The sequence below is a fragment of the Grus americana genome, chromosome 2 (assembly GCF_028858705.1).
Source record: "Grus americana isolate bGruAme1 chromosome 2, bGruAme1.mat, whole genome shotgun sequence".
NCBI classification, from domain to species: domain Eukaryota; kingdom Metazoa; phylum Chordata; class Aves; order Gruiformes; family Gruidae; genus Grus; species Grus americana.
Genome location: NC_072853.1, coordinates 94,942,099 through 95,014,187, shown reverse-complemented (window position 1 = coordinate 95,014,187; position 72,089 = coordinate 94,942,099). Strand labels below are relative to the sequence as shown.

The following is a 72,089-nucleotide window of genomic DNA, read 5'->3' as shown; positions in this document are numbered from 1 at the left end:
AAGAGAGTCAGACATGTTTGCGTTTTGGAAGCAGGTATTTCTCACCATTTTGAGAATTGCCATAGGCACAGCTGGAGCACAAAGATCAGCACGCAACAGTTGCCGGAGAGAGTTGCTGATGAACAACTGTCTTGAAAAAAACATTTCATCAGGGATGGGGCAGCCAAGGAAGACAGAAAATATACATAGAGATGTCACTATGAATGGCAAGTGATAAAAGAAGAATTATTACTATATGTGGAATTACTGGTACATATCTGGCCAATGCCTTTAGAGGCCAGTAATTACAAAATTATGTCTGACTCCAGTACAAAGGTATAGTAAAATCTCTTTTCCCTTTTTAAGATTGTTTACTAATTATAAACCTGCTTATATCTCAGCCTCCAAATATTATTCTCAAAACTAAATGTGGAAGAGTGTGGCTTTCAAAATAATTTATCCTGGTGACAGAATCTTATGATAAAGATTTCCTGAAGTGTACTTAATCTATATAATTTTGGACTGATCTTGCATTCTAATGAGCATCTATTCCCACGTCATATGGTGAGCTGGTTCTGTTTCTTCATTTATTAAGCTAATGTTTATGGCATTTTCAGAACTGCATGACAGTAAATTAGACACTATGTGACTGAAAAGGACAAAAAGTATAGCGTATTTTGCATGTGAAGAGATGAGCAAATGTGTTTGTTGTTCTAACTTCAGGCTAGAAAAAGAAAAATGGAGGAAAAAAAAAAAAGAAAAGATGTAAATACACTCATCCTACTGTCCTGTAACCACCTATGATTAAAGGTGGACTTGCCTGCACAGTCACATATGAGGGACAAACTCTTGTCCTTCCACTCCGGTGGAAGCTAGATACAGTCATAAGTCCTGGCTTTCTAGACACTCTGGCAATGGTATAACAACGTATAGAATAGCTGCTGAACTGTCAGCGTGTGAGCAGCCTTACTCAGATGTGCACCTGGGAATATTCGGGGCATTTTTTTGATCACTCCAGTTAAAGCTAGTGGGACTGTTCAAGAACTGGGAACCATGGTTCTAGCTCCTTCGCTTTCACAGAAGGGCGGTTGGAAACGTACGCCTCCTTCCCAATATTACTTTAACACACCAGGGCTGTATCTGCTGCAGCATTGCTCTGAGATTGCAGATAGGCAATGGTGTGATCCATGAAACAAAACCTGCTGCATCAAAGTGTTGTCTCCTCCAAGAAGCGACTCCTGTACCGCTAGCTCAGTATTTTGATTCTCTGTTTAACTCCTCACTCTCTGGGCGAGTAAGAAATAAACTAAAAATTAATTCAGCCACCCTTTCCACCAGAGCCACTGCACTGGACCTCCTTCTGTTCACCTGAGATCTGCTCCTTTAACTTTCATTTCAGCCGTTCCCACATCAATGCAAAGTGCTGGGTTTAACAGCCTGATTTGAATAACCTTCTACCAAACATCCCATTTAAAATTAAATGGAAATGAAATGGAAATATTTTCATGTCCCAAGGGAGAATGCTCAGACAGATTGATAATCTGCAAGGCAAAACTGTACCTTGATAGTTACTGCGGTATGACACGCACATCTGACAGACACTGCAGATTACTACGCACTGCTAACTTGGGTGGCCTACTTGATTAAGCAGTTGCTCCTGATGTATTACAAAAGTCTATATATATACATGTACATATATCTTTATATATTATATACATACACATGTATGTATCTTATTACGACATATATTACAATGAAAAAATAAAGTATCTGACTTACCAATATTAATAAGAGATTGTACATTCTACAAAGAGCTGTAAACTGTTGGCTTTTAGGACTTCTAGCCTAAAAGAGCAACATGTTACCAAACAACTGCAGAGTCAAAAACATTTTCAGACTGAAACAAAAACTGGGAGACAAAAAGTTGCTGCTTAAAATTGTAACAAACTCCCTGACTTTCTGACACACCAAGGTAATGGGAAGGTTGAGTAAGTTGCTGCCATTTCAGAATTTTAAGCTGCTGTGACTGAAATAATTTGTTATGGTAAGTTTTGTTCCACTTTTAAAGAAAATAATTTCAGAGAACCACTAAATCACTGATGTCGCCTTTTTTCATCACTACTGTGTTGATCTGTATTCATTCATGCTCAAAGGCAACAAAGCACTTAACCACGTACATAATTTTAAACATGTCTTCAAGCTCCATAGCATCTTAATTCAAAATTAAACCTGTAAGTGGTACACTGAATCCGCGCTTCCAATAAGTGACAACTCCTTTCTCCCTCCCAACCTTTTAAGATAAAAACAAGGCCACCTTTCTTACACCTCAGACCGATATTAAAAGTGACCATTCAATAAGAGGCAAAATAGTGCTACAGTTAAGAAATCTGCCAAGCAAAGAGAAAGTCACTTGCAACTTCATGAAACAGCAGCAAGGAATCCCAAAGTCCATAGAGGATGACTGATTTTGCAGGAGATGGGGATTAACAGTGAAGACACAAAATGTCCAAATGACACACAATTATTTAGAGCAATGAGAATTAGAGAGTATCATGGAAATTTCAGGGGTCATTTTTAAAGGTCAGGAGTCACCAGAACTCTTATAATTCAGTATTGATAAAATGTGAGATAAGGCACATCAGGAGAAACAACATGCAGGAATACTAGGTGCCTATAACCAGCTAGAGAAAGAGCTGGTCAGTCACATAAATCTAGTTTCCACTGAAACCACATTGAAATTGATTTTAAAAAATATATTCTCAATTTATTTTTTTGCATCGAGTTTTATCTCGTAAGTCATTGCAAGTTATTATGTCTAGTGCCTCTGGCATCCAGTCCTGGGCTCTCCAGTACAAGAGAGACACGGACTTACTGGAGAGAGTTTAGTAAAGAGCCACTAAGATGATGAAGGGACTGGAGCATCTCTTATATGAGGAGAGGCTGGCAGAGCTGGGACTGTTCAGCCTGGAGAAGGGAAGGATTGAGGGGATCTCATCAACATATATAAACACCTAAAGGGAGGGTGCGGAGAAGACAGAGCCAGGCTCTTTCCAGTGGTGCCCAGTGACAGGACCAGCGGCAATGGGCACAAACTGAAGCACAGGAGGTTCCCTCTGAACATCAGAAAATGCTTTTTCTCTGTGAGGGTGACCGAGCCCTGGCAAAGGCTGCCCAGAGAGGTGGTGGAGTCTCCGTTCTTGGAGATAATAAAAAACCTTACCCATTTATTGGGTAAAGATGTTGGATCAAAAGCAAAACTAACACTAAGATTTTGCACTTGCCTGTTGATTTCACAAACTCAAACAAAGAAGCAATATATCTCAGCAACGTTCAAAATGAGGAGCTCTTCCTCTGTGTAACCTTCTCCTCTGGATGAGAATGTCTAGTCTTTCTGCCAGTTGATCTTGGTTACTCACATTCTTGACCAGATTCAGTAATTAACAGTTCCTAAACACTGGGGGAAATTGTAACTCAATTCTTTCTTTCTACTTACAATGTAAGGAGTATCTTCAACAATGTTATTTTTAGCAAGTGACCAAAAATTAGATAGGCAAGCACAAAAATAAGTCATGAAGAAAAGTACGCTAATGTATTTTCCTTATATATTTTCAAGCTTACCTAAAAAAACCCCAAACAATGCAAACCTCAAAACTTTATTAAAGACATTGTTAAAAAAGTTAAGGAATGTAAGAGGGTTTGTTTTTTTTTCCTATGCTTACTCAGTTACAGAAACCCTCTAGTCTCTCAGATTTTTTTTTTTTTTAACTCATAGTAGTTTACTGAACTATTACACTTTTTGTAAGGTTTTACCACTGATTTTAAAAACAATAGCAATTCAGGTAAGTGCCTAAGCCTAGTACTTACCATTAGGAATGCACCCGAGCTCTGCATATTTCAGATACTATAACTAAAATGGTAAAAAGATTTTCTTCTCTGGGGGAAACGTATTCTTATACTGTGGCTAAGCATTTTAAGCAATCCATGCGGGCTGTCACTCAAGCTGCTGAAGGTGTTTTTGTAAAAGACCAAAAGACTAAATCCTCCCTAGAGAAAAACAAAACAAAACAAAAAAGCTGTCTGAAAAGGCTGTGCTCTCAGCACTGCACCACCAATTCTGAGAATGAAATGTCTACCAGAAGCACATGGCTCCTAAGGGATTCCTAGCAAAGAGTGGACATTGGTTTCAGCTAAATAAGCCTCTGTGCTGTAACTGCCATGGTAGAGGTATGTCACGCGCCTCTCTTACAAATTCATTTTTGAGTTGTCACAGGCACCTCGGTTTCTCTCCTCTAAAAATAAATCCTGTGTCAACTTTTGCTGGTATGTAATAGGTCACTGAAGACACAGGCAAGTGCTAGCTAAATTTCTTATTAGGGGATGTGTTGCCCAGCATCTGAATTCCATTTGCCCAGAATTTACTTTTATGAAAGAGTTTTGCATGATTTCTCTGAAAAACAACACACTTCCAATATTTGCAGGAAGCCATTGACATTCACTAAGAAAAGGATCTACTTGGTTTATAAAAATGCTTTTTCATTATCCTGCAATGCAACATTGCATTGCATTTGCATGCCAAAACCACTGCAGAATTAAGATAGCAACAAATACCAAACAATGCACATAAATGGAGGTGGTAAGTCTCCCTGAAGAGTAACTGCTCTTCTTTCCTTCACTCTGCATGTTACTCTGTTGTTGTGTTGTCTTAGTGTATTATCATAGGATCATGGGACCATTCAGGTTGGAGGGGACCTCAGGAAGTCATCTAGTCCAACTGCCTGATCAAATGCAAGGCAACAGTATGAACTCAGAACTGTAAAACTTCTGAAGAGTCCACAAAGACACTATAGTTTTAACATGAGCTGGGAAAGTTTGTCTTTCTAATCACGCATGTCATCATTGTCTTTGGCTGTACCAGCAGGTTTCCTCTGTGACGTGGATAATAGCGACGACCTGGACTCTAGTCTTTCTTGCTGTGGAGTCATTTCACATCAGAGGAGAAGAGCTGTCTGCACACAGTTCAGGTACATGATATTAAATCAATTAGCTTGGCTAAAAGCAAAAGTAAACAAAGAGTAGTTCTGATATTACAAGTTTCAGTTTACTCATTTAAAAAAAAAAACAAACAAACCAACAAACACAAAAACAACAAAACCAAAAACTTAGATTCTACTCTCTATAGTCAGACAGTGAATTCAATTACTGAAACACAGGTAGATTAAGATGCAAGTGTACGATAACAGCTATTGGTAGGCTATAGCAGAAATGAAGCCAGTATGGAACTGACACTCATAGCTTGCAAGGCCAGGATGTGACTTTAACTCTCCAAAGACGGGTGCCTAGTCAGCCTAAGCTGATCACCTAACTTTCCTCCAATGGGTAAAAATAAAGAGACAGGCACTGCTGATATGCACTGTGTGATTCAGCAAGCTTATTTAGATATTGCTTCTCTTTTGCCCCCCCCCCCCCCCGTATATAGAGGATGGTTAGCTGACTAGCTTGATGTAGCCACTTAACATTTAGATGACTAAAGCTAGATGGGGTTAACCCTGCCTTTAGTGTGCTGTAAACACAGTTATACATGCCTATAGACCTTGAAGTCCAAAGGGATTTCTACAGAGGTATATACTGCGGGACTGAACCCCCAGAAACACTGAGATAACAGACTAAAAGAAGATATTTACTGATGTGCAAGAGATATTCATCATCATTGTTACCAATATCTCACATGTGTACTAGGTTACAATAGGACCTACAGACAAACAGCCTCAGAATCCTTCCCAGCTGCCCCTCAACCTGGAAGTACACCTTTTAGTTGCTATGAGTCAGGGAATAAGCAAAAGATGACCACCACAAACATACCTTACATCACAAACTACCCTGACGTGTATTTACATAGAGGAAATCACTTGTGTCTATCATGAGTCCCCATCTCCTGGCTATGACCCACAGAAAGCAAGCTATACCTATCCCACTCCAACAGAGACCTACAGCAATGCCAGAGGTGTCACAGCCTCCACACCGTTCAACAGGAAGGATCATAGAATGGTTTGGGTTGGAAGGGACCTCAAAGATCATCTAGTTCCAACCCCCCTGCTGCGGGCAGGGACACCCTCCACTAGACCAGGTTGCCCAAAGCCTCATCCAACCTGGCCTTCAACACTTCCTGGGATAGGGCCTCCACAACCTCTCTGGGCAACCTGTTCCAGTACCTCACCACCCTCACAGTAAAGAATTTCCTTCTAACATCTAATCTAAATCGACCCTCCTTCAGCTTAAACCCATTACCCCTTGTCCTGTCACTACACTCCCTCATAAACAGTCCCTCACCAGCTTTCCTGTAGGCCCCTTCAGGTACTGGTAAGCTGCAATTAGATCTCCCCAGAGTCTTCTCTTCTCCAGGCTGAACAACCCCAACTCTCTCAGCCTGTCCTCATAGGAGGGGTGCTCCAGCCCTCTGATCACCTTCGTGGCCCTCCTCTGGGCTCACTCCAACAGCTCCGTGTCTCTCCTGTACTGGGGCCCCCAGAGCTGGATGCAGTACTCCAGGTGGGGTCTCACAAGAGTGGAGTAGAGGGGCAGGATCACCTCCCTCGACCTGCTGGTCACACCTCTTTTGATGCAGCCCAGGACACAGTTGGCTTTCTGGGCTGCAGGCGCATGCTGCCAGCTCATGTTGAGCTTCTCATCAATCAATACCCCCAAGTTCTCCTCCTCAGGGCTGCTTTCAATCCATTCCTCGCCCAGCCGATAGTCGTGCTTGGGATTGTGCCGACCCACGTGCAGAACCTTGGACTTGGCCTTGTTGAACTTCATGCAGTTCACATGGGCCCACCTCTCCAGCCTGTTGAGGTCCCTCTGGATGGCATCCCTTGCCTCTAGCGTGTTGACCACGCCACAGAACTTGGTATCATCAGCAAACTTGCTGAGGGTGCACTCGATCCCACTGTCCATGTCACTGACAAAGATGTTAAACAGTGCCGGTCACAGTACCAACCCCTGGGGAACACCACTCGTCACCGTTCTCCATTTGGACATTGAGCCATTGACCACAACTCTTTGAGTGCGACCATCCAGCCAATTCCTTATCCACCGAGTGGTCCATCCATCAAATCCACATCTCTCCAATTTGGAGACAAGGATGTCATGCAGGACAGAGTCAAATGCCTTGCACAAGTCCAGGTAGATGATGCCAGTTGCCCTTCCCTTATCCACCGACACCGTAACCCCATCAGAGAAGGCCACCAAGTTTGTCAGGCACGATTTGCCCTTAGTGAAGCTGTGTTGGCTGTCACCAGTCACCTCCTTGTTTTCCATGTGCCTGAGCACAGTCTCCAGGAGGATCTGCTCCATGATCTTGCCAGGCACAGAGGTGAGACTGACCGGCCTGTAGTTCCCTGGGTCTTCCTTTTTACTCTTCTTAAAAATGGGGGTTATGTTTCCCCTCTTCCAGTTGGCGGGAACTTCGCTGGACTGCCAGGACTTCTCAAATATGATGGAGAGTGGCCTGGCCACTTCATCTGCCAGTTCCCTCAAGACCTGCGGATGCAACTCATCAGGTCCCATGGACTTGTGCACCTTCAGGTTCCTTAGATATTCTCAAACCTGATCTTCTTCTACAGTGGGCAGTTCTGCATTCTCCCAGTCCCTGCCTTCTGTGACCTGGGCAGTGTGGCTCAAGCATTTGCCAGTGAAGACTGAGGCAAAGAAGTCATTGAGTACCTCAGCCTTCTCCATCCTGGGTAACCAGGTCACCCGTTTCATTCTGGAGCAGACCCACCTTTTCCCTCATCCTCCTTTTATCACTGACATACCTATAGAAGCTTTTCTTGTTGTCCTTGACATCCCTGGCCAGACTAATTTCTATCAGGGCTTTGGCTTTCCTAACCTGCTCCCAGACAAAGAAGTCACAAAGGCACAAGGTGCATGGCATGCTTATTCCTATTGTACAGGATGTTGTGATGGTTGAATACAACACCCATGTGGCAGAACATCCAAATGCAAGTTTTCATGGACTCAGAATATATATGGCTGAGTAAGGCAAATAACATTTTATTCAGGTAGTATTTCAGGCTCATTGTTTGTCTCTGATATTAGAGCTCTAACACAAGCAAGACAAGAAAAAAAAAAAAAACACCCTGTCATCTTTCCTATGTAATTACATTCTACACTGAAAGACTATTATACTTCTACCCCATACATCTGTACCATCATGTCCATTTATTTTCAGATAGCATTCCAAGTTCGTTGGTTGCTGGACATATTTTGTGGTTTTTGGTTTTAAAGTTCTGATATCTCACTCTTCTATAGTTAAACTAACTGGGCTACTCTGCTATTTCTCTCTAAGAACACTTCCCATCTTGGAGGCGGCTTTTCATCCAAACTTTTTAAATAACATATCGGTTTTCCTTTCTTTTTAAAAAACATACTTGAAAGATTTTTTTTTTTAAATTATTGTTTCTTTTCTACTTCAGCCATTGATCTCTTGGAACAATTCCATGTAGCCAGTGGTTTTGGTGTCTACATTGATCCAGGATCACAGGGTAACCTGACAGCATATCAGCTTGCACCAAGTGTGCAAATAAGAAAGAAAATCAGGTACATAAAGTGACATGGGCAAATGCTTGGGCTTTTACACAGACATTATACAAGCCCTTCCTCCTACTCTGACCTTTGTTTTCTATGACAGTGAACCCAAGCATAACTGATTGCCAAATTATGTACTAAAAACCAACACACCATATCCATATCTCCTGAAAAATCAGTGTATCTCCACTGCGTTTAGTGGAACCTGCAGGTCCTAGGTCCTTCTGATTCAGATTTAAAATAAATGATGATAATATGAAAATTAGAATATTTTACTCATTTGTCTGGATAATTTTCCTTCCTCAAGAGTGTTCCAATACCTTTAAAGCCCTGTTTGGTACATTTATTCCCCCTCTTCTGATAACCATAACTCCCCATGCCAGGTATCATTAATGAAAAAAAAATATTTCAAGGGGGGTTTATATTGTTGCAGTGACAACAAGGAATAAATACTTTTAAAATTGTCCTGTGATTTGTTTCTAGATTTGTTCTTCCTGAAGAACAGTCCATTGTGTCCACCTTCAGAATGAGAGAGGACACTTCTAAGATGACACGGGACCTTTGGGAGATAAAGGACAGAGATGGAGCTGACCAGTTGAGGCTATGTCTCCATGGGGAGAGCAAGGCAATTAGTATCTACAATGCAGCTGGAGAAGGGTCTGGCAGTGAGAGTACCGTCTTTGAGAACATGGGGAAGGTTTCTGATGGAGCCTGGCACAAACTTGCCCCGAGTACTAGGGGAAGCCAGCTCACTGTGTTTGTCGACCGAGAGCCAGCAGGCACAGCCCCGTCAGTCACTGCAGAGCAAGGAGGGCAGACGGAGACAGTGACCTGGCAAGGTGAGCCCAGGACAATGTTACTCCCTTGGTGATCATCAGGGCCTTATTGTGTACATAGAGCTCCACTTGACCTCGGCTGCCAAGAGATACCGCATGCACAACTTCGGTTGTGTATTGCAATAGGAGGAATTCATTACTTCATTAATGTTTACCTTTGAGATTACCATCCGCTAGAAGCAGATCTGCGGTTAGCAGTCTGCATTTAGGGTCTGGGAACAGGGTTTGTTTTATTTCAGGTGCAAATGACATGCTCCATAGTAGGTAGAAGTGACTGGCTCAAAAGTCTTCAACCCTACTGCTTAACAAAAAGAGACTGACGAGTGTGCTATGCCCTCCGCTTTGATTCCTCCAAAATACAGGACGAATCTCTGTCCCATAGCCAAAATAACTATGGAGACTCAAAACAGCAGTCACAGCATTTGTCTTCCCTCTGTGGCCCTGACTTACTACAGAAAGCCACCACTGGAACAATACAGAACCATCCATCTTGGGAAAAGTAACACAGGATTTCATAGACAAAAAAATCGCAGAAACTCACTCCCAGCTGAGATCACTTCAGACCTTAGCACTCTCCAGACTAAAGGCACAAGTTATTTCCTTGAGATTTAATATTTCCACAATCAGTTCTTCAGATGCAAGCACTAGAAATCCCCTCCATCCCACACAGACAAATCCATAAACCTACCAGGCTCTCTCCTACAAACTGCAAATTAATTGTTACACTTAGCCCTATATCTGGGAAATGCTCAGACCCGCTGGTGAAGGTGTCTATATGGATAAGCAGACAGGCTGGAGTTAGACTGCAACTGCTAAGGAATTTTAAAACCTGTCTTCCTATTGACTTATCCTGTAGGTTGAGGTGCAACAGCTTGAACTTCATGTAGATCATAACGTGGCAGCAGAGGAAACCTGCTGTGAAGTTCCTGAGGTGGTGAGCTGACTGACTGCAAATAATACATCCTTGTGGTTTCTTTTTCCTGAAATTTTAATTAAAATTAATTTGCTTAGTTTTCACTGTTGTTCTTTCCTTCACCTCTTTTCTTCCTTACAGGAAGATGAGCGGGTGAGTTTCTTACTTTATGGATTTGTAAATATGGAAATTAGACATACGTATTTTCTCCCGCTTGGAGCACACAAGGAAAGTGTATGTCAAATACTGCTTAAATGTGCCAAGTTTAGCCTAGCTATGCTCTACTAATTTGCTTTTCTTGTTTGTTTCTTCCCTTCCCCGCAAGGGTGCTAGTTTGTGATACATGGAAGCTCCAACAGATTGCAGCAGTGTTTTTAGAGAGCCAGGTCATGCCAGTCTGCTTGCCTCGTAAGAACAACAGACATTTATCAATTAAAGTAGAGCAAGCCTCTAACAGCACATGAAGCATGAGGAGTTTGCAAAAATGTATTACTCATTTGCTTAGAAGATTGAGTTTGTTTGAAAAATATTAAAGGACTAAGGTGAAAAACTGGTCCCGCTGGAATCAGTAGTCAGTTCCCTGTTCTTTTTGTAGAGCCAGAACTTCATCCTAAATCTCCAGGAGGCAAAGCCTCTCTCCTTATAGCTACAAATCAAAGTACTTCTAATTCCCCTTAATTTACTGAAGATAACAAACAGGTGTGGTTACTCTGACTGGGACCTGTATTTGAATGTGAGTGTAAATCTCAGCTCAAGGGCCACTGCAAATTTAAGTTTTGGAGAAGAGAGGTTTCTTCTAGTCTCTGAAGATTTTCCTTTCTTAACTCTTGACAGACATATTAGCTTTTATCAATAGTGATGCATGCCGAGTTGGGGGAAGGATTCATAAATATCAAAGGCAGTAAAATATTAGGATCATAGTATATCCTGAGTTGGAAGGGACCCATAAGGATCATCGAGTCCAACTCCTGCCTCCACACAGGACCAGCCAAATCAGAGCATATGACTGAGAACATTGTCCAGACGCTTCTTGAACTCAGTCAAGCTTGGTGCTGTGACCACTTCCCTGGGGAGCCTGTTCCAGTGCCCAAACGCCCTCTCGGTGAAGAACCTTTTCCTGATATCCAACCTAAACCTCCTCTGTCACAGTTTCATGCTGTTCCCTTGGGTTCTATCACTGGTCACCAGAGGGAGAAGATCAGCACCTGCCACTTTGCTCCCCCTCAAGAGGAAGCTGTAGGCTGTGATGAGGTCTCCCCTCAGTCTCCTCTTCTCTAGGCTGAACAAACCAGGGGACTTCAGCCTCTCCTCATATGTCTTCCCCTCTAGACCCTTCACCATCTTTGTTGCCCTCCTTTGGACACTCTCCAATAGTTTCATGTCCTTTTCGTACTGCGGTGCCCAAAACCGCACACAGTACTCGAGGTGAGGCCCCACCAGTGCAGTGTACAGTGGGACAATCACTCCCCTAGACCGGCTAGCAGTGCCTTGCTTGATGCACCCCAGGACACGGTTGGCCTTCCTGGCAGCCTGGGCACACTGTTGACTCATGTTCAACTTGCTGTCGACCAGGACCCCCAAGTCCCTTTCAGCATGGCTGGTCTCCAGCATCTCATCACCCAGTCTGTATGTATAGCCAGGGTTGCCCCTTCCCAGGTGCAGAATCCGGCACTTGCCCTTGTTAAACCTCATGCGGTTGGTGATTGCCCAGTTCTCCAATCTGTCCAGATCTCTCTGCAAGGCCTCTCCACCCTCGATGGAATCAACAGCTCCTCCCAATTCGGTGTCTACTGCAAACTTGCTCACACCACCTTCTAGTCCTACATCCAAGTCATTTATGAAAACATTAAAAAGAACTGGCCCTAAAATGGAGCCCTGGGGAACCCCACTAGTGACTGGCCGCCAGCCTGATGTAACCCCATTTACCATAACTCTTTGGGCTTGACCCGTCAGCCAGTTGCTCACCCATTGCACTAGGTTTTTGTCCAACTGTATGCTAGACATTTTGTCCAGAAGGATACCGTGAGAGACAGTATCAAAAGCTTTACTGAAGTCTAAAATAATGACATCAACTGGCTCGCCTTGGTCAACCAGATGGGTGACCATGTCGTAAAAGGAAACTAAGTTTGTTAAACAGGCCCTTCCTCTCACGAACCCATGTTGGCTGTGACCAATGACTGCGTTGTCCTTCAGGTGTTATTCGATAACTCCCAGCATAATTTTCTCCGTGATTTTACCAGGCACTGAAGTGAGACTGACAGGCCTGTAATTCCCAGGGTCTTCTTTCTTGCCCTTCTTGAAGATTGGAACAATGTTTGCCAGCTTCCAGTCAACTGGGACCCCTCCAGATTCCCAAGACCCTTGAAAAGTAATTGAGAGAGGTCTCACAATGACATCAGCCAGCTCTCTGAGCACCCTGGGATGAATCCCACCGGGCCCCATGAACTTGTATGCATCCAGGTGGAGCAGCAATTCCTGCACAAGTTTGGGGTCAGCTGGGAGTTTATCATTACCGCAGTCACGGTCCCCCAACTTGGGGCAACTGGGGTCCCAGAGCCCATCATTGGTGTTGAAGACAGAGGTGAAGAAGGCATTAAACATCTCTGTCTACGTCCCTGTTTGTAATGTGACCATTCTCATCAAGTAACGAGCCAATATTCTCTCTGGTCCTCCTTTTGTTATTAACCTACTTAAAAAAAAACCCTTTTTATTGTCCCCCACAGTACTGGCCAGCTTCAACTCTAACTGAGCTTTGGCCACACGAATTTTCTCCCTACAAAGGCGAGCAGCATCCCTATAGTCCTCCCTCGTTGCCTGACCCTGCTTCCAGCAGGGCATACATTTCCTTTTTCCACCTAAGCTCTAGAAGATCCCTGTTCAGCCAAGCCGCCCTTCTGCCCCGCACCCCGCCTGCTTGACTTGCGGCATTGAAGTTTTGGTGGCAGTTTTCCTCCTATTGCCAAAGATTTTAAATTCTACCACTTCATGGTCACTGTGGCCAAGATGGCCACCAGTCGCCACTTCCCCCACGAAACCTTCTTTGTTCATGAGTAACAGATCTAGGAGGGCACCTTTCCTCATTGGCTCCTTTAATAGCTGTACCAGGCCTCTCTTAGTTCCTTAAAGTCATCAGTGGCATCGTCCCGGCTGGGTGGTCTATAGTAGACTCCCACAACAACATCCCCCTTATTTGCTTGTCCTTTAATCCTTACCCAGAGACTCTCAACTGTCATCGCTGACTGACAGCTTTGTACAGTCCAGCCCCTCTGTTACATAGAGCGCCAACCCACCCACCCCCCCCCCCCATCCTGCCTGTCTCTTCTGAAGAGATTCGTAACCTGTAGCCTAGTCACACAAATCCCTCGAACTGTCCTGGCCTGAAGTCTTGATCCCACTTTCCTGTCTGATGGATCATTGCAACATGATAATGCACCATACATCAGAAGCATTGATGTATAGTATCCCAATCCATTAGAATAAATATTACAGATTTGTATTCTTTGTAGTGAAGTGATTCTGGAACCATTCCTCTACATAGGACTTGCACAGCATAGTCAGAAGCACATTTATTTCCAAGAAAAGTCAGAAGCAGCAAAGACTGATGAAGTATTCTCACAGTTATGCCTTACCCTCCAGAAATATTCTCATGCTCCTCATCCAAGGGATGAAAACAGAGGGCATCTAGATGCTGTAGGGAAACTAGAGCATCTCACATAGGAAAGGTTGAGAGCTGGGACTGTTGAGCCCAGAGACAAGAAGGTTCAGGGGAATCTCATCAAGTTGTACAAATATCTGAAGACAGAACCCTGCTTTTTTCAGTGGTGCCCAGTGGCAGGACCAGAGGCAGTGGGCACAAACTGAAGACATAGGAGATTCTGTCTGAACATCAGGAAACACTTCTTTACTGTGAGGGTGATCAAACCCTGGCACAGGTTGCCCAGAGAGGTTGTGGAGTCTCCATCCTTGGAAATACTCAAAACCTCATCCAGACTAGGTCCTGGGCAACCACCTAGGTGCCCCTGCTGGAGCAGGAGGGTTGGACCAGATGATCTCCAGCGGTCCCTTCCCACCTCAACCATTCTGTGATTCTGGTTGTCCTCTCTGTGGTAACATATGGTCACACCTAGGAATAGCAAATAGTACTTATCCATCAGATGCTTAGAAATATTTTTTATGCTCTTTTTTCCTACTACAAAAGCCAGTATCTTGCATTTGAATTGCTGCTAGCAGAAAGAGATAGGGTCTGTTAACAATAAGAAACGTATGAAATGCCAAGAATTGCTATCGGACATAGAAGTTACAAGAAATCAATGGTTGCAGTGCGAAGTACATCTTTGACACTGCTGCTCCCTTCTTACCCCCCCACGAGTCACTAACACCTGCATTGATTTTTATCTGGACAGCTTTTCACCCAGAATTCCTTCTGTGGTTAGGTAGCAAATGCTTTCGTTATCAGATTATAATCCTTATCTTCTGGTTAGTAGTACTAGAAAGGAGTCTGGTAAGTTGGCTGAGCACCAAGCACGTCCACTACTAATGCATCAGGTATGATCCTTACACAGCCTCCCAATGAAACACTATGGGATCATTGCGGTTTGAGATAGATGCTTTCTTTTCCTATTTATTTCCCTCCCCAACAATCTGCTTTTAGACTAGCCTAATGCATGCATATACCTAAAATCATAAGGCATATAGTATGTATGAGTTATTGCAGAGAGTATCACTATTGGGCACCAAGTGCTATATAACTATCTTTTACGGAAGCCCTTTCATCCCTTCCCCATCTTTCAGGGCTACTCATGGTACCAGAACATCAGCTTGAAAATTGTCTGTGATGTCCCTGCTCCAGAGTTACCAATTAGTACTCACTTTATATTTGACAGGTTGACTCAGACCCAGTAGGGTCTGAAAGATCCTCTGGCTGCTCAGGAATTACGGTAAGTGATCAAAAACCTTAAACAACACAAAGTTACAATGCATGTAGTTTCAGAACATATACCAGTTGCTGTGTTATGTTCTCTTCATTAACTACTACCTTTTTTCATTATCAGATGCCAGGTACCAGGGATTAGACAAATCAGTGGGACTTCAATAGCTTTGGTTTTGCGTGGTTCCAAAAAGAGATGTTTTACTACACAGTGCATGGGTTTGAAACAATGCTACTTCTTACTTGTATAAGAAAAAAAATCACATGAAACACTGTTGGGATTTCTGAAGAAAGAGGTAAAGTTGGTTTTCAAGGTGAGGAAGCCAATATTTTATACTGCCTCATATCACACCTTTAATAACAAGCTTGACATTTAATTAGCACATAACCATATCACCCTTGTTTACCTTTCTTGTGTACTTGCAAATTCCTGTCCTATATTTAGACTGCAATATTTCCCAGTTAAAGACAATCTTTTGTTAGTTGTTTTGGTGAAGCCAGGCAGCACAGGGCTCTCATCAGCCATTGACCTTTTCCAAAGTTAGTTTTGATGAATTCATATTCAGTAAGGAGTAACATTAACCATTTGTATTGTGATGCTGAGAAATGAAGACACAATTGATTCAATGTGTTTATTTTTAACTGTCTGAATTCTTCATCACAGGGAGATCCTAGTTTGCAGGGTAAAGCTAATTAATACTTTGCATTTTTACATTGTTCACTGAAAGCAGCTAGGTAAGAGTCATTGTAAGCATACTGCTCGTTCAAAACTCAAAAGTTATAGCTGTTTTTGCATTCCAGGGTGATATTGATAGGAGTGAGGGAGATGGTTGCTCTTGTGCTAGAGAAAGAGGTATGACATATCAGCCTAATTACAATCTGCATTAATGAGATTTTATCTCGTTGCTGTGTTCATAAGAAACAGAGGTCCAAAAAAATTAGTATTCTCAATAGTAACACTGCACTGCAAGTAGACATTTAAACGTGATACCTTTTGGCAACGTTATCCTTAAGATAAATTTCAGTTCAGATATCAATGTGTCTTCTCCTCTATGCAAATGACACATTCTTCATGTTTACCAGCTCCCATCAATTTGATATGCACCCCACTGCCCATGAAGTAGCTAGAACAGTCACTGGGGCCCACCACAGCTCCTAGATATTCTCTTTAGGTGTGGCTTAACAGTCAGCAGAAGCCAATCCTAAATCCACACCATTCCTGAGCAGCTATACCTCTCCTATGCTTGCTTTTTCTTTTTTTATGCCTTGGTTTCCAGCTGCATCTGTTCTCTGCTCAGGCTATACAAGTCATCAAAAGCAGGATTCCCCTTTTAATCACAGCCCATACAGAGCAGCATAATTTGCCTGTGAAACTACATCCATCTCGGAGAGCATGAAGAACACATTGGCTGAAAAACATTGCTTTTCTCAGGGATATCAAGTGCCTGAGAGCACTGGCTAAAGCCAGAAAGTTTGGCCTGGATTCACAGTAAGACCTTCACAAGAAATGGACTAATATAATAAAATATTGGTTTGGGATTGTATTTTGGACTAGGGTCCTGGAAGAATACTGAGAAAACAATCTCCAGGAATTGATGGACCCAAGATAATTGGTCAATGGCATCACTGCAGAACCAGCTTACCAAATCCAGCTAGGCATAAATACAATTAACTTCAAATAGCCTTTTAAGGGCTTTTAAAGGAAAGAAGCAAAAGTCATCTCAAAAAACAGCTCAAGATGAAGGTGAGGTTTGGCAGGAGGATTCATGTAGGTGCATGTATAAGAGGGAACAAGAACTGCCAGTACATTGTACGTTGACTGACCTTCATCTCCCAAAGATCTGGGCAATAGGCCAAATCTCCAGCTTTGTTGTTCTCCAGGGAAAAAAAAAAGTTGTTCATATAGGGCTAAGGAGCAAAAAGGAAAATAATCCTTTCCTGGTGGTACAAGCCTAGCAACAAGGAGGAAGAAGTGGAAGAGCTGCATACAAAGGCTTCTCTTGCATCACTGAGGTTGTTTGATGGTGTGACAGAATCCATTGCTTGGACCTGTGTCTTCAAATTAGGGACTCGGCCCAGCAAGGACTGTAAATTGCTTCTGAACATCACTGAGCACAGAAAGAAGCAGACTGAGGTTTCAAGTCAATGTCCAAGGCTAGGAATGTGGGTGATGCATTCTGCATTGAGGGGCCTCCTAAAGTAACCGATTTTCTCTGTACAACAGCTCTCCAGGTGTGGCATGCTGTCTGCACAGCCCAGCCCTTTCCCGAGGGGTGCCTAATCCAAGGTAGTCCTTGCAGTGAGAGGGACACAGATCCCTAGAGCTGCATGCAGCAGCACATCCCTATGTCCCGTGTTCTGCAGTCTGATGAAGTTTTGAAAGCACCAGACATTGATTTTGCTAAAGTTGGTATCACTGACTGGCACATGGCTTCAGATGAATCTAAAGTAAAACAGGGCAAGGAGAGAGGCACCTGAGACTAATTTGAACTGAACTTGCCCTATTCCTTTATCATATTAAATCGGATACTGTTTTGAGAAGTCATCATGCTACAGAATTTGTAGTGAATTCAGAGAGCTGGCTGTGGACGCTAAAGGAGTACAAGTATAATTTAGTGAGGAATAAAAAATTGTGTTGGAGTAACACCTCTCCAGCCTTCATCCCAGGGCTTTGCTGGTGCCAACAAACCCAACTGTCTATCTAGAGAGATGGCAAGTCTACAGCAGGACAAACCATGAGTTGTGTCTCCATCGATGCTGAGAACAGACATCCTGAAAGTGCAAATCCTTTGTGTGTTCACGGTCAAATAAGCTCACGGAAATCTTGCAGAACTAAGTAACAGCAGATTTAGGCGCTATGGCCCTACTATATACAGAACTATTATTTGCTTTGGTGTGTGCTCACTCAAGTGGTCATTTACAAAACCAGCAGGATTATTAGCAGTGAGGCAGGACTTACCTCAGTGCTGGTGCTCCCAAGAGGCCCAGGCAGGCTCCGTACATCCCAGCCCCCGCCACTGTAACAAAAATGCTTTTACAGGGACCAGGTCACTATTCCTGCTCACTCATGGAAATACCTGTCCCCAGAATGAGCTCTCCTGACTCCAGCAGGACTGAGCACTCAAGGACCTATAAGACTGCAAAAAATCAAGCTTAAGGAAGGATTTGGTGAATTTCAGCAGGCTTAGCTGAAAGAATAGGACTACCAGGAGCTGTCTACTCTTTAAGGTTGCTATTTCTGCACAAGTTACTTAAGAAGGGCACAAAACACTTGGGCAATCTCACTTCATCGGCCAAAGGACAGGATTCAAATATACAGGTACATGGTAGACAGACACACTATAGCCTTGAGGAGATTTTATTCATTACTGTGAAAATTAAGGAAATTACTGTACAGGGGATTAGTCCTGACTATGGTCTTTGCAAAACAGCCATTCTGAGATTAAAGACTTATAGAAGGTTATGAAAGGTGATTTTCTGATGCTTGTTTTTCAAAAGGATCACAATCTTTTTGATATCATACACTGTGCACCACAGTTTCAGGCAACTCAATTACAGCATCATTCCTTTCATTTTGCTTTACCTAAGGTTATACAGGAGTTATGGGAAAGACTGGAGAAGGTGAGTATACGATATAAAACAGGATCAAACTCAAAATAAGCCTTATGTTGCTGATATCAATGGTGCCAGAAATTTCTGCAAAAGCAAGTGTAACTTTTAAAAAGTGATTTTTAGAAATCCATAATGAAAATATTTTATCCTATTCCCCTCCCTTTTTGGAAATTGCCAGCATCCTTGCTGTGAAGCAGCACTTGTTCCTACTTCTGGTAAGACTTCACTGTAACATTTAGGCTTCACTGCAACACTTAGGCCTCACTGCATAGTATTGTGAGGAAATTGCCATTTCCCTGGTTTGCTGAAGGCTAACAGGATTTTCTCTTGGAGGGGAGGGGAGTGGGCGAGCTGGAAAAAGAAAGGAACAAACTGTTCCATATGTCGTTCAGTTGGCCTAAAAAGTCAGAGTTATTCTCTAGTGCCTGAAGATGGCTAACTAAAAACATGTAAGTGGAACATGATGTGTAAACTTCTAGCTTTGAAGCAGTTTCTGTTCTATGTTGGAAATAATTGTCTAGCTGTATCAAAGCAAATTATTGGAGAGCATTAAATTCACTTAAATCTACAAATCAAAAAGATCATCTGAAACACTGAGAAATGGCAAGATGGAGAACTTTATTTGGAGTATGTGGTATCTCAGGAGCAGATGGCAGTCCAGGAAAGCACGTGAGTTATGGTTCACTTCAAACTGCTGACAAAGCCAGTTTTCAGGCATGAAGAGCATACCCTGACAAAGGGGTATTTCATTGTTTCCTCAGGGTCCCTCAGGGATCCCAGGGCTAGGCAGCAAGACAAGATCCCTGGGACCAAAAGTCAATATGGTGTGGCTAGCACATGAAATCAGTTTTAACACTCAGAGCAATTGGGAAACAGAACAAAAAGAAACAAAATAGCAGAAAGTAGCATCTTCCAGGGCTTTACCTTCCAACAGTACATGACTGGCTTTACAGCTAAAAGCCTTGCCAAAAAAAAAAAAATCTAAGAGTGGATAAAGAACTCCAGATGATTCCTACAGCCTAATTTTTATTATGATTACACCAAGAGGCTTGCCACGTAATCCAATAATATCCTCAGCTATTGCTGTTGCTGCCTTCTAAGCTTCTCCTTGCCTGCTAGTCAGGGTTGCTGTAAAAGTGAGCTAGAAACAAAGATTTTATCATTCCTCCAGAACTAAAAAAAAAATAAGTTCCATAAGCTGTGATGAGTCCAGCTTAACAACTCTCTTAAGATTCACCTTAACTGCATAGCAAGCTTGGATCAAAGCCTATTACCATCAACTGCCCTTTTCCAGAAGTGAATGATCCCAGATGTTTTCAAGTGCTTTGGCAGGAGCCAAGAGTGAGCAAGGTCAAGGATGCAGGAAGATCAGACTAAATTGTGCTACACAGCACAACCCCCTTCTTCAGTGGTGGAGCTTGGGTACCAGTTTTAGGACGCAGTGTGGTACAAATATATGTGTGGCCGTGCGTGCCTGTCCATGTGCCGCACAGTAGGAAGCGGCAATTTTTATTTTTTTTTTTTTTTAACTACTTCAAATGCTATTTCCAGGCTGCTGCAAAGCCTGAGCAAGACAGACAGTAGTCTAGAAGGCAGCTAGTGGATGGCAGGAGGATGCCACAGTGCTGAGGTCTAACTGCACTGTCTCAGGCAAACACATAACTACAATCTTCTTGTTAATGATGTGGATATCTGGGGTGCAGCTGGGACTAAGAGAAGCATCACCTCCCTGCTAGAAGCAGAGTCCTACTGATCCCTGAGGCAGACATGCAGAGCACTGTGCAGCAATAGCTCAACAGGGAATGATGAGAAGTGGTCACCTGAAGGTGCTTCCAAGGTTGCCAGCAGGAGGGGGCGGCCTTGTTTGTAGGAGCTGCTTTTGTTTCTAGAGGAAAAAAGGAAACAGTCTTCTTGAATATTTATAGAGACCTGGTTACCAAAACTTTAGGAGAGTTCAAGATCCAAGTCTGAATTTGACTTAAAGATACAGATATTTTAAATATTGAAATTGGAGAACTGTAAAGCAGGCAAATCTGTAAAAGACAAAATCTGCCCCAAAATGACCTCTAGAAGAAAGATAAGCCAAATCTTCCATGGGAAAAATAAAACTTACAAACCTCTCACTAAGTACATGTAGAAATAACCTAAGTAAGGGAACTTCCCATTAATGTTCAGTAAAATGAAGCAGATATGTAACAACCTCTGTGCACATTGGTAGAGAAGTCTAGATCCAGCCTGCCCCTTTATATCCGCTAGAACAAGCCTCGGTTTGGATTAATTTGGGACTCTGACATACATTCAGGTTAGCAGAGTTATACTGAAGTCATATGCAAATGCTTTCAGACCACAGAAAAGGCAAGATAATTCAACTACTTCACCAGTCATGAAAGAGGGATTATTAAGTCACTTTTTATTTGTGGAAGACAAGGAACACGCATGACCCCCATTCCACAGCACCATAGATGTACAGTAGCTTGTTACACACTAAACTTGCTATCTCTGACCTGGTTTTAACTTGGGTTTTTTATTTCTCTTGTACTGATTGAGGCTTTGAAAGCAGTGACACTTCCCACAGCCTCTTCTGCCGCTGTTATAGAGTGAAAAATGAAGAGAGATCACTTAATCAGAGTAATTGGATTTGTGAAAGCCTATCTGAATTCTCCCAATGGCTAATTTCTCTTTTCCATTCAGGGCACCACAGGTGACATGGGAAATCCTTGCCCACCTGGTAAGCCAAGCCTCACAAGAATAAAAGGTCAAGCCCTACTGTTAACCTTGAATGATCAAAACCATATGACTTTGACCTACCCAAGAGTAATTTCAGTTTAGGGGGCTTAAGGTGAGGCTGGAGATGATAGTCTGAAGGTATGGCTGGTTACTTAGGGGTTTTTTTGGAAGTAAATCCTTGAGAAACATGGCCATAGATGAGCTGTTGCAGAGCCCCTCTGTTTATGGTGCACATGCGCAGGGCTGTGTGCTCCCAGCCGATGGAGGACAGGATTTTTCAGGAGCATCCCCACGATGGCCGATTTCTCTCTTGGGACTTTGGTGGTACTCACTGCAAATGTCTGGAAGAGTCCCAGGTGCTCTCATATTCCGCCCAGACCTGAAGTGCCCAGTGGGGCACAGCATTTCTCTGGGGCAATAGAGCAGCTTTTGGGACCAAAGGCTGCTCGGAGGACATTCCAGTATCCCTGACAGGCAAATGACAGATCAGGAAGGCAGCTGGCTGTGCCTTGCCTGGTGGAAGGCTCACCCTAACCTCAAGTCCTTAGGTTAGCAGGGGAATTGAGTTAGATGGTGTTGGCAGGGAATAAGTCTTTCCATCTGCAGATCTCAACCCTAATGCTCACACTCACAGCTGAGGTTAAAGGCTCATAACTTCTACATCAGAGGAGCAAAAAAACCCTATAATTAATGAGGAAATCTCTCTTTATGGAGAGAAGGCACAAGGACATAGAGCTGGATTCCCTCTTTTAGAGGGTGATACTGTAGAAAAAGGAGACAGGAATGCTGAATCAAAGGTAGAACCAATGCTCTTTGAAGTTCAAGTAATTAGTAACTTCTAATCCTTGTAAAGACTTTTTTTAAAAAAAATCATGATGCCTACTGCAAAGAGTCAGAAGCTGGGGGGGCAAAGGAGGGGCAGCAGAGGAATAGAAAGCTCTTATACAGAGACAAAAACCTCCTGCACTGGAAGTGTATTTGGAGTTCATGTACAATTCACATACATCTTAGTATATGAATAATAGCCATGCATCAGTCTCATTCAACCAGGCAGCTATGATGCTTGATGGCTTGTTCAAAACAGCTGGTTTATCAGAATCCAGTTTTCCCAGCAGCATGAGGAACTTAACACAAGTCTGCCTCAGATTTGACACTAAGCGAGAGTCTTTGCTGGCAGCTTCTGCAGAGAGGCAACAGCAAAGGTGATTTCAAAGCCCTGCCGCTCTCTCTGCGCTTTTCTTCAGCTGCTCCACAAGCCGGGGCAGAGAGAAGACTCCTAAATCCCACCTCCAGCCTGGGCTCACGCTGCCCGAGTAGGTCAGACCTCCTTTCCACCCTGCTCTGGGGACAACATGGCTATTTGGCGGGGGCTCAAACTGCCTAGGACTCTGTGGTTCGGCTGCATGGGGAATAATGCTGAGACTGTGAGCAGGTAGAGGAGGCGTTAGAGCAGTATGAAACAGGGCACCTATGAGATCTGCAGCTGGAAAGGCAACTGCCACAGCACTGGTTTGGTAAAAGACGGGGAGTACTCACTGCAACAACAGTACCTCCTCACTGTTGGTCTACCCATCACTATTATTTGCAGTCTTTGAAGGAAAGGGGATAAGTTGAGACACCTTGCCCACACATGGTTACCAAGAGTTAGCACAAATAAGAAGGGCAGCTGCTTGCCAGCATTTGCCACTGGTTATTTGTCATTCCTTGCACTCAAGCAGCCATGAGCAAGTACAAGGCAGCAATCGCTGGTTCCCCCTTCCCTCGTGCAGCTATGACATCTGTCTAATAAAAAGCCTTTCTCTACAGCCTTTTGCCCAAGTCAGGTGTGATAGCACACAGCTTCGGTGACTGTTCTCCATGTACAGTGGGCCAAACTGAGTGATACACAGACTAACCCATAAGCTATATACCATACATTCAAACTGATGTATTAGGAAGCCCTTGGGGGGACATTCAGCCAGAATCAATAATATTATGGTCATGTTTAAGCCTATGTTTTCCTCCTAGGGTCCAGGTGTATGAACTTTGTCAGAGCATGGCCAAAGTTCAGGTAGATAAGTATGCAGCCAGTATCCAATACACATGTGCCAGTGCCTGTCCCCTTACCAAAGGGACACTAACCAGTCCCTTGGGACCTTCCAGGATGGCAGGGCCACCTGGGAAAAAGGTAAAAGCTGTGCCAGCATAATACAGCTTAGACCAAAACACAGTCCTGGCTCCAGTGACAGCTCAGTCACAGGGACCAGACCTCAACCCAGAACAGCAACAGTCTGTGCTGACTCCCCACAAACCATCATGGCCTATTACAACATAAGATACCGAGTACTCTCGCTTCCACATCACACACACAGCAGGTAAGTGTCCAGTGTACTCTTGTGGAACTGGATATTGGATGTGACTGGAGCTCACGCATACCACCTTGGAGAGCCAGCAATCACTACAGAAGGGTTTGCACCCTGTCTTCAAACATTCCCCACCAGGAGCTCAAAATGGGTATAGCATGCATGTTCCTGATTGAATCGGGGAAACTCCAGTAACAACCTGAAAGACATGGAGACTCTAAAGTTTCCAGGCTATTTATCAAACATTATGATTTATACATGTTCCTTTTGTGGGTTAAGTAAAGGCACCCGTTCACCTAAATAAAGCTGGTGACTGGTATCTGTGGAAAAGATGATGCATCATGATACAGAGTCCTTTTTCATCCCTGTATACTATCAGGCCTCTCCCACCCTTCTCTTTCACTCCTTATTGGGGTCAGTCTCTCACATTAAGAAAAAAAGAAAAAAAGGAAAAAATCAGTTTATTTACAGTCAATTAAGACTTTACAATAGTTCTTGTTTGACTCACAGGTATGTGTACAATGTCCACAGATGTAAATAAGAGTCCAATTTTAAAGACAATAGGCAACCTTCTCTTGTCAGGAACTTGAGAATCCTAATCCAGCTAGTAGTTCATAATTGCCTTCATACCACTTCCCACATGCATCTATAGGAAATCCAAAGAATTTTATATTACTAGCATTTCTCACCTCCTGGTCTTGCTCTTCTAGATGTTAACTTTTTCAGCCTCTGCATCAGCGAGTGACGATGGTTTACTCTCATATCTAACAGTTATGTCCACCACAAAGGCCCAACCTCCCTTGACAAATATCTGGTCAGGTTTACATAATTCATTGTTATGATCTTTTAAAAGTGGCTCCTGAAATATTACCCATTCTTTCTTTTTAGCTTCCTCTGCCAATAGTGCACAGAGCTGGTTGTGTCTCTATCCTAGCATCTTGAGCCACAGGACAATACCCAATAATACGTGAGCTAGTCTCACTCTCTGCCTGACAATGCCAACAGTTCTTAATTCGAGTATCCTGCCTACCCCTTGCTAAAAACTCTCTCATGGAGTAGACGTTAGCTCTGAATTGTAATGCCATGACGAGCTTTCTGTGAGGAATGCCCCCATCATATTCGATCCAGTTGTTACTAATTTTATCCTTTTCAAAAATCAGTAATCCCACAGCTCTGGGATGGCAACTTGGTTCAATTAAAATTCCTGTTTTTGCAAGTCACAGCGCCTCGGAAAGACCACCTTTGGAGTGTTATCTCCCATCCTGAGACTGATTCCTCACCGCCCACAACTTCCAAGATCACCATGACTGCTCTGGGGTCCCAAACAGATGGAATTTTTCTCTTTATCACCAACTGCCACAAGACATAGTTTTTCAAACTCTTTCTCTATGCCTTCTGGCCAGATGACCAGTCTTATGGTATCATCCCACAACTGACCAATTTGGTGCAGCCTATGGACCTGCACACTAGGTAGGAATTCGTCCAGAGAGGCTGGTAACACCCATCCTGAGTGCTGGCATACAGGATAGCATCACAGGTACATGCAGGTAGATAGGTGTAATCACTCCTTGATGGCTGCTCAAATTGCCACATCGAGGTTTTGTAGGTATATGGCTTTCACATTGGTTTGGTCTGCTAAGTACATCAATCATGTGATAGTATATCTCTTCAAGGTGTCCACTTTCTGAAATAGCTTAAAGGGAACCTGCCCAATCCACTTTAACTATTCATGCAGTTTTTCTAGTAGTTCTGGCTTAGATATTCCAACCCATGAATCTACACATAAGTATATCTAAATATTTTTCAGGACTACCTGGATCAATCATACTGAGTGGTGTGCCATTTATTGTCTATGCTGTACAGTCATTGACCATATAGGAGTCCTTTGTAGGCCGGTTGTAAGAGATAATGCATTTCTCCTCTTGTGTTTTGAGGCCTGGCAGATCACAAAACACCCCTGAAACATCAATATTTTCTGCATTCTGTCCCAGGATTCACTCAATAGAGCCAAGTCATCTGCAAAGGCCAAGGTTATTATATTGGTCAGACAGTGTTGGCATCCACATTCTTCGCCCTCCAACTTGCACAACAGAGGGTCCACAGATAAGTTGAATAAAATTGGCAACATTGGATCAGAAGCTCTAATAGAAACCTGAAACAAATGGAGGCTCTAAAGCTCCCGGGCTATAGGTAAGTGCATTCCTCCTGCTCCTCTCTCCCCTCCCAGTTGTTTGCCAGAAAACCAAACAACACCCGATCAATTACAACTATCTTGAAACTTGTGCAAAATGCTATGAACACTTTTACAAATAAAAGTTAGAGAGGTTTAAAGATTTTCCTGATATTTCCTAAATGCAAATGTTTATAACAACATTTTAAAATTGAACTAAATTTAAACAAACTTTAAAAAACAAAACCATGTGAAAAATGAAACATGGGATTGTATTTTTAAATTCCTTAGCTCAGCCAAGAAACCAAGCACTATCCCAGTTCTATCCCTAGTTGCTTGTTAAAAAAACCCACCCAAACACACACTTTCAGTACTTTGTTTTCATAGGGGGAAAAAAAACCAAAACACACACACATTACTCTTGGTTTAATTAAAAAAAACCCCAAAATCACACACACAAAACAACAACCCTGCAACATTTTTAAAAAGGGAAAACCTGGCCTGCCTGGACTTAATGGTGAGCCTGACCCCAGAGTGCCTATGGGATTTCCTGGAGCGAAGGGAGCAACTGGGGAAACCACATAGGAACCTAAAAGCCCCCAGGGTCATTTCACAAAGCAGAATTGCACAGTGGTCAGACATGCTTCTCCTCTCGTGTCATCTAGGAGACAAAGGCTGTAAAGGGTAGAAGGGCCATTTGGGCAAATGGATGCCAAGGTCTTGGAGGTAATGTACACATTGAATGACAGCCACCTCTTATTGAATATTTTATCCTCTGTTTACCATTGATTCAACCATTAAACTCAACTTCATAGGAGCAGGAAGGCTTTTATTTGTAGTCAGATAATCAGCAGTTATCTATAGTCAGACATTCAGCAGCAGCTCCTCAATATTTAGTTTTAGCTATGCTGGAATCACAGTATTTGTTTAACCTCTGCAAGAAACTGAGTTTGTCCAACAGTTGCCACCATGCAGGCAGGTAATGGGATGCATCCCTAGGGCCTTGGTGAGAGAAATGGCACGAGCGTGCCTGTTGGCATGTTGAAGGAAAGGGAGAGAAAGCTGATTTGTCTTCCAGCAGCCTTTTTGGTGCTGGGTGATTCAGCCACTCTCATTTGAAGTATTTGCGATATACCAAGTAAGCAATGAGGACATCCTAGTCCGTTTGCATGAAGAAGGTGCAGCACTTAGAGATGGCATGTCCCTCCCCATCCGTTGCTGCTTGATTCCCATTGACCTCATAATCCTCATCATTTGCTCATGATACCGATTTTCTGAGACACACACTGGATTCAGATCCTCCTCAAGTTTTACAATAGTATATTTCCACCAATTCTCACGGAGTCACTCCTGGTCAGAGCAGCATGAGCAGATGACTGTGGTAGATGGTGAGGAATCAACTCTTTCAGCCTTTTTCCTTTATACAGCCTCATTTCAGCCCATTTTCCCTTTCCAGGGTATCCTGGATATCCTCTGGCTGCCCAAGACAGGCAGCCAGGCAAAACACATTCCCCCCCACCCCGACACAGCAGCCACCCTAGGCATCCGGCACTCCCTGGTTCACCAGGTGCACCTGGACTGCATGAAGCAGAAGACTGCATTACGTATGTCCCCAGCCTGCCAGCAGAACAGCAATCTACAGAGAGATCAGCAGCTTAAACATCTGATGTATTAACAGATGGATGTTCAGTTCTCCTAATGGAGCCTCCCACTGGATTAACTCTACCGTAGGATATTTTGCTGATAAACTACTAAAGCTGAAACTGGATCTGAGAGATAATGAATGGAGCCCCAAATATTGCTTTTTCTTAATTATATGATGCAGTTACATATGTACCAACTATGCATTTGATGTAACAGTGAGAACAAAAATTAAAGTCAACCTCAAATGACAGGTACATAATCATTAAACAGCAGGCTAGCAAACACAGGTTAGAAAGAAGCAGAGAGCCTATGCACAGCCTGCCTTTGGGGGCTAGGAATTGGTGTCAAGTTGTTTAAGCACATAAAAAAAAAAGTATGTTCAAGTATAGCGTTATTCTGAGAGAATTACGCATGACAAGTAAATTTTGCTCATCTCAGAACAGCCTAGGTTCACAGAAACTTCAGCAAAGTAAGTGACTCTTCCAGATTTATATTACAAAACCATGTAGAAATTGGAACAAATCCTAAAAACCTCCACCCTCTGCGTAAATACTTATAATTTAATAATAATTCAGACAATTTTACATTAAGTCACACAGTTGCTATTCTGTAAATCTCCCCACCCCTCTTTCATATTTATAAGGCTAGACTATTAATTAACCATGGCATGTGCACATTTCCAAATAGCATAAGACAGCCAAAACTCTGGCTTGAGTACTGCTACACTGTGCAAACCACATGGTGCTTTACATACTTTGGGTCCTAAGCAACAGTCACTTCCCAGCCTCAAGACAGAGAATTTACAACATCAAGACCATTACCTCTCTCAATAAAACTCTCAGAAATATGTTTGAATTCTGTTCAGAGCAAAGCCCAATTCTCTGGGGAGTCGACCCTGCTAATGACAAAGCCATCTCCATCCATAGCAGCTGAGTCAGCACACTGGGCAACCGTTTGCCATTGAACGGGGTGAGCATCACCTACCCCAAGGCACAGGGAGGAAGCAGCAGAGAGCAAATTCAGAGGATTGACTGGAAACCACAAGGCTGCTGGTGGGCACACCCAGCCCAGCACTCCTCCTGCGCGGGGAAGCGCTCGCAGCCACAGGCTGGACCAACAAGTTTATTCCGGCTTTTTGATACTAAGGAATTACTGTCTCAGCAGCAGAGATCATCCAAAGTTGCCAGTCTTTCTTTTAAGATGCACAACCAAGCTTCATTTCACCTTAGGTGCAGAAGAGCTGCAGAGCTTATGAACATCCCACCCCAAATCCACAGCAGCAGCCCCACACTCATCTCTGCACCCCCACCACATCATGCCACAAGAAACCACAGCCTACCTGTTCTTCAAACCCCAAGCATAGCTCTCATAACTCACAAACACCGGGCACTGCCACAAAACCACTCTCCTCAGCTCTGCAACACCCCGTCCCTCTGGATACACTCGCCTGCCATACCATTCTCTCCTGACTGACCTCCCCACAGCAACTGCTGAACTTCAGCTCTGGAGGTTCTTCCTTCATCTCCTTCCTCAGCACCTTTTTACAGTGGAGGAAAACTATCCTCTTATCTGTTTAGCACCCCACGTTATCAGTACCCTGCCCCACCTGCTGCCTACTCTGGCTCAGCTGCTACTCTGGCCCTGGGCACCTGGGTCTCCTGCACCAAACACCTCTGGCCGTGTAAGGCCACCACCGACTAATGTCACACTAGCATCTGCTGCTGGAGTGTGTGCAAGGAGAAGACGATGTCATCATTTCTGGGAGATGGTCTTATATTTAGGCCACCGCAATAAGACAGAAGGTAGATCCAGCAGTAAAAAAAGTAATACATAAAGATGGAGCTTTAAACGACCTACCAGAGATGACAGGAATGTCTTGTGCAAAACGTAAGCCCAGTCCTGCGTGGCAATTCTGCCATGAAGAGTGCATAGGATTCCCCAGCCCATGCAAACTGTAGGGGTGCATGCACCCGATCGCAAACTTTCCTTTGGTAATGACCAATGTTACCTTTACTGTAGAGCCCGGGAATATCCTAGCCATTTAAAACTGCATAACCCGCTTGGGATTAAATAAAGCAGTGAATTTTGATTTTTTTTTCCTTTTTTTTTTTTACAGGGCTGCTCCTCCCTAGCAGTCAGAAAAGCAGACACTGGCTCTTCCTCCACAGTACAGCTAATGAGCTCCAGCTGTTGAGAGAAACCTCTGAAGCTGTGGAGTTTCCCAGGAGACAGGATGCCCTTTCTCACCTACTTTCTATAGACTTGTACTAGTCCATTTACTTTCTTAGTCCAGTAACTGAGGATACTTTTTATATGCTTTTCAGGCTAGAAGGTATACTTTAGCCAGAGACAGCAGTATGAAAAGCCATGCTATTCCTTACTGTAGAAAAGGAACATGCTACAAAAATTAAGCAGCATCACTAACCGTGACTAGCATTTGTGCCTATCAGCCTCTTTTGATTTGTAGAAGCTGATAAAATTCATAGACAGGTGGAGTTCCGACATGGTACATGCCTAAAAGCAGGTATGAGCTTCAGGCAACACTTTCAACTACTTACAGGAAGTATTTATTTCAGGTACTGGCAAATTATACTAATAGTTTATCCATTAAAGCTCTGTACTAGCAGTTGTCTAAAACCATACTGAATTCTTCTAAGTGATCACCCTGCTAAGAACATGCCTGGGTAATGCCTACCCCGAGGCATCTGCACTGCGTGGCGAGTGGGAGAGGACAGTCTTGATGTATACCAATCATTTTCTGCTCTGGCTGAAGAGCATTCAGGGCAGCTGAAGTGGTTTCAAACCACGTTGCATCCTCTAATCCTTTGGTCATTTAGTCCTGCTCTGGTTTCTCAGCTCTACAAAAGGAGTCAGCAGACTGCCAACAGCAAGGCATCACACAAACACTGACAGACTCATGCTATTTTCTCAGCCTAGGCTTTCAGGAGCCAGCAGAAGAGGTGGGAGGACATTACAGGAGGTGATTGTTCAGGTTTTGAAAGATCCTCCTGTGCCACCACACTGGTCGGCTAAGCCCTGTCACTGTATCTTTGTCCTGCTTGTTGTCCAAAGTTACACTGATGCGCAAAGGAGAATCTGACTCAGTCCCTTGTAGCTGCAGAGACTATGGGCTGGATCACGAGCAGAAGAAATACACTTCCTCATCAAGTCTACAACCAGCTGTGGAAGCTGTCTTTCTGCTTCTAGAGGCATAGTTTCCATTATCAGTGCTATCTTCATTTTCCTACTGAAAACGCAGAATCAGAAGTCCACATTCATAAAAATGATGGATCAGCATCATGAAAAATAATGTGCCTGTACACTACATTTATGACAAAGCTAGTACTTGTTACTTTTTTAAACATTTCTTTCTCTAATCTGTACCTCCAAGAATGTCCATAGCTAAATTTAATAAGCACACAACAAACACTTTAAAACTTCAAAAGTTTATTGCCCGGAATAGCTCACTTGGTGCAGTTAGATTTTTTTTTTTCGTTACATGGAAATCAAGCAAATCAGTAGAAAATATATATGGGTAACAGTAAAACAAAAGCCCAGCCTAATGATAGCCCTTTATATCCACCAAGTTATACATAAGAAAATGGCTAGCCCAACATAGAGAAATAGAGCATCTGGAAGACAGAGCTTTTCATGTTAGAGTATAGATTCTAAACCAGTATTAAAGGCATTTTCTGTCCATATTGTTAGTATTTTTTTCTTCATAATAGCAAATTGAAAAAGGTCTATGTGGAAAAAAATTAACTATTGTAAGACTTTCAAACCTCAGTTATCAGCTTATGGGTTGACAGTTACAGAGAACAGGAGAAGGCACATGACAGAGTATTTAAAATATACAGAGACCAATTAAAATCCAAACACCAAAAGGAAATGGGAACCGAAACTCAAAATTCACAAATATGACTTTTTGCATCCCCTCATCTATATTCCATGAATTTGCATTCAAGCATTTTACAGCTTTTTCAGAAGAGAAGTTGAACACACCTAGAAAAGACTTAAGGGTTTTGCTTTGTTGTTTTGGTTGGTTTTTGGTAGGAAAGGGGATATAGAATCTAAATGATATTAAAACGCAGACACATTCCCTCACTTGTTATTAGCGCCCAATAGACCCACTGCTGAAGGTTGAGTATGAGTAAGAATATGAAGAGCTTGCTGATGCATCAAAACTTCCCCTCCTAGACCCACTGCGTGAGCCTGAACGTGAGCCAGAGCGAGAGCCAGAGCGAGAGCCGGGTGCTGAGGAGACATTGTAGGGACTGGATATGCCTTTGGATGAAACGGAGGCTGCTTCCAAGAGTTTAAGCCCAGTGATGTCTTCCACCATTGACCGATTCATTGCATCTTTGTAGGATATTTTCAGCTTGGTCTTGGGGCAGGTCAGAATTTTGGGGTAGTTGTTAGTGTCTTGCAATTTCTGGGCAGCGCGACCATCAATCAATCCATTCCTAATAGCTTCCTCAGTACTTATTCTTCCACGCACTTCTGGGTCCACGAGACCTCCAGTGAGGTACTGGAATTCAAGGAACCGCTGCCCAGCCTCATAAGGCAACCATTTTTCCTTCACTGCTTCAGCTGCTGACATCCTCTTGCGTCCACCCTTTATGCCTTCGAACCCTATGAAGGCCTTCTGGGCTGGTTTGAGCCGTGTGGCCATATCCTGATCAATGATGCACTGACTGGTGGCTTCCTGAAGCGAAAGCCTCTGGCCTGTGGTAGGGCATATTATGCCTCCTGTGCAGGCCTGGGCTTCAAGTAACCTTTGCCCAGTGATGCTATCCACGATGCCTCGTTGTATAGCTTCTGAAATGGAGATTTTCTCCAAGTTTTCTGTGTCAAATATGGCTGCAATGGGACTGCACTCTTCTGGGGTCTCTGAAAAAGAACCGCTCCTGATCAGCGAGGAAGAACTCCTGACACTCAGCACTGTGGGAGACCGAGTCACCGACTCATGCCGAAACACCTCATCAGTGCCATTACGGCAGGAAATCATGTCTGCAAACTGCGTCAGGCTTAAACTGCCAGAACGGTACTGGTCAAAAAATTTCCTCTCAACCAGACCTTTATCAATAGCGTCTTGGATGTCATACTGGCTACCTGTTTTTCTGTCAACAAGGACTACTCTACTGCTACCATCTGATCCTGTAATAGTTATTTCTTCCCACTCACACTCCTGTTCAGCTAGTTCTGTATAGGTGTCATAATCTATGAGGCCTTTGCTGTACGCCTCCTGCACGGACATTTCCCTGTTTGTTTCTGGATCTACAATGACAACCCGGCGCTTCCTAAGGGTGTTCTTCTGTGAGGTGTGCACCACCTTCTTCTTCTCTCTCAGGGGTAGAAGGCAGAGCCCTGTTGCATCATCCTTTATGCATCTTTCTTTCAGCTGCAAGTAGGTCAAGTTCTCCTCTGTGTTGGGATCAAAGAACCCTTTGGTGTCATCACTTGGATCGCTAAGGATCTGGTTGAGCTCTTCATTGAAGTAGCCACGCTTGTAGGCCGTCTCTACTGGCAAGCGGTAGCTCTCTTTGGGGTCAATGATTCCTCCAGTAGCAATCTGGGCCTCCAGCAAACGAATGCCATGGCCTCTCTCTATGAGCTCTTTGTTCATTGCTTGAAACAGAGAAATGATATTTCCAGTTTCCGGGTCTTTGTACCCAGTGACAGCTCTTTCAGCAGAGAGAAGTTTCTCTTTAAATTCAATTCCAACAAGGCCTCTTTTGTAAGCTTCCTCAACGGGCAACCTCACATTGCTGACAGGATCCACTATGAACCCTGTGGCTGCCTGGGCTTCTAGGAGTTCAAGGGCTGTCCCTGGTCTAACCAAACCTATTTTCATAGCCTGGTAAACACCAAGTTTCTCTTTAGTAGCCTCATTGTAGATACCCGCAATACAGCTAGAGCCCTGAAGAAAATCAATAATTCTCTCACTCACTTCTTCCACTGTAATTGCACCTCTTTCCAAATCGTTCCTTGTTGATTCCTTAATAATTCCAGCCTCGAGAAGTGCATCTGCTGAGACGGGCTGCCTGATCCCTTGGAATGACATACTCCTTTTCTGCACTGGGAGGAGGAGCAGACCAGTGTGTGGTTCAATCCTACATTTTTCCTTCAGTTGCATGTAAGTGACTGCCTTTTTGGTGGTGGGATCAATGAAGTTCTTTGTAGTGCCTTGGCAGTTGTTTAGGATCCTGTACAGGTCTTTGTCAATCAACCCACGGGATAAAGCTATATCTTTGGGAAGGAAAACACTGTTGACAGGATCAACAATCCCTCCTACAGCCAGCTGGGCTTCAAGCAGACGAATTCCAGTTTCTCTGTCAACCAAGTTTTTCTTGATGGCTTCAGATACTGACACAGTTTTGCCCGAGAAAGGATCTTTAAATCCTGTAATAGCCTTTTCTGCTGTATAGATTTGCTCTCTGTCATCAAAGTCAATCAGATCTCTGGCGATAGCACTGTCCACCGTTAACATCTCATTTCGGTGTGGGTCTATCACGCCTCCTGTTGCTGCCTGGGCTTCTAAGAGCAGGACTGCGTTTTCTGCTGTAAGGAGCTGATTCCGTTTGGCCTCAACAAAAGAGTACTTCTGTCTGGGCGAAAGGGACACCCCTGCAATAGCACCTGCCCCTTTGAGGTAGGGTTCAATGTCAGCCGTGACTTCTTCCACTGACCTCTGCCCCTTCAGCAGTTTATCCAGTGTGAGTTTGTCTATCAGTTGACACTCATACAGCTGCATTGCTGTAATCTTCTTCCGCAGCCCACTGAACAGCAGCTTGGAGGCATCAATACAAAAGTCTTCCTCAGTCTGCGTAGATCTGTGGGACCCATATGGGCGTTGCTTGAGTTTCTCAATCTCTCTTTGCAGCCTGAGACGCTCGGACTCCAACTCGGACTGGTTTTTGACAGCAGTCTCTTCCAGTCGGCACCGGTATCTCTCCTCGATTCGTTTGATCTCCATCTGCAGCCTCTCAATCTCACTCCTCAGGGTGTTCTTCTCCCTCTCGCTCTTTTCCCTCTCGCACTGGATCTTCCTTATGGATTCCTCTGTCCGGGAGTGCTGGCTCTTCCATTGATTGAGGTCATTCAGGATTTGCTGCTTCTCACTTTCCAGGCGTTGCTTCAAACGAGACTCTGATTCCAGGGTAACTTTCAAACGGTTCAGCTCCTCTTCTAATCTCTGCAGCCTGGCTTTGTCTTGCTCCAAAGCACTCATTTTTATCAGCAAGGTTTCTCTTTCTTGCATAATGTGACTATATTGATTTTTGGATTCTTGAATCCTATTGGATGCCTACAATTTTAAAGAAGAAATAAACCAAGATATTATGGTTAGAGTTTATGCTGATTAGAGTTATGCTCTCCACTTACAATGCTCTTCAGCCTGTCATTTAACCTGCTGCAAGCTGCCACTGGAAAACATTCTAGTTGCAGCAATGCCTTACCCAAGACCATGGATACACATAAACCAGTGAAGGTACGTTGTCCCTTCACTAACAGTGTCTCTAGTACAGCCAGAGACTCTATTCTGTTACCCATAGCCTTAATTTTCTGCTGATTTAGTTAGCTCTTTTTAATACTTCTCGTAGTACACCTACACATAAACAGAGCATTCAAGACTCACAAAGAGTCTGATGCTCAGCAGATGTACCCTAGCATAGACCTACTAACCTGGGTGAACTTGTATCAGCTAAGGACTGGTCACACATGGATAAAAAGGAAATATATGACTCAATTTTTGCTTTTCTATTAGTTTCACATGTTAGTCCAAACAATTTTACCTGTGTTGCTTTACATTTTAATTCACTTAATGTTCTCACACACACACGAACACCTACAAGCATGCACATTTGTATGCAGTCCATATTAAATTGAATATGAATTTATATATTTGTAACACATGCATATATATATATACATATATATGCACAGATGTCAGATAATCCTAAATGTTAATATATTACGATTTTTAAAATAAAGGAAAGAAAAACTGAATAAAGGACAGAATAGCTGAGAATGGGAATAAGAAAAGTAATATAAAGGTCAAGTATAAGAAAAAGCATAGAAACATTTTCACAAGTGTTCAGTTGTATATATTTAAACAGTAGCTCTTTGGACAAGAAACCAGGCAGAAGAAAGATGAAAAAATGTTTTCTTTAACTTGCTTATGCTGTCACCTCAACTTTAAGAAATAAGGGCCAATAGTAAAATTTGCAAATGCCCTTCGTGACTTAGGAACATACATCTCCAAAAGAATCAATGAAATGTAGGCTTTATGAAATGTAGCTGTACCTTAGGTACAGCTGACATCATCTTTAATCCTCAATTGTAGTCAACACCTTACCCAGGTAAGCAGCACTTTGACAGCTCGTAGGTTCCAGGGTTTTTAGCTGGTTTACTTTGTGACAGCACTCAGGTCAGCCTCAAAGGACTGCCTTAACCATCCTGGCTGAAACAGCCTGAGGAAGCACACAGCCAGCAGGGTACAGCTAAAGCACAGTGGCACTCTATGTACTCTCATCTTCCCCTAGGATGGTTTGGTGGAGACTGGCACAGACCCAGGATTTCTCCTGGGGCAAGGTCTGAGGGCAGGGCTCAGCTAGATAGTAAGACAGCTTACAGCTCCCTACCACAGCTCCCAGTGAGTAAAGAGGCTAAGGAAGTGGCCAAATCCTACCATTTTTGTTTAAAAATGAACAAGGGGAAGGGCCATAAAGGGGGTATTAGTCACAAGTACAGTGAACTTAAATAGCAAAGTGTGAATTAAGTTGATTCAAATGGACACTGCAATTAATTATATATCTGAGAGACAGTAAAGCTGGGATCAAAATATGTGTGAATACCTCTAGAGCTTGCTTTTGGAATTTTTCAATTTCCTGTCTCAATTTTTCCCTTTCTTTCTGTAAATCATTAATCAACCCCTGAAGTTCCAGAGTTTGCTTGCTGCTTGTCTGAAGCTGATTCTTTAGTTCAGCAATGGCAGAATTTTTCTCATCAACTTCACTTCTGACCATTCTGAGGTCATCGTACTCCAATCTAACATTTCGCAGCTCTTCCTCCAGTAACAAGTGTTCCTTGGTTAGGTTCTCGGTGAGAGACTGAAGCCTTTCGATTTCTATTTTGCATTCATTCAAGTTTTTGCTTTTCTCCTCAGAGGTTTTCTGTAAGTGCTCGTATCGTAGGTGAGCCTGTTTTAATTGCTCCTGTTCTTGGACCAACTGACGGCGTAAAGTCTCAATATCAGATGTGTATTTTCTTATCTCCTCCATGTATCTCTGCTTCTCTCTCACATGACCGTCTAATACTTCTCTTTGGTGTCTAAGGTCATCTTCATTCCTCTTCTTCACAATAGACACTTCCTCTATTTGCTGTGTGAGATTGGTTATTTTAACCGATTGCTCTCTGAGAGATCTCCTCATGCCTTCTATTTCCTCCTCCAGTTTCTTTCTCCTGGATGTCTCCTCCATTACATTTTTATTCTGCCTGCAAAGTTCCTCCTCCAGCTTATGCTTCTGGATCTGCAAGTCTTTTACAGTGCTCTGGAACTTTGCGCTTTCTTGATCCCTGCCTTTTTTCTCTTGCGAAACTCTTTCATAGTCAATTTTCAGTCTGGCCAGTTCTTGCTCTTGGATCCTCAGCTTGTTAATTGTCTCAGTAGCACTTGTGTTTGCTTTCTGCAGGTCAAACTGGACTCTTTTTAACTGACTGTTCTCATCCTCTAGTTCTTTTCTCTGACTTGTTTCTACATCCAACAACTTTCTCAGCCTTTCAATCTCCTTGTTTCTTTCCTTAATGGTCTTAGAAGCATCATCAAGTGACTGTTTGTACCGCATGCTTTCATCAGAGTGCCTCTGAATCACTTGTTTTAGCTCAATCTCCAGCTGCTGTTTCTTCTGAGAAAGCTCAGAGCCAGCTGCCTTCTGCTGCTGAGCATTCTCTTCTATTTTCCGTAGATTATCTGTTGTCTGACTTATCGTATTCTTCAGTCTCCTAATTTCCTCACACAAATTCCTATTTTCTCGCATGGCATTATCAAGCTGTGTTCTATAATTATTTGTGTCCTCTTCCTTTTGCATGGTGACCTGGTGAATTGTGGTCTTTGTGATATTAATCTCAGTTTCGTATTTGTTCTTTAAACTAATAATTTCCTCATCATAACTGTTCCTTACCTTAGCCAATTCATTTTCAAGTTCCCATCGGCTTTTAGCCTCTTCCTGAAGCTGAACCTTTAGCCTTTCCAGCTCCTTAGTTTTATCCTGAATAGTTGAGGCAGCCTCCTCAAGAGCCTGCTTGTATCTTGAGTTGTCTTCGCCACGAAGCTGAATGATCTGTTTCAGCTCCAGCTCTAACTGATGCTTTTGCTGTGACACCTCAGAACTGCAAGCCTTGTGCTGCAGAGCATCTTCTTCTGCCCTCCTCCGTTGATCTGTGGTTTGCAGAATGGCATCGTTCAGCCTCACAATCTCATCCTTAAGGTCTCTGTTTTCTCTTGTCAGTCTGTCAACCTGGGCTCTGAGGCCTTTTGCATCATCATCTTTCTGTGCAGCTATCTGCTGGATTGTGGTCTTCTTAATATTAATTTCTGTTTCATACTTGTTCTTTAAATTACTCATCTCCTCGCTAAACTGGTTTCTTACCTTAGCCAGCTCATTTTCATATTCCCTCTTCCGTGTGCCTTCGTCCTGAAGAAGAACCCTTAATCTTTCTATCTCGTACTCCTTCTCCTTGATGACCTTCTCAGACTCTAACTTTTGCCAACCAAGGCTGTCTTTCTCATTTTGTCTTGTTTTCTGCAGCTGGTCATAGTCATTCTTCTGCTGCTCATATCTATCCTCCAGCAACTTCCTTTTCCTTTTCTCATCTTCAATCTCATAAGTCAGCCTGGTTATTCTGTCATTTAGATCCTTTATTTGGGCATAGCATTTGTCCAGGTTTTGCTTAGCAGAATTTCCATCCATTTCAGCTTGTCTTTTCATCTCCTCCAGACTCATCAGCTTTGCCTTAAGCTGAGAAACATCCATCTGGTACTTCTGCAGATTTTGCTCCAGGAATTTATGTTTGTTGCTTGTCTCTGAATTTGAATCTCTGGCAAGCCTGAGTTCTTCTTCCAGGAGTTCAATTTTGGTGTTTTTCATCTGCAAAATGATAGCAGAAAAACAAACAAACAAAAAAACCCCACATAAACATTTGTGCCAACTGTTTCAAAATCATCACATGCAATACAATATATGTTTATAACACTGACAACTTACAAAGCATTTTTTTCTCTGCTTCAATGAGAGCTCAAAATCCTTTTTTATTTAATGTCATCAAGACAAATTCTAGAATTCTTATTTATTCAGAGTGAAACTTATCCAGAAATCAGCATAATGACTTTAAGAGAGGAAATGGTACTTGATGGGGGGAGGTAGATGCAATACAGATAGTAAAATCTGAGGTGCCAAGAGTTCACGAGCAAAGTATTAAATAGCCTCATTTAGAACCTCCACAATTTTCAAAGAGGTGATTCATATTCCACATATGTGACCTCTTAAATGGGCGCCTCTATTTCCACTGAGCTGAATCAAATAAGGAGTTACTTCATTTGAAACACTATAGATAAGGCTTGAAATGAGGTGTGGTACCTTAACCATGAGGAGCAAGTTTTCAGCATTGAGATAACTGTATGGTCACTGAGGTCAAGGCTCTGATGGGCAGAGGAGGACCTCTTGTGTGCTTTGCTGAGCACCTCCTAATTACCAAGGAGGCTAAAGTTCTCCACCTCATCCGGGACCTTGGAGGTAACTTTGCAAGATAATGTACTCTTTGACAAAAGATGCACGAAATTGCTCATATGCCTCCTTCATGGGACGCCACTGAGCTCAGGATTTAGTTTTGTGGACTGTTTTGCACTGTACTTAAACAGAAAGTCTTTGATCAGTGATAGCTTGCTAACCTGTGATAAAAATAGAAAGTAAAGAAAATAAAAGTCAGATTACCTTCAAGTCCTCCATGCTCTTTAACATTTCACTTAAGAATCTGTAATAATCGCCTGATCTTGTAAGAAGCTCTATGTAGCGAGACTGAGCCTCGCTAGCCTTGAAAAGAAAGAGAATTGTTAGCAACTTGTACTATAGAGTTAGATATGAACATACCCATGTCTCAGACAATTTAAAGGATTCCCATCCACTTGAGAAAACATATCACTCCACAAAGTAAAAAGCAAATTCTCCTCCTCACAAATTCACAGGACTTTCTAGGGACCCCAAATGTATAAATTCTCTCTTCTGATAAACCCACACCTTGTTTTTCAAGATTATTTTCCCCCCCAGCTGCTGTGATATTACATCCACAGCTTCATTCCCTGGTTCATCATGCTCTTCCTGTCTGACAGTCACAAGTAACCTAAGTCAAACTTTTAATAGTGGATAATTGAAAGTGACTAAACCACTTGAGGCATGAATCTTACTTTCTCACAATATGTATGCAATGGACATTGAATAGGAATGAGGTAAATTCCTGAGGGCTAATCTACTGTCTAAAGGAGCCCAAGTATGATTTTACAGCACAGCAACTATTCTGCACTAATTCCTTGTGCTTACATGCTTAGTACACATTAGCAATGACAGTGCTAATTATTAGAATACAGCTGGATATGACTCACAATGGCTCACATGGACAAATAAATGTATTCAAAAGATTAATGGGGAGGAAGGAAAGATACCTCTTGCAGAATCAACACTGCAGGAGACTGAACCACACTCTTCTTGATAGGTATGTTGAGCAACGTTTCTAATCCAGAACTGTAGGAAGCAACCTGTAGTTCATAATCCTGTAAAACAACGGGGAAAGATAAGACCCATTTAGCAACTACCAAGGAACTCTCTGGGAATCTGGATTTCCCAAAATGCAAATAAAGTTTGGGGTTGTTTTGTTTTGTTTGGTTTGGGTTTTTTTTAAATAAAAAGCTACATTTTCCCTTGTTTCTATCTCTGGCCATGTAGAGATGATCCTCTATCATAAACAAAAGCTCATCAGTTCCAGTATCACTGTGGAGACTCATGGAGGAGAATCTTTCTCAGAAGGAAAAAGAGAGAGAACATTTTACAAAAAAGGGAAGATACGTGTTTCCCTTAGTTGAGGGCTACCCGGAGATGAAAAAGATTCATGGGAGCAACTGGTCTAGGTACTGTTATCAACCCAAATTTCATCAGAAATAACTGTCTCTGCATGTATTTCGTATCATACATGCCATATCATGTATATAGCAAGGTCCTTGTTACAGAAAGTAAGATTGAGCTGGAGAAAGCACAGGTATAAAGGTGAACAAAAATGCAAAGACCACAAAACCATTCCCTATGTATCCTCTTGGTTTTCGTGGCTACTGCACACCATTCCTCCTGCTAATCTGCATTCGTCTTGCCTCCTACACCAGATCCTAATCAGATCTAATTCCTAAGCTACCAATCTGTTCCTAACTCCCGTATTTTTTTTAACACATGAACTGGAAAGTTTGGTCTGGCTAGAAGGAGGCTTTGATTCTCCTGAAGAAAAGCTCTCATTGGCATCTCCTACATCATCCTGTGGTCTTCAGGTGGCGAGTACACAAATTGCTTTCATTATATTTTACACACACACACATATCAGGGAGTCAACATTTCACCTGCCAGCAGAGCAGAGACAATGGGATGCACCTGACCATGAAAAACCACACCCCATAAAAATGCTGAAATCCAAATACCTTAATTGCAGCTGAGCACTGATCTGCATGCTTGAGAAGCTCTTCAACTTTGTCTCGCTTCCCACAGATTTCACTATGCAAGTTCTGTCAAGAAAAAGAGTGAGCTGTGAAGCACTCCCTCAGGATTTGCCAGTATTTCCTCCCCTACACACCACCTCCGTCAGAAGGCACCTGCAGTATGAGACCACTGCAACCCCAGGGGCTGACACCTGACGTGACCTGTAGCTGTGCAGTTTTTCCAATGGCAAGCTCTCTGTGCATGAGAAGGTTGTTCTCAGAAGAAACATCTAACAACTGAACAACCCCAGAGCTGGTGAGGGAGAGTTCCTTGACTTTAGCTTAGATGTATTTCCTCGCTTTTTATTTTTGTGCTATAATTTGTCCCATAAGTTGCACCATCATACAGTCCCTTGAATTAATTCAAAGCTGATGTGTCAAAAGTGTCAGTGATCACGCAGAAGCCAAAACCAGTCTTGTTCATAATCTGTAGCAGTCCTGACAGAAAGTAATGAGGATAATAATATTTCCTCTCTCCTGCCTTCTACACATGTGGTGTTTTTTGGTAGCTTACGTACTTTATAATTCAAAACAGGCCACTGTATTGCAGACTGCACTGATACTGATATTTTCTGAATAGCCAAACAATTTAAAATCCAGATAATTGAAGACAACTCATTCAGGTGCTGCCTACCTTCTGATCATGTAGATATCTCATGATAGTGTTGCAATCACACAGCTTCATGGACTCGATAGAATCCTGCCTGCGCTTGGCATCACAGATCCATTTGCACAGAGCCTGGTAGAGATCTCGGTAAGTTTTCAGCTGTTTGATTTGTCTTTCTAAATCCCATGATCTAGAAAAAAAAACCAGGGAAAACTGTCAAAATGGAAAGTGTGTTCTCTTTCTCTTTAAACATTTTTTCAGAAATAAGACACAGTAATAAACTAGGCTCTAAAAGGAGATTCTGAACAAAAATTTCAAACACATGAGAATTGTACTGGTTATTAGTCACCCAGCATGGGTTTTTAGTGCCTCACCTTTGAGTAATTGCAATACACAGAGGTTGGTACTTCCTGTCAACTGAGAGACAGATAAAACCTTGCAGTGATAATAATCAAGTTCACCGACTTCAGTGCTCTTGTTTTCAATTTTCACCAAAACAACCAGCAAATGGTCAATTTTTATTAATAGGACTAGATTTTGATGTGAAGTACAAAAAAACCCCCCAAAAACCAACAAGCCAAACCATACCCCTAAAAACCCCAATCAGAATATGCCTTCAGTTCAATAAAGCATTAGAAAAAAATTCTTGGGATTTTTTTATTTAACTCTTAGTGTTAATTTTTTAACCCTCAGGTATAGAGTATTCAGGAATAAGCATGGTTGCTTTGTTTGAGGGTGAAAATGCTGACTGGAAGTACTTAATCCAAGAACATTAGCAAGAATAAAAAAAATAATTAGAACAACTCCTCAGCACATAGGTTATACATTTACATGAATAACTACATTTTCCTGCTTGGTCTTACACAATCGCTTTTAAAGTATGTTCAATCTATTCACAATTGCTCTAGACTTATTGCCCTGAAGTACACATTTGTCCTCTGGCAGTGATGATTAGTGCATATCAGTTCTTTTAGACTCACTGTCAAGATGATCTTAGTAGCAACAGCAATAAGGAAGAAGCGATTAGGAAATAGAATCAAACCTGTTATCTATCTGCTTATCAGCTCTCTGCCAGCGGTCTATTAGCTGGGTAACTTTGTCACAGAACTTTCCAATGTCCATATCATACAGGGTATATGACTGGCAAGACTGTGAGTGAATCTGAAGCGTTTTCTGCAGCTCGTTTTCCAGGGCATTCAGTAGTGACTTCTTCATGTTTAGGTCTGCTTTCATTTTCTGGAGAAAAACCAAAATGCTGTCATACACTTTATCCTTGAGAGGATACTCAAATTTAGCATTCAACAGCATGCACAATGTGTTGGGATCTAAACATTTTGTTTCTAATTCAGTAAGGTATGTACACTGATGTCAGCTGGAATAAATATATTTAAAGTGAAACAGGTACTTTAGTAAACAGAGTTTGACTTAAGAATATGTTTAAAGTTAGACTCACTCTTAAATAATTTGCTTAACCAAAGCCCTCTGCTGTCATATTCTGTAGCTAACATTTCGGTTTCTCAGAACTATGTAGAGCAGTTACTTAAAAAAAGAAAAAGAAAAAAAGGAAAAAAAAAAAGAAGAGCCTGCCTTGCTTCTTCCTAGAAAGAACTGACGAGAAAATTTCATTGAAGTATAAAAGATTCCTGCACTTCCAACAGCTGTGGAATCAAGCCTCTGGATTGGCATAACCAGTTTTTAAAATGTTATCTAAAAATCTATGCAGATATTTTTTTCTCCGTTTACATTTTTACAGACATCTTCCATGGAGACATTTCTTTACACACACACTTGTCTGTGTGCACATACTTGCATACTGTGGGGTATCATCAAAAGGCATATCCAGTGCTGGTGGTGGTCTGCCTTGCATCCCCCAGTCACAGGGATGACTGCATTTTTCAAAAACATTGTCAAGCATTTTGTTTTTGTGTAGCTCACATTTACACCAGCTAAGAACACCTCCCAGTCACTGAACTGCAGCTCTCATTTAACACGATAAAAAGGTAACCCGGTTGTGCTCCATCTGTGCCACCTATACACTTTTTCCCTACTATACCCGAGAACAGGAAAGAATGAAAAAGTCCCTATTCTCCCAAAGGCATTCAGTGCACAAAAGGACCAGCTTAACGTCAGATAAAGACTGGTTCTGCAAGCCAACTCTGTGCTCAGCAAAGCAGTTATTCTTTGCTTTCTCCCCTTGTACAGGATGGATAGTTCTTACTGTAAGATTTGAAATGGACTCAAGGTCAAAACTGGGACACACAATAATACTCAAATTTACTTGTTACAATTAGATGACAAGAAGAGCAATTAACAAGCTTTTTCGCAAGAAAGGAGGTATTGCCTTCAAATTTAGCTTCCTAAGTGATACAAATAAACACAGATAATTTTGTACAGAAATGGATTATGGAGACCTTTCGTGCCATTAGCTCTGCTGTGGGGGCAACAACAACCAGGGGATGGAAGAAGTAGTAACCCGTACATTCCTTCCAATAATTTGCAAAAGCATTTTATGTCTATGTCATAAAATACAACAGGATCAGCATTTCCATCTCTTGTGGTTTTGGAAGGGTTTCACCCAGCTCAATATACCAGTGCTGGCAGCTACGAATTTTGCCTTGTCATGTCCTTGGGTCTTGGCCTCTCACCTTCAGACAAGCCCGATAAGCCTCCACTTTATCAAGATCCAAAGGAACAGTCTCCTCTTCAGACAGTCTGACTTCAAAAACTCTGATCACATCTTCTGTTTGTAGAATAATCTGCAGCAGACACCTCAGTGCATTCAAGCTAAAACAAATAATACAAATCTGTTATGGACTGGGGCAGGAAAGGTGATACTTCCAATTAATTGCAGATCATTAGTTAAAGAAATAAACAATACAGAAGAAATTTCAGTGATACCCATGATTATTTATTAAGTCTTCCAGAAAAGAGAAGAAATTCACGTGTCTGTTTCTACCCATATATATATATACAGCATTTGTAGGAAAGAAGGTGTAATTTTACACTACTGGTAAAGAAAAGCAAGTTTCTGGACTAAGAATTATGGAAGAAAGTAAATGATTTATTGCTATAACCTCAATTTTCTTACCTGTCTAAGTAGCCAGCAGAAACACCATTAATATTTTCCAGTTTTTGAAATAGGGCATTTATCTCTGACTGCAAGTACACATACTTTTCACAGCCTCTGAAGTTAGGCAGCAAGTCCTTATGCTTATTGAGGGTTTCAGCCATTATTTGAGAGTCATTCTGCACACCCTAAGGAAAGAGAATGCCTGATTTACACAGTTTTGGTGGCTGAAAGATCATTCTACAGCACATATGCAATTGGTCTCCTTATCCCAATAGTCTGCTGTTATCTAACCAGCTTGACTGAGGACTGAAGCAGTGCCTGAGCTTGCTTTCTTTGGGGTAAGTAACATTGAGCAGTTTCTTTTTTGCACAGTCCACAAAGGTAATACCTCTTTTTTGAGCATCTCATCCACCCTGAAACTCAGCTCTGCTGAAAGCAGAGCACTTTACTGCCAGCTGCCTACTGCACTCAGTAGAGGTGCCAAGGTCCTTCTGCTCTTAAGCAACCTCATTTAAACCTCTTAGCCTTTGCAACCTCACTGCCTCAGGGGAATTTCTCATATGCTGAACCTGTTCTCTTTTCTTAATAATCTTCTCTCTCCAGTCTCCTTCATATTTTAAGAACTGGGAGAGGGAAAGAATCTGTAAGCCTCTTCTATCCACTCTGCATCCCACAGACAGCACTTCAGAGGTAAGTGGTAAAGCAGGGTCTGTGCAAAAGGATATTAGTAGTGCTTTAACCTGGATAAGGCTTAACATGAGTTCATGTCCACTTAACATCAGGCTTTCTGTATTCTTTGCCTGACAGAATTTGACTTCTAAAATCCAAGAGTCAACTACTTCTACTTAGGAGCTAAACACCAATCATGGATAGCTTCCAACTGAGAATTTTCTGCATAGGATGTGTGTCTTTCCCAGCTGATCAGAAATATAACTGCAGCATGCTCTGCAGCACAGAATCATACTGAGCTTGAGATGCTCAAAGAAAAACATCTAGTTACCTCTAAATCCTTTATTCTGACTGAAAAGTCATGCACAGCTCCTTGATCCACTCCAAGAGGAGCTCTTTGAATCATCCGAATCTCAGAAGCCTCAATCTGACGCCGAAGTTTCTGAAGCTCCATCAGCAGCCAAGCCTCCTGTTTCTCATGTTCTCGGTTTCTCTCATTAACGATAATGGTGTTTGAGGAACCCACAGGACAGCTCTCAGTTGGGACCACTGTAAAATGAATTGGGTAAGTGTCAAGTGCAAGAGAAATGAGCACCTACATATAGAAAGCCAATGCAGTGCCAAAGTGACCTAAGCACTGATTTGATCTGTAGAACTGAGAACAGGTAGAAAGTCTGGGCCCTTATGCAGCTGTTTAAAGTAATGAAATCTCCCCTTCACAAAAAGAGAAACTTGTTTCCTCAAACGCAGCAGAGAGATTTTGCTTCCTAACTGAAAACATATCAGATGGACTAAATTACTCCCATTTTCCCAGCAATTCCATGAACTTCAGAGGACTGCTTCCAGATTCAAAGGATGGAAGAACAAAATACATTCTTCGATGCGCATGGCCAGTTTTGTTACACTGGGAGACAGCAGCACAATTCTTGAACATGTTTCCATTCATATGTTCACGAGAACATTTTCACATAAAAAGAATGCACCACTATCCCCCAAACAAAGAAACCCAAGCAGTACAATCTCTACAAAAAACGTGAGGACAAACAAACCTGTTTGTGGCTGCCGCGGTTGATTGGGCAGTTGTATAATCAAGGTTTGGTAGTGCTTCTGAGCATCAGTGAACTGAGTCTGGATCTTTCGTTTGTCTTCATCACCAAACATCTCTGAGCCTTGGCTGTTCCTTAGGAATTCTTGATAATGGATCTCCAGGTCAGTTATTATTTTTTGGTAATCTTCCTTACGCATTGTTTTCAACTGAAATGAGGAAGAAAAGAATTTTGGAAAGAGAAGCAATTAAGGAAGGCTTATGACTAGTTAATCATTAAGGAACAAACTAATACACTTATAGAAAAAAACAAAGGAATCACATTTTACAATAAAACCTACCCAAGCTGACTCTAAAAGTATGGTGCTAAAAGTGTCCTTTGAGGTAATCTATTCTTGTTATAGCCATTTCATAACTTAAGAATAGTTTGAAATTCTACCTCCTACTCTGTCTATACATGCCCTTGCATAGTGGGAACAAATACAGCAAGTATGTAATAAATCCCCTTAGCTAATCTTCTCATTTATCCAGATCACGGTTGAATGCGAATGCATTTTGCTTCTCCTTTAATAAAACTGCTACTTCCATATATAACTGTGCAATCCAGCAAAAGGAAGGCCCACAGTTTTGCAGAACATACATTTGCACAGGACACAGCAAGCACTGTTTGGGACAGTAGAGGCCAGGTCACAGATGTCCCTGGTCTACAGATAAGGCCAGCTGAAGTCTTACCTTGGCAATAGTCATCGCTCTGATTTTCTCGATGTCGATCATGCAATAATGCCAAGATACCAAGCTCTTCATGTTGATATACAGCTGGTTCCACAAAGCTAAAATAGCTTCATAGTACTGTTCAATTCTGAGATGAGAAAAGAAATTTCAAGGTCAAAACACATCCGTCATTGTAGCATAGCTACAAAACATCCCAAGAAACATCCACCAGATGTAGAATGTGCTAAGGCTTGTTCTCTACCAGAGAAAGTCTTGGAAATTAATTTATCCATGATTTTCATTATTAGAGATGAGCAAAACCTTGTAACAGTGAAGTTTTAAACATTTTTAGATCCCAACATAGACCCCTCAGGGGCCGGGGGGCACTCTGATCAAGGCACAGACCAGATTTTGGTTGCTATTTTGAGTGAACTCTTCTACCTACTCCCAGCAGTAGGTGTCCAAACTCAAGCAGCAACTCACTTGGTAGCAAGATCCACTGCTAATGGATTGGGGGGTGGGATGATAAGACTAACAGATGGCACCAGCATATCCACTCCTCCAGGGCCAGTCACCAGCCACTTGCTGCGTTCATTATTGTCCTTCAGGATGCATTCATCTCCTTTGCGCACTGTTTTCTGTAAGTAACACAGAAGAACATTTTTTTTTGCTTTAGTTAAGTAAGATGGGGTTTCTAGGAGAGACAGGCAAAGAAGATGCAACTAGATCACAGAAGTGGGAGTGCTTCCCAGCTGCCAGGCCTAGGTGTGCATCTTGGTTTCATACTGCGACAAGAGATCAGTACAGATCAACCTCTTTTCCCTGAATCTGGTTTTTAAGTGAAGAAAACCCAGGAAAACCAAGTGGGAGCCATAGAACACTCTGAGCAGTTGCCAGGCCGGTTGATCATCAGACTTGGGGCTTGACATGACAAACATCAAAGGCTGAGCGTGGACCCATGGCCACAGTAAGCTATGCAACCATGTATGGCTGTAAGGAGTGAGCTGGAGGCATAAGGATGCTTGGTGCTGCCTTCGTATTTGCGAAGGGACGGGAGCAACTGCGGCAGAGCTAGATCCACCAGCCCCAACTGCCAGAAATCCTGACACCCTGCGGCCACAGGTGTGGCCATGGTGCAGGTTACAACCCACTTGCGACCAAGAGGGGGAGGCTGCTCCTATCGTTTATCCTGACAGGACTCTACCTGCATCACACCTCTAGAGCCAGCAAATACGATTTTTGACGTAACTAGTAAAAGGCCACGGGCTTTGCATTGATCTGACCATGCAGGGGCTCCAGACTTGTCTAGGCTTACCTTCACCTGCGCAGAATTTAGCTTGCTCAAAGTAAGAGCAATTGCCAAGTAGTCAGGTAACCATTGCCTAAATTTGTTGAGCTTTGCTTATAGTAACAGCAAGTAGTTACTCTGTGTGGGCTGAACTTCTGTGACTCTGGAATAAAATGTGGCGTGGAAGGGCGCAGACACAGAGTGGAGAGCAGAAACCCCACATTGTAAAGAGAAATCACAGTGGTCAATGACTGCTCACTACAGGAGTGCAACCTAGTGAATCAGGTAAAACAAGTTTTACAGATAACAGAACAGAAAAATCAGGTAAACGGGAAACAGTGAAGAGAAAGAGCACGTAAGCAGAAAACGCATCTAAGCAGACTGTTAAGAAAAAATATAGAAATAAACCCAGGCGCTCCCAGTACTAAGAAGGAAGAAAAACCACCACCAAACTCCATCCAACAAAACTGGGCCTACCAATGACTCATGGTACATCCCTCATCTTTTGTTAGATGAGGTGTTGACCTAAGGACCCAGAGGGACACTGGAAAGGTGAGCAATCACCAAAAAAAGGCATAGATGCTGGGAAGCATCTATATAACAATTTTAACCCTATTATCAATGAGACTTTTCTGTGCTAATTTGAACGATGAGTATTAATGCTATTTGATGGGCTAATGATAATAATTTTGACTAGACTTATTAACCAACCAGAACCTAGCTTGTTTATTCATAATTGCATGAAAATCAGAGCTTTTTTGTCAAAGAAATTTAAATGCTGACCAAAAGCAGAGAAAGAGGTTACAGCTATCAGCTCAACAGTTTGTTTACTAAATCATGTGCCACAGGAGCTTTTGCCAAGAAAGGTTGGACTAGATGATCCTTGAGGTCCCTTCCAACCTGGTATTCTATGATTCTATATGATTCTAGTTTACATGATGTTCATTCTCAGCCAAAAAGGGATACAATACCAGATCCTGTTTGTAGTCACACAGAGCCTTGAGGATAATGGGCTTGTTACTCCGGTAGTCTGGGTTACGTGGTTTCAGCTGCACAATCTTCTTGGATTTATTCACCAAACTCTGCACTTGCCTCTTGTATTCAAGAATTCTCTCTCGTTCATTCTGCAAAGATTAACTGTATGTTAAAAATTCGTTCTAAAAAGAAACCACGTCTAGTTCCCACTGTTTTATTAAGAGAGGGATACATCTGGAGCTCATGGAAGGCAAAATTTCCTTTAGCTCCAGTGGATGGGTCTTTGGTCTATAATGTAAAACTGCAATTTAAAAAAATAAAAAAGAGAAGAGAAACGTCAAACTAAGTATCTTTGCAGCTCTGGCAAGCTTCAAAGTTTGCAAAACTTGCAAAGCAGATTTTTCACACAGATCTGCAATGTGTTTAAAGTGATGTGTAAGAAACACAGGAATAAATGGAAAGAATCTATTATAACATGAATGCTAACCAAAAAACAAGTAATAACTACATTCTCAAACCTGACTTCATCAATTGCCCTTTTACATCAGTGACCATTTTTTCTCCAGTATATTCAATTTGGAATTGTAGTACCTAATTCATGATGAGTAAAAGTTAAGTCCTTTTAAAGAGACTACAGTGATATAGTGACATGATGAATCCTTTATTAAATGTAATTACATCCTTTGAGGCAAAAATCTATTCTACCACCTATGAACAGAACTCTGTCCCTTTAATTTGTTAGCATGTCAGAAACTTGGGGATTTTTTGGGTTCACTCCAGATTTAAAAAGAAAACAGCGTTCCCAAACAGTATTACACAAGTTAAAATAACACTGACTCATTTGTAGGGAATATACCCATTTGGCAGGAATATACCCCTATGGTTTCAAGTTCATACAGTACTGTATATAAAGATATGTTTACATTTGGTATCTGAAGAGGGCAACTGATTTCCAAGGAAAGCAGAACATAACCTGTGAGGTGCATGTGACAGTACCTCCAGCTCTTTGATCTGCTCCAGCAAAGACTGCAGGGACATGCTCTTATCACAGATGAACTTCTTTCTGATAGAGTCTTGTAAGTTTTTCAGGTAGCATTCTGTGGCTTGGGCCTCTTCAAAGAACTACAGGAGAAAAGTTGTTATTTCAGTTGTACACAGCTCTTAAAAATGTCTGCTAAAAATCAATGGATTCCTTTCATGAGAAATCCCGGTTCACATCTGGCAGAACCGTAGCAGTTACAATATGGTAACAATGTGTTATGCGTAATTGTGCATGGATTTAGGAAGATTTTGATACAGGAAAAAAATATCTGTGATGGGATTCACACTTTTGTTAAAAGTAGTGTGAATTCTCCACATCACTACTTACCTGAAAGTAAGCCGCATTCTCTTTCAGATGAACATCAATGCATTTGGTGATCTGAAGAATCCAGCTCCACTGAGTTTGTAATGTATCCATGTAGGCCTAACAAAAATAGTAATATACAGTACTCAAACCACCACATTGCTCTCTCTCCCAAACCCAGACTCAAGCAAAATAATTTATGCTCCACATAAACGCAAATGAAAAATCTGCTAAAACAAATTCATGCACACCAGAATAATGCAATTCATGCAAATAGTTCCCCGACTTCTAAGCACCTACCTAACTGAAAAAGGTTAAATACCTGCTTGTGGGATGCAGAGGGAAATTTGTTCATGACTTGAATTTTGATTAGCATAAAGCCTGAAGTGCATTAACAAAAAGGGGTGAAATGCACAAATAGTAGTGCAAATAAAATGTTTCAACTGCAAATTGTCATGTTCTCCTTCTTCCAAGCAACACTGCCAAATGTGATTTTTTATGATGTCTCTCTTTAAATTCAAACTTCAAGAAGTCTTCATGTATATTCTTCAGAAAATTACACACAACTTTTACTTCACTGCTGGAGCTTACAAGGATCTTTCGTTTAAGGCAGAAACTGACCACAGAAGAAATATGAATGGTGAGTTTATACAACATGATAACAGTTAAAGTAAATACACTGAAAAGCAGAAAGGACTAATTTTTTTTCTTATTAGCTTCTTTCAGTTTCAGGGCTCTTATGCACCCTTAAAACTATAACAGCTACAGCATTTCCTAACAAAATGTGATTTTACAAATTCTTGCAGCCTTTGTTATTGAAAGATCAATGTACAGCAAGCTGTGAAAGCAAAAATGTCTTGTCTAAGCTACAGAAATGCACTATGAATTTCAGTTGCAGAAAGTGTTTGCACCTGGATTAAATATAAACCCCCATCAAAGGGTGTGGCTTTCTTCAAAACATGGCTACTAAGATAGCAGCAGCAGCAGCACGACATGCCTTCCTACCATAAATTCCGCTGCATTGTAGTCAACTCAAACGAGATACAGCAATTTCAATACACTCAGACAACTCCCCAAGCCTCATATGAATTTTTACATGCATCTATCATCAAATTTGTATCAATGAGACCTCTCCCCATAGCTCTTAAGAAGCATGCAGTTGTTGTGGCCAGGTTTGTAGAGGACGGTAGTAACATTTATTAGAGCAGCTCATACAGCTGGATAAAAATGGACATGTTTTTTGGCAGGCAAACCCTTCTCAGGTCCAAATGCCGTCTTTCACTGAGAACTTTTCCTGTGTAGCAACTAAAGAAGCAAGTGAAATCACACAAAGTCTAACTTACCTCAATTTTGTCTGAAGCAGGATGCTGGTTGAGCACTAGCTGGTCACTTTCTTGCTTTAGCTTGTTGAGTTCTTTTTCTTTAAGCTCCAGTTCACTCATGCGTTTCTAAACAACCAAAAGACAGCATTAAACAAGCTCCCAAACATACACTGCACAGAATGATTTACTTAGAATTTTCCAGATAGCTGTGATAATGTAAAATTATCCCTGCTAACACTACATAGTAATTCTATTCAGTGTACCAAAGTTAATTATAAAGACAGTAGAATCAAAGAAGGTACAATCATCTCGGTTCTAGTCTCTAGGCTTGTCACTTCACAGAGCAAAGCAGCCAAAATTTAGCCTTTTCTAGGAACAACGGAAGCAAAAATGACTGCACCTTGCAACATCCAGAACAACTGAACTAAAAAAAAAAAAAAGTACCTCCTTAATAGTGTGAACTTGCATTCCTTTTCTAATTTGGTGATCAGCACCAATATGGGTTAAAGAAATGTACATGCTCAATTTCCCTACCTACCCACAGAAGACAAAAAGCAATGCAAACTACCTCTGCCAGTGCACTCAACATGCTGCTGGCAAAATCGTCAAGGGGAAGAGAGAGTATTTCCATCTGGTATGGCTCTACTTCCTGGTGACAGACATCAGAGCCAAGTACAGGGACTCCCTAACCCCTACAGAGTCCTAAGAGGGAGAATTAAACTGCTTGATTCAAGTCCCTTAGTTTAGCACGCCAACGTAACAACTGTGTGTACAAGCTATGTGTGATTACTAGTCTACAGCGGACTGTGCTGATAAGGCCAGCTTCCAAGGTCAAAAGAAATCAAGACCACTGGTTGAATGGGAGCACAATCTTCCAATAGATGTCCAATCTTGACTCAAAAGGTTGTCACACAGTACTTAATCCAAAAGTGTTAATAAAATCCTCAGGAACTTCAAAAAAGAGTGAAGAAACACCTGTCTCATGATCAGTGCCCCTGAGCCAGGCTGTTCCTCCTTCACTATCCCAAAAGAGGGCTCACGGAAAGCATAGGGAGGTTGAGCAGTCTTACAGAGAAGGCCTCCTGCTTCCTGGCGATGTCAGTGTTCCTGTCACTCCAGTCGTAGAGAAGCTCCTCTTCCTCACAGTCATTGATCCACATGATCTCTCTGCTGGTGGCTTGGATGAGGTTCTGGAATTGACGGAGCTGATCCATTCTCTCAAAGGAGTATTTCTGCAAGGAATTCCATCAATGAGAAACCATAAACACAGAAATGCCTGTGCTGGGTGGAGAAGGGGAAGCCAAGAGCACAGCATGCCCTTTTTTTTTTCTTTTTTTTTTTTTTAAACTAAAATAACATTAAAAAAAAAAGCACACATCTATAAAACCTATTGGCAATGGACAGCAGATAATGTGCCTGGGTTTATAAAGCTATGAAATCTGCTGGCAATGGACAGTGGACAACGTGTCTGGATTTACAGAACACTGGGAACTTAAGTCAGCAGGTTCCAAAAGTAATTTCAAACACAAGTGCTGCAGACAGGTAGGCAGGTAAACAAAAAGGCATGGAGGAAAACAGAAATGCCTGAACATTTAACATCATTTTTATTTGCATAACTGCTCATAGTACATCCTTGATGTTGTAGCAGCATCTTTTGCACAGATAGCACTTCATGAAAAAATTCCTTCTCTGTCCTCACATCATAATAAAAATCCTGTTGCTTGTACAGGAATCAGCTTCCAGTCCCAAGGGTTAAATCTACCATTTGCACAAGTTTCTCACTGTATTTTACATGAAGATCCAAAGTGGAGAAGACACACAGTCCTACACGGAATTTGGTTCTAATCTCACCTTTGAGTAACTTTTTAAGCTTCATATATAGACTAACTTCATCACTACATTAATTCCCGTTAAGGAGGTAGAGTTCTACTCTTCACTTGCTTAGTGATCAACTCCTTTCACCAGGTGCAAACTAGAAACTATCTTTTGAGGGTAAGTCAATTATACACCAGGTAATGAATTAATCTGAAGTTCATGACTCAAACTGAACCTTATAGAAACTACAAAGCACTGTCAGTTTACTGCTGAACAAAATTATTTAAATATGCATCTGTCACTCTGTTGAAACCTGAAGTGTCCCTTGACTATCACACCAGTGTTAATAAAGCAAAAAGAGCATTCATCACAGAGCTTATTAGACATGAACACATCTCATGCTCACCAGCAGTCCTTCATATTCTTCCTCCAGCTGATGAACCGCAGCCTTCTCCCGCTGAAATAAAGACAGCAAGTATTTAGTGAACCTTGTACAAGTTGTCTATTTGCTGATATTTGCTTTACAGTATTAGTATCATAACGTTATAACTACAGGTGGTAACCTGCAAATGCGTGCAAGAGACATAGGTGCGTAGCAGATCAGCACCGCTGGAGGGCCATAAGAAGTATAAAACCAAGGCCTGGACAAACTTGCTTCCCTCGGGGATGCTTAGTACATAAAGAAGGTTGCATATAATCCCTGTAATACCAAAACAGCTCCTGAAACTGCATCTCCTTCTGTACCAAACTCTTAGACATTTGTGAGGACCTGGCTAGTCCTAGAACTAGCTTTGGAGATTATGTGAGCAGGAGGCTCCAATTTTTATTCTCATTTCTATGACTGAGAACTTGCAGAACCTTGGAACTGGGATCCCATGGGGCCAGACCATCACCTTTCCTATTTGAACAAGGAGAAGGGAAAAGGGAGTAACATCCCTTCCACTCTTCAGCTTGGCTGAGAGAGCAGAGCTCCAGAACAAAGTCCCTTTTCTTTAGATTCAAACTCTCTCTTCTCCTGTCCATGTGAGCAAATAACAGAAAAGAATCAAAATGAAGTAAGACTCCTCTCTCCTATACCTAGGTGCTGGTCTTGATAGTGGAGGAAGTTAAACACTGCATTTTCAGAAACTTTATTTCAATCACAAAATCCAGAGGGGATCAGAAGCATCAGAGGGGCAAAAAAGGAGGGGGAAAAAAAAAAAACAACCCTACATGAAAAAGCCCACATCTAAGAAAAGCTCTAACCTTAGTCCAGAATTTGGGCATTTTTCACAGAAATTGCCTCAGTACTCAAGGCTGTATCTAAGCACCCACCTTATCGTTTCACTTTCTTGCCTTAATGCAGCTAGACAGAAAGTGAGAATAAACATTCTTAGCCATTCTTCTCACAAAAAATGTATATATATTTAATTGCCAGCCTTAGTACACAACAACAAAATGTTAACTAGCTACTTTAAAATTCTGGGAAAAGAAGTGGAACACAAAATAATAATGAAATATTAGGGTTGAAAGTGGTTGCTATCATGACGTTGGTGCTTTCTGAAGAGAAGCTGAGCTATTCAGCATTCCTTTTTGTAGTGGAACACCTGCGAGCCAATGACATAAATCTAGAATAAACAATGTGTAAGGGAAGACAGTAATTACCAGATCTGTTTTGACTTTGTCCAGGTGCCAGCGATAGTCACCAATGGCATTGTGAGTCCTCCTGTGGTCACCGATTTGTTGCTCGATGGATGCTGCATCAAAGCCCCATTTCACCAGTTCCATTTCAGCCTAGCAGAAGGAGACAGTGTTTGTACTTTCATTTCCAACATAGTTATCTAAATCTCAGCATAAAGGAATTGAATGGAAGGAAACATGACTATGTAGTAGAGAGTAAAACTGAACAAAGGGAAGTTCAGAATAGGGAGTTATAATTTATTAACATTGCCATTGCTTAATTCTGTGACAGGCTCCCAAAGTAGAAGAAACAAAGGAGGAAAAATATTTAAGTTGCTTAAAATTAGACTAGATGAAGCATGCTCAATACAGGTTTTCATCTGTTTTCTTTGGACCAAACTGTTCTTTTATGTTCTACAGTATAGCTACATCCTTATCACTCTGAAAACAAATTATTACTTTATCAAACAATGCTATTCATGCAATTCGTGTGAAAACACCCAGAGTCAAGTTCTGTAGCCCAGTATACTACATTTCCATTTTAATTACGCTCATGTAAACTCCAGTAATTTCAGTTAAATGCAGTTAAACTAAATGAAAAAAACAGAAGATAAACTGAAATTATTACAGAATGTGTTGTTTGTCTTGCATTTTGGCAACATTTATTGTAGGATGCCGAGTGAAAATCTATAGAAACAGCTTTTGAAAAACAGTAATAAACCTGAATAATTACTAACTCAAAAACTATCTGACTGTAGTTCTTTGTTTCCTTATTTTCAAATATTAAAAGCTACTGAATTCACAATTCAACTCCTCAAACTCCAAATCATCTTTTATGCTTTAAAACACACTCTGTCTCTGTCTGAATGCCTGTCTGCACACGTGCACGGTAAGAAATAGGTATCTTAATCTTGGGTTGGGACTGAATTTGGTAATTACCAGCCTGGAGCCAAATCTCCAGGAGTCAACCGATGACAATAAAGCCTGAACCACATTCAAGCATCGGGGTTCAAAGACAGGGTTGAAAACAATCCAAGAAACAAAACCATTTTACATTCAACCATCTGAAAGTTACAGGACTTTGACCCTTCTTGTTATATTTAAACAGTCTAAAGAGTCTGCAGCAACAGCAGCAGTCTTGGCTGGCTGCCAGTATGCGAACAAAGGCTGTCTGGATTTCACTGCACTTTCCCTAATTCTGCACTGGAAATTTGATCAACCCTCCTACTGCCCGATTCTCTTGTCAGCAAACCATCCGGACAGAAAACACAAAAACACTGGCAGTAAACCACAGCTGCCCAGACTTTTTTCCCCACATCTCACCACATTACTAAGGGAAACATTATCCTAGTCCCAATGTGAGCTGGTAATGGGAAACAGAGAGGCGCGAAAGTTCAAAATAAAAATTTTCCCTAAAACCGAAGTATCTCAAAAGCCCAACAGGGAGCTAAGTGCTTACTGGGCCCACCTCAGCTTTGCCTTCGGGATCGAAGAAGGGCGAGAGAGAGCCTTTTACTTTCACAGAAGGTTTTGCGTGGGAAAACTATAAAGCACTTGCTTACGCTCCCTGTGCTTAGCAAGGGGCGTCTGAGCAGGGTGTCACGCGGCATCTTTGGGAGGTGCAGCATGTTCATGCTCTTTCATCACTGGAAGCATGCCCAGCGTCTGTTCAACATCACTCCTCAAACCATGGCAGCTCTGACAATTAGCCTACTCTCCCACAGTACGTGTAGAGCAATCATATCTGGTGTTGCTCTCCTGGCACGACGCTTATACATGTTACTACTCAAGAAGTGCATCTCCACTTCCCCTTCTTCCCCTGGAACATGCCACACTATGGGAGGGCACTCAAAGCCTAGACTATGACCTGCACTCACGTAGAAGTATGGGAACTGCACAGAGCTCTCCCCGCCTCATCTGGTTTGCATAGCAGCCACCTGGCAAACACCATATGCAGATAACAAGGACAGTATCACTAAGCAACAACCTAATAAAGAGAGATAAAAATAATGCAGTTTCAGCTTAGAAGGAGCCTGCAAATTCTAGCTTCAGCCACCTTGTTCTATCCTCCCTACCTGTCTCTCAGAAAGGGCTGTTCAACCACAAACACAACTTCAGCACCACAAAAACAGGCTACAGGCGCTCAAAGTGTGTTTTTTACTCCAGGTTACACCAGCAACAGCTGTGCATAGGTAAATCTATCCTGCGTATGCAAGAGATACACATGAAAATGCTGAAGTTGCTATTTTGGCAGTAACTTCTGAAAGTCAAGTCCTGTGGCAATCAGCTCTACCTTCTGGTTACCACTGTGATAAGGATAGGTTAGAGGGGGAGAGCAACTGTAAAAATAATGGATAATGGTTCAAACTGTGAAGCTGGTCCCATCTGTGTAAAGGGCTAAAATAAATATGAATCATAAAGGAAATTTGTGGCAGGAAGGAAGGAAATATTGAGCATAATAATCTCTAATGCAAACATGCCAATGCCTTTTGTTACGTTAACAGCTGTGTCTCATTTAGCTTTTAAATTCCACACTTTTTCCTCTGCAAAGATGACCCCAAATCCATGTTTGTATTTCAGTGGAAACTCACTATGTGTACAATACTGCAAATAAAAAAAAGGTAAAAAGAGGAACTTGGAATAATGTATGAGCATTCATGTGGACTTTTAACTTCCTACTAGCACCCAAAACATTACTGCACGTGAGGTGATATTCATAGACACCACCAGGTCTTAGCGTTGTCTCTGGATTTTGCACATTTACCTTCTGCTGCCGCATCCAGTTTAAACATTCACTTGTCACACGTTTTGTGTACTCATCCCAGCCTGAGCCACTCTGAGAAGAGTAACAACCACCACCTTTGGAGCTGGCCCTCCTGGCACGGGGAACACTGATGGCTTTGTACAGGGCACGCATTTGCTCTTGAAGTTGAAGTAACCTGAAAGGGAAGGAACCAGTTACCATCCTGAGGAAAACACCCAGAAAGCATGGAGACAACGCAATTCACCTCTCCTACTGGACCACCAAATATTCAAAACAAAGTGCTGAAAGCACAAGCTGTGGAAAAAATATATTGACTAAAATTTCAAGGGGACAACCAAGGTATGAAATTCTGTAAGACATATATCACTGCAAAGCCTGTCTTCATGTGAGCATGCCCCAAACAGGTTCAGTTCCACCTTACCGATTTCTGCCACATCCTGCAACACTGGGAAAAGTGAGCACTCGAGACACCACAAACTTGTATCAGCCACATTCCCTCCCCCAGCCCTTCTCCGACAATACCTTTTCTGATACATCTCACAGGGCTGGCCCATCTGCCTCATCTCTCTGATCAGCCCATCCAGGATATCCATTTGGTCATTTGCCTGCGCAAAACACTCTTCCAGATCTCTGTTCCCTCTAATTTGGACACCATCCCCATATTTCAATTCCTAAAAGAAAAAAACCAAAATATATATATTCATCACCTAAGTTTCAGCTTGGTCATTTTAAGAGCTGTTATGAGGACCAATTATTTTTAAGAAGCATGGCAGGTTTCAACTGCCAGGTCTCTGCCACAGTCATTGGAAAGTCCTTGTAACAAATGAAATATAAAAGAAAATTATTAAAACATAATACCATCCAAACCTTTCCATAAAGAACAGCATATCCTGATGTTTATTTTGGTGGAGCCAAGGCTTCACATGGTGCGCTAAGTTTTTAAGACCTTATGCTTTTGTGTTTAGAGGACAAGAAGCAAACACTGTGTCCTAGTGGGAGTTGGGGGATATTGCTTCCCATTTTTCAGAAATTTCCCTGGGGTTCTAAGACTTTCCTTCCCTGCAAAAACACAGACTGCACACTGTCTGCCTGGGATCAGCTCCATGCCCCATCGCATTTGCAACCCATCTTATCAACCATTGTCTAGACAAATTCTCCATGCACCCTCTCAGTGCAGTGGACCAGCATAGTCATGGTGCTCTGAGTAGGAAGAGACTGCTTTTTGATCTCCTCCCGCACTGATACAGCCATGCTGAATAAAACAGAACCCAGCTGTGATTTGATTTTGCAAACAAAATGTTGATGGACTTCATTACTTTGCCCCTCAAAAGTAAAGGGGAAAAAAAAAGTAAGCAATGCATGTTGTGGCAGCAAGCTGGAACTAAATATCACTTTCTTTTAACTTCACTGGAATAATATTAATCCTTAACAAGAGGCAGTATTTACTCTGGCATTGATTTTTATATAAACACGCTCACACGTACTGTATCTTTGAAAAGGAAGTGAGCTGCTAACCACAGAGTTCATTCCTGAAAGAATTTTCTGTCCACAGAGGGTCCAAAAATGTGCATTGAATCACATCTACTGCCAGAACTACAAGTGGGTTTCGGATCTCAGTGGCCTTAGCAGCAGGAGGCACTCACCACCCTGCACCTCCTCTGACTTCAGCAGGAACAGAGGACATCCCATGTTTGCGAGAACTGAATCTAGTGTCAGTGAGTAACCCACCCCCAGGCACTATGGGTTTATATCAGTGTAGCATACAGCAAAGATCATCTGTGTACATTTGAGATGAAACAGTCAAGAAGACTTTAATCTAGTTTCATATACTTCTTTAGGAATCATCTGGAAAAATAAAATAAAGGTAATGAAGGTTTTTCCTATGGTGGTTCAGGTTCATTATGGCTCAGAAAATGATGACGACATTCTACAGAACACACTAAGAGAGTGTAAGTGGTCATAACACTATACAGCTGTTTACACAGACAGTGGCCTTGATCAAAAACTGACAAAGTAAGATGCAACAGAATCTGGTTTAAGGGTGGGGGTTTTTAAAATCAAGTCCCCCTTTTCTTAATCGGAAATCAGTTTTACTGAACTCTGAGTGCAGATGGAAGAGGCAGACCTAGGAAGGCGGTGTGCTATTCCATCTCCCTGTCGCCCCATACAAACAGCTGAAAGGGGAGAAAAGAGATGAAGCAGCAGAGCCTGTGAGTCCAGATAACAATGCAGCATTCATTCCCTGTAATATTCATAAGCACTTTTGATAAAAAAAAACAAGAAGCACTCACAGGTTGTACTATGAGCTCAGCTCTCATCAGGCAATCCGAGCAGTTTTGCAAAAGCTCCTGGATGGTGTTCTGGCGTCTGGACACTGTACAGGTCCCATTCTGACTGTTGTGGGGGACAAAAAGACGGTGAATTAAGTACAGAGTAATCACACATTTTGAAGAGACAAGAGAAACAAAAGTTTGGAACAGCTAAGGGAAGTTACATGGAATAATCCACCTCGTTTAGCTTCACAGAGACACACACGCTTTATCTGGCCCTCCTGCATAATTGCACTGTGAAGTTTTAATACCGATTCCATGGTGGCAGAGCCACTTTATAATTCTGTAACAGCTGGCATGGGCTGACTTTACCACAGGATCAAGCAAAAGGTGGAAACTGGCATGCCATAAAGGAGAAAGGTTTTCTTCCAGGTATTTGTACCTTTCATAGACAAAACTTTGGCAGTATTACAGTGAGAATAAATTTTTCACGATCTTTGTTAAAGTCAATACATTAGAACATAGCTTTTGCATGAAGTCATTGTACATGTTATCACACTAGCCATTGAATGTCAGAGCATAAAAGGAAAGCAGGATCCTCTGCTACACAAGCACATGAACACACAAGTCCATACAAGTGTAGGAAGGGCTCTTTTATGAGTGGAAATGCATGAAGCTAGTGCAGTATCTTAAAAAGCTATTGCAATATGCACAAGCTACTACAAAAACAGATGTAGGGGCTGGAGTTAGAGGACATGCTTTCTTACAAATAAAGTGGGAGTTTGGGGGTTCCAAGTAAAACTCCAGAACCGAAAACACCAGAGTGCCAAGACAGAGAACAGGGTTGTTATTGTCTTGCACACAGTCTACTGCATCCATACCGCCAGAAGGTTGCTTTTCCAGCATTTGAAATTCAGCCACCAAAGCGAGCCACTGCTGGTTGAACGTGGGTGAGGTGCTTCAAGCGAGGAACCATTCCTTGCTGATGGAATCAGAGCTCCCTAGCAAGCCCAGGCAGCTCCCAAACCAAAGCATTTGCCAGTGAAACTAAAATAAACCACTACTAAGAGATGGTAAGAAACTAAGACGCTTCTAAGCCTTGCCTAGTTTTCTAACTCCTGTGCTCACAGTAGGTAACCTTTTCCATTACAAATCACTGAAGGCCCAAACCTTCCATACAACGCTAACGTCAAAAAGACTATCGCTGCAAACCTGTCCAGTTCGGAGCCAGCAAGTCATCCAGATTCAATGGAAATCTTTCCACTGACTTCAACAGACTCTGATCGTCCTTCACAAAAGGAATTGTGACAATGTAAAAAACTTGGCAGGGCTGTGCTTGGGAAAAATCACTGCAGTGGCAAGAAACGTTCAAAGGTATATTTTTAAGAGCTTTTCTGCAGTGTGTCCAGTTGGTGCTTCAGCATTGTCCTATCAGCTCTTCTTGAACAAGTGGAAAAAGTTTCAGCAACTTTTCACCAGCTTCCTTCAATACTGAGGGGTAGACCCTCAAAGACACAGAGGCAGGACTGGAGAAACACTGGGTGCCTTAAAACAAGCTACACACATGGCTTGAACTGTGACCCCTTGGCTGCACAAACACTGCGCCCTACTGTGCTATGCACCCCTGTATATCTTGGAAACAGCTTAAAGAAAGCAATTGTGAAAAATAACATATGGGTCTGATTTTGTGCCAGGCTTCCCATCAGCTTCCTTTTCTAAATCATTCCTTCTCCTTTGGCACTGCTGTTGTGTTTGGATCTAGAAGTATCTGACTGCATCTGAAATTTACATTTAATTATACTGCAATTATTCTCATGAATGAAACATAATAAAGAAGAGAGAGGAACCTTCCAAGCAATTTTCTCTTTTTAGAACATCAGAAGAATATTTTTTTCTTCAATCGCTTTTTCAATCATCTCCTGACAGCTATAAATGCCGGATATCCATTAAAGCCAAAAGAACTATAGATGGGGACCAGACTTCTACTGTAATAAATTAGCGTATCTCCACTGGCTTCAGTGTAACTTCACTGACCTCAAAGGCATTACTTCACTTTACACTGAGAGAAGGTTTAAACAATGGCTGTCATAGTTAAAATGCTAAGAAATGGTGAAGAAAAGCTATTTTCAAATAAATCAAACTACTAAAATAATTTAAAACATAGAAAAAGCAGAATTACAAGTATTTTGTGCTCAACCCAATGATGTTGAATACCACACCCAGAATTATTGTACAAATAATAAAAAAGTTGGAAAACTGAAGGTGGTTTAATATAGATGCACAAAACTGTTTCAAAGGCCAGAGCAGATGCCTTGAAGGGGGAGGCTTAAGCACACCCTATTTAGATCTTCAAATAAAGATCTACAAGTTACTTGGTTACAGTTCACAGGGACCTTCACAAGAAGAAAGTGGCAAGCGTTTAAGGCTCTCCAATCTAGTAGATAAAGACATAACCAAAATAATGGCAGAAGCTGAAGCAATACAAACTAAATTCAGAGAAAAGCACAGTATTTCATCAATGCTGCTTTTAACACCTTGGATGTTAGTTTTGCTGTTAAACAACTAACTGGTTTGCTAGTCAAAACACTGAGATCATTACTAGGATAAAAGGTGAAAAGGTAGCGGCCTGTTAAAGGCAGCTGATGACACTGGGTGAGCTAATGGCTTTCAAAGCCATCAGCAGACCAAACGGAGCTACGCTGGGTTACAGAGCATACTCAGAGACAAGCAGATGCTGGTACAGGAGCTGAAGTTTGATGGCATAGCTCCACCAAGTCAATAGGACTCAAAGACTTCACTTCCGAAGAGGATTTAGTTCTAGAAACATACTCAAGAAGGGCATAAATCAATCTCTGAGTTTAGAAAATAAAAATACTTAGCAAGACGATACCTCAACATATATTGGTTGCTACATCAGATGGCACTAGCACCATCTCACATGGACACATCTTCAATACTTTTCACCCATGTGACAAGAGAGTATTTCATAAGCAGTTTCAAAGGCCCTCAGTGTAATATTCCTCTTATGGAAGCCAACAGGCCTTTAATGGAAATGAGTAGATCAAAGCAGAAACCCCAGTGCAGAGTAAGCAGACGTCCAACCTTGAGGCAGAAGGAAACAGCCAGCCAAAGGAAAACCATATCCAACACAACAGCATAAGGAAAAAAAAAATACTGGACTAAAACTAAGGCAAACCCTAACCCCTGAACATGGTACATGGCATCGTAATGTGGAGGCAAGAACAAAGCTGTATTTTCAAAGTACAACCATGTAACCTAGATCATATATAAAAACACATTTATGTCCCTCAGAAAGATCTAGGACCCCAACAATCCTCACAGGACACAGTGATTAAGCTGGTTACTACAGGTGGTATTTTGTCAATGTCTCTCTTGCTTCGTCTGATTTTGTTTACATGAAACTGAATGAGTTTAAAGTAATGTTTGGTCATTGTAACAACTACTGCTGTTACGATGACAATTTGATTTAACTCTGGCAGCACGTAAAGCTCAAACCTCTCAGTAGGATCCTGCTGCACCAAACATTATAGGCACACCACACAGTGAAAATATGGACAGGTTTTTTGCTTGGTTTACTGCACCTCTGTAAATACAGCGTACATTTTCAACCATTCCAGCGGAAAGGAAAAGAACTGGAGCTTGATCTTTCAGCAGGACTTGTAACACAAGAATGCAGGGACTCCTACTAATAAATATATGCATTTGCAAGAATCTGACTATTTGCTGTACTGCTTTGGTTTTGTAAACCCCGCAGAACAGCACTGAGTGAAACAACCTGGACTGCTTCAGACCTTAACTACCTATTTGTCCCTACAACTCAATTTTAGACTGTGGCACTTATTTTGAAGGCAAATCATGAATTTCAAAAATATACTATTAAACTGGGTTCTTTATTAAAATTATTTAGTTTTAATAGTCATTAACTATTAAAGGAACAAAGGAAAACAAAGGTGGGTAGTGTCTTTGTTTTAAAATGATGAGAATACTTCAAAACATAGAAGAATCACTTTTATTTGGGATCTTAAATTGTAGCTTCGTGTCTTTCTACCGCCAGAAGAGCCCTAGGAAAGGCATGGCATCTTCACGTTGTCATCATCCTGTACTGGAGCCACCCTGCTTGCTGCATGCCAAGACAGAATATAGCTCCCTTGCTACACCGCGCCCTTGCTCTCCCAGAGAAATGAAGAGGACAGCCCAACCCCTGCTGCCACCGGGCTTTGGGCAGGACAGTAGCTCAGACAACATCCCCCTGCTGCAATATACCCCACCTGAGCTAAACTCAGCCCTTACCTTACCAGTGAATCTTCAATTTCTGAACTAGGACTGCATTTAACTGCTAAGTGGTACCAGTGATCCTCACAAGACCCCCAGCCTCTACAGAAACAAGAAATAACTATTCCTGCTTCTCGTAAACGGGACTGAGAAATGCTTTCAAGGCCATACGATGAGTTATGAGAACTGAGAGTCACAGCAAACCCAGCTGTGCCCATGTCGCTGGAACACAGCAAGGCTGACTATTCAAGCAGTGGAAAGATTTCCTAAGCGATACATTTTGAATAAATTATATATCCTCTGTAAACACTCGGCTTGCACCCTTACAGGCCCAACTGAGTCATCATTACTGCAGAACCTGAGGGGCAAGGAAGAAACTCAGCTCCCTTCTGCTTTCTCATTTGCCTCCTGCTGCTGAAGACCTGCACAGCCCCAGCATAAATGCCGGCAACCTGGAGACTGCTCTGGTTTCTGCCTTTGTTAGTACACATCAAGAGGCTGCTGTGGTATCCAGGGGGCGATTACTGTCTAGAGAAACAGGGTGAAGGAGACACGCAGAAGCACATCCAGCAGCTCTGTGGAACCTTCCAGCAGTTTCACAGCTCCTTAAAGCTTTGGAAGCACAAATGGGACGCTCTTGGCCCAAAGATCCGATTTAAACTAAATCAGAATAATCCTTGTTAAATTTTCTGATTGCTCCACAAAACACTTAGCCTTTTTAAAATTCAAAACATTTTTTTTCTTTCAAAAAGTAAAGGAAGCTTTAAAAAAAGCTCTTTTTGCAGATCCAAAGTATCAAGCAACTCCCATAACTCAACAATGAGAGCAAAACAATAGCACTTCTTCTTTTTCTTTTTTTTTTTCCCCCCATCCACACAAACTTGTTTGAACAAGCAATAGATTCATCAAGGGATTACCTGGTATGCCCAGGGTAAGTAAGTCAGAAGAAAAACCTGACCTGGACTCTGCGTTCCCAGCACACAGCCTGCACACACCGCGGAAATAAACCACCGCCCATCCACCACTGCCTGCCAGCTGGGGCTGTGTTCCCCCGAAAATGCACAGGCATATGCTGATAAAAGGTGGCTAATCACAATATCAACAGGACTATAGCCAGAAATTAAAACACTATAAACCAGCTTTCTTTCCCTCCACTCAAAGAAGGTGAATGCAAGTGTCAGAAATTACCAAGAGTTTCATCACTGGGTTCTCCCCTTACATCTCTGCTCTTACTAGGATCAGCTTTGGCACACCACGGCCTCGCCAAACTGGTCCCATCTGCCGAGTATACACATAGACTAAGGCACAATGACAGGAAACCTCAAAAGATGTCTGCATCTTGCATGATCAGGCTCCAAATACCATTAGAAACGTGCAAAAAATTAAAAGGAGTCACTGGCTAAATTTTAAGACCCGTGAGGCCAAGTGCCTTTAAAGCCAGCAGAGTTTCACAACGGAGCCTGCCACACCTATTCACAGAAAATCCTCACACTTTTTCCCACCAGTATTAACCACCAGGAGCAAGGGCACTGTTTCTAAAGGCCGTACCTGCCCAGCGCAGCAGGCTGCAGACATGCTGCCTCTCCCACCTCCAGCTCTGGGAGAGGAAGGTGCCAAATGCAGGGTCCAGCCTGGACCATGGAAATACACCTCTGCCGGAGATCGGCTGCTCAAAACGCCAGCAAATCCCTTGCCTGACAGAAGCTTTCACACCTGCAAAGGTATGTAGTTTGAAATCTCATGCACGTACCTAAGAAAAGGTGAATTGGGATAGGTACAACCTGGTTTTCTTCTCATGGCGTGGCAGCGTCACCAGCTGTTGCTGAAACCTGGTTCTTGGCCAGCTCGAGCACAGTGCAGGCTCTGCCAGTGTTGGCAGGTATTCGGCAGCAATTCAGACACATTCCTTCTCTGTCTGCCCATGTTTTTGTTTGTCACCAGGGCAGTTTTTCCCTTCGGTGCAATGCTGTGGCAGAGGAGCTCAAAGGGGACAGACAGCCCTAGCACTGCTCAGCTTAGCCAGGACCCTACAGATCCCTGTGAGACTGATGGGAAGGGCAAAAACTTGGCTGTGAATCTGTTTTCTCCAAGTTTACTTTGTCTTTTCTGTTAGTCCCTGAAAGTAACATCAGGGAACAGGACGTGAATCTCTGCTTTTCTAACTTAAAGTTAACATTAACTCATAAGCAGAATTGTGTACATTAATTTATTTTCATATCACGTGGTGACCATGAATCCTAGGCTTCTTTTTTCCTAATCTCAGCAACGACAAATAAAACTGTACAACTTGCCACTTTTTTTCCTTCTCTCACAGCATATCAGATTTTATCTCTCCATAGCAACGACATTGATAAATATTTGACTGATGAATTGGCAGTTTGGAAGCATGTGACTCACTGTCAAGCTGAGTATCTGTACTGCGGACGAAGCTCATCCTGAGTTCCCAAGCCAGAAGAAACCGGCAATGTTGTAAAAGCACCTTGCTGAGCCCTAAGGGTAGGGAGCGTCTTATATTGCTCTGTGAGTAATGTAATACTCAGCACAGACTTGTTTGGCAGAATACGCCCCAAAACTTACAAGACTAGACCCTAAGTTGAATCCTACTGCATTTAAAATTAAGCTACAGTAATCTTCCCCATTGGAAAAAGAAGCCTCAGTTTTGTAAGTTCAGTAACTGCCACTAAGCTTTGGCACAGAAGATACCAGGCTGAATGCAAGTGTTAAAACCAGCTCCACAGATGATGGCCCTGATCCTTGCAAGTACAACATGCACGGGATTTTCTGCACGCAGTGGATGTGCAAAATCAGGCGTGATTGCTTTTTTTCATTAAGTGGCAACACCACCCTCATTTTGTATTGTGGGGGGGCATTTTAATTCAAATCAGCACTAATTAAACCTATGCAACTTAATAAGGTGTAAACACATATATTGTTTGGCAAATAATTACTTATTTTGTATGGTCAGATGTTTTCATATACTAAAAATTGTACGTTTTATATATATATTTTGATCTCATTAACAGGGGTCTTCAGTTCCATGCAGAAGCCTCGCAATAAAGTGCTCAGGAAGTTTCATTGCAACCTCGTTGTCAGGTATGCCTTCCAAAAAAGGAGATACCAATATTATGTTATAGGAAGTAAGTGACAGGATGTTGATACAAGGTTCTTAACCTCTTGATCAAGTCTGTCCCTTCCATTCTTGCTATGCCACCACTGAATACTAAAGAAAGAAGAGCCTAACAAACTATGGATTGGTTTAAAATATGTAACAAAAACCAAAGAATGCTAAATTAAAGAAAGGTATTTCTCCTCCAGTGAAAGTCAGGAATAATAGGGAAGTCACTCTAGTGAATCCAATATAGTTGCACCAGAGTAAGCCTGGAAAAAAAGAGAACAGCCTGGAAGTAGCATGTTCTCCCATTAATTTTTCATGTCTGTCTCTTGCAAACACTAAAGGTATTCATAGTGGAGCACCAGTAGCAAAACAGATCCTCACAAATGCAATGCAATGATGGCATTTTGGATTCCTGGTATGTGCACTCTCCCACGGTAAAGTATTGAATTGTTCTAATTACATAGCAATAAATAGGTATTCTCCTACTACTGCAAATAGTAAGTAGACATGCTATAGCTGCAATTCATCATTAACTTACCTGTGCATGCACCAAACCAAAAGTCAAATGAAGAACTAAAACTAAGAACCGGGCAAAGTAATAAAAAATAGGTAGAATGAAAGTTTTGTCTTTCAGTCAGTGGTCCTCTAGCAACAGGTCTGACATACCTAAACAGAGCTCTCTGTGCTCTCTAGCGTAATCCTAATTCTCTACAGTCATTTAAAGATCTGCTTGATTTAATAAAGCCTGTCTGTTCTCACCTGCTCTTTATTTACTATAGATGTTTAATTCTTATCCTTCTGCAATCTAATAACGATGTACTATCCATTAAATTAGGGGATAAATTCTACACATACCACACAACAGCACTTCTGAATCAATTCCTAAGTCAGTGCACCAATAATTAGACCAACAGGTTTAATGGAGCCATTCCCATGTAAAAAAAAAAAAAAATAAAATCACCAGCAGTGTTTTGTATAGACACTTTATCATGCACCAGTGCCATTTCCTTCAGTGACTGTAACCGGTGCCTGCTTTTCAGTCCCGTGAACTCCCAGCCAAGGGGATTAATGAAGAAGTCTTCACGACCACTGCACTTATTTTGCCAGAATCGATCTGTGCAGATTGCTGGTACAGCTACATCCATGAAAGCAGGTGTTCTCCAAACCAGGATCCAGAGCCGCTACCCTGCCCGCAAGATCTTCACTGTGCTCGCAGCAACACGGCAAGCAGAAAATTAAGGGAGAGGTGGGGGAAGCAGGTTCTGTCTTTGCTCCCCAGCCACCAAATATCAGGGATTGTTGCATAAAAGACCAAGGCTTTAAACTCCTGGGCCTTGCGCAAGATAGAAACAAACTAAAAAATAAGAGAACGATTCCCACTAGCTAAAATCGTTTCACAGCCCTAGTTATGCAACTGCTGGTGAGGACGGCGAGAACGGAGCCGGGATGTATGAGGGACAAAGGAATTTACCTCAGTACAGCTTGTTTTGTGTCACCAAGCAAAGCGGGGTTTTATCAGCAGAGAACTGTTGGGTCAGCATAGCCAGCACAGGCACATTTACACCCCAGAGCGCAAAGGGGAGACACTGAGGTTACCATTCTCCTCTTTATCCTGTTACTCTCTTCAGAGTCCCCACCAAAAGTTTTTTAAAAAATAAAAAATTATAAATTCTTTGCTTGCATTTAAAAGCCTTTTAGAAGTTAGTCTCTTTAGGGAGGTAAAAAAAAGAGCCTTGCAAGCTTGCACACCTCGGAAATTAAAGCGGAAGCCGGCTCACGGCAGCTCTCCTAAGGCGGGCCCGAGGGAGCGGGGCCGGCGGGGCTCTCTCCCTCCCAGCCCGGCCCGCACCTACCCGTATCCGTCGGAGGCGTAATCCCCCCCGTAGGTTTTCTGGTAGTAGTAGGTCTTGTGGGTGTGGGTGCCGCCGCCGCCGCCGCCGCCGCCGCCCCCCACCACATGGGAGCTCATCTCGTAGCGCAGGTCGGTGCCCGACTCGGCCCGCGCCATCCGGCCCAAGGTGTTGATCCGCGGGTGCGAGCCGCCGTTGATGCTCATGGCGGCGGGGGAGCTAGGGGGGCCGCCGCCCGAGGGGAGAGGGGACGATGGGGAAAGCGACGGGGAAACTGTCCCAGACCCGACGAGGGGAAAGGCATTCACCCCCGGGAGGGCCCGCCGCGGTGTCCCCTCTCCCTCGCAGCCCGCCGGGCAAGGGCCGAGCGCCGGGGATCAGCGCGGCTCGCAGGTGAGGGGAGGGCAGGGGCGCCGCGAATGCGGTGGCGGAGGCTGGTGGCGGCGGCAGCGGCGGCAAGAGCGGAGGTCCAGTCACGTCCCCTCCCCGCCAGCAGAGGAAAGGCGAAGCCACACCTTTCGGCGACGGTTTTAAGTGGCGCTCCTGGGCGTGGAGCCGCCGCCTCGCCTGCACCCTCCGCGCCTTCTCGGCGGCCGGCTCAGGTTTCTCGGCGGCCTCGGCCCCCGCCCCGCCGCGCCCAGCTCGGCCCGGCCCGGCCTCCCCGCGGCAGCGGCGGCGGTGTCGCTCCCCGGTGGCCGCCCAGGCACCGCAAGGCTTCTCTGATCCTAGCACCGGTGTTTCTTCCTTCCTTGGTGCGTGGACTGCCCGCATAAGTTGCCAGTGGAGGTTGGAGCCCATTAAAAACTTCCTCTTGACTTGCGTCTTACCTACCGGCTGGCCCTTTGCCCCGGCTGGCGCAGAGGCCTTGGTGCACCGGGCGACCCACCTGAGAGCTGGGAGCGCTGCGGTGAGGGCGGCCGGGACAGGGGTGCCCGTGATGCCAAACACCCTCATGCCGCTCTGGAAAGCAACCGTCACCTGAGCAAGGCAGTGCCAGTTAAATCAACGCCATTACGTCGTGGATAGGTCCAGTCTGCCAGTGGCAGCCCTCTTGTCTCTGCACCAAGATGTGGCACATTGCAGTGCCGGTGTGCCGCTTAGGAAAGTGGTGTAAATGTTTGTTTCATAAACTGGGAAATACATCGGGTCCCGTATTTGGGAAGGCTGTCGATACTCCAAGCCCAGTTTATTTCTGAAACGGCCCTGAAACTTGTACACCAGCATGTGAAATGTTTGAATTGTGACGTGCGCATTTGTGCATGAGAAGGAGGACACCCAGAAACAGGTGTTTAAACTGACTTTTTACCTTAGTTTTTCTTGATTCTTGCCTTCAGGTGCTCTGAAAGTTAAGCTTTACTTTTAAAAAATAAGCCAGATCCTAGAGACAAAATTGTTCTAATACATTTGTGTGCATGCAGAGTGTCAGCAAAGGCAGTTGGCTGTAGGATGCCCAGCAGTGCCTTCATTATCAGCCATTGACTTCTGGGTCACTCTCAAGGTCGATCGAGAACAATTTCTTAGCTACGCGCAGTGGCACTGCCTCAGCTAGTCTGGCCACTTGCCCAAGCTGGTAGAAGACAAAGAGAAGGTAGCCAGATTTTAAGAAGCAGCAGTCACTCGTGAATAACTCTGCCAAGCTTTTCTGAAATAATCCCAAGGCTTTCATCCCAACGTGCAGTACAGGAGCCAGCCACATCAGTCGTCTGATGCTCTGCGAACAATGCATGTGCTAGAAGTTTTTTAAACTTGTGGGAGATCACCAGCAACCC

At 42.6% G+C, this 72,089-nt stretch overlaps 1 protein-coding gene across 4 annotated transcripts; it reads right to left on the bottom strand.

Moving 5' to 3' along the window:
- Positions 1-31,163: 31,163 nt before the first annotated feature.
- On the bottom strand, positions 31,164-70,985 carry DSP (desmoplakin). Of its 4 annotated transcripts, none has more exons than XM_054817138.1 (24): positions 70,324-70,985; positions 61,084-61,186; positions 59,315-59,463; positions 58,793-58,967; positions 56,014-56,142; positions 54,776-54,826; positions 53,625-53,786; positions 52,576-52,680; positions 51,257-51,352; positions 50,884-51,009; positions 49,884-50,036; positions 48,108-48,262; positions 47,646-47,772; positions 46,918-47,122; positions 46,200-46,417; positions 45,218-45,384; positions 44,775-44,913; positions 43,172-43,365; positions 42,157-42,319; positions 41,466-41,549; positions 40,449-40,556; positions 39,724-39,822; positions 36,589-38,880; positions 31,164-35,039 (listed from the first exon to the last, which is right to left on the bottom strand). In XM_054817138.1, exons 1-24 carry the CDS (start codon positions 70,524-70,526, stop codon positions 31,845-31,847), a joined length of 8,598 nt encoding a protein of 2,865 aa, XP_054673113.1. In that variant the 5' UTR covers positions 70,527-70,985; the 3' UTR covers positions 31,164-31,844. The 4 variants fall into 4 exon arrangements, with proteins under 4 accessions (XP_054673113.1, XP_054673114.1, XP_054673116.1 ...); XM_054817139.1 differs by having other exon boundaries at positions 70,836-70,984; XM_054817141.1 differs by having other exon boundaries at positions 37,915-38,880; positions 70,324-70,983.
- Between the last annotated feature and the right edge of the window lie 1,104 nt (positions 70,986-72,089).

Bases quoted from the DNA above. Each gene is read 5' to 3' on its own strand.
- DSP (XM_054817138.1), bottom strand. From the start codon at position 70,526: ATGAGCATCAACGGCGGCTCGCACCCGCGGATCAACACCTTGGGCCGG. The intron at 53,787-54,775 runs GTGAGCATGAGA...AATTCCTTGCAG, and splicing joins AAGAATATGAAGGACTGCTG to AAATACTCCTTTGAGAGAAT. The intron at 35,040-36,588 runs GTATTCACACAT...TTAAAATTGTAG, and splicing joins TCCAAAAGCAAGCTCTAGAG to GCATCCAATAGGATTCAAGA.